At 38.5% G+C, this 72,089-nt stretch overlaps 1 protein-coding gene across 1 annotated transcript; it reads right to left on the reverse strand.

The window, feature by feature from the left end:
• Nucleotides 1-9,472: 9,472 nt before the first annotated feature.
• On the reverse strand, nt 9,473-46,477 carry COL1A2 (collagen type I alpha 2 chain). Its single transcript, XM_023226736.2, has 52 exons — nt 45,939-46,477; nt 43,305-43,315; nt 42,669-42,683; nt 41,989-42,024; nt 40,777-40,869; nt 39,420-39,473; nt 36,414-36,458; nt 36,268-36,321; nt 36,122-36,175; nt 35,761-35,814; nt 35,289-35,342; nt 34,721-34,774; nt 33,140-33,184; nt 32,794-32,847; nt 32,648-32,692; nt 32,204-32,257; nt 31,344-31,442; nt 31,159-31,203; nt 30,946-31,044; nt 30,471-30,524; nt 30,236-30,343; nt 29,828-29,881; nt 29,600-29,698; nt 28,634-28,687; nt 28,072-28,170; nt 27,613-27,666; nt 26,992-27,045; nt 26,783-26,836; nt 26,454-26,507; nt 25,452-25,496; nt 24,223-24,321; nt 22,892-22,999; nt 22,165-22,218; nt 21,163-21,216; nt 20,421-20,474; nt 20,263-20,316; nt 20,059-20,166; nt 19,645-19,698; nt 18,752-18,805; nt 17,594-17,755; nt 16,274-16,381; nt 15,494-15,601; nt 15,051-15,104; nt 14,857-14,964; nt 14,663-14,716; nt 14,182-14,289; nt 13,644-13,697; nt 13,410-13,517; nt 12,824-13,082; nt 12,234-12,418; nt 11,279-11,521; nt 9,473-10,453 (listed from the first exon to the last, which is right to left on the reverse strand). The coding sequence occupies exons 1-52, from the start codon at nt 46,006-46,008 to the stop codon at nt 10,307-10,309; spliced, it is 4,101 nt and encodes a 1,366-aa protein (XP_023082504.2). The 5' UTR covers nt 46,009-46,477; the 3' UTR covers nt 9,473-10,306.
• Nucleotides 46,478-72,089: the final 25,612 nt, after the last annotated feature.

Genomic DNA, 72,089 nt, shown 5'->3' on the forward strand with positions numbered 1-72,089 from the left:
AAATCCTGCAACAATAAAACCACTAAGTCTAGAGTCTGTATTGTTGGACTAGGTGATAGAGATACAGAGATGAATCAGACAATCTGCCATCTAGAAGCATGTAGTTCAATTACACTTTTCTATATAGCGTGGTCGTTCATTACTGCAGATTGTCAGATCAATGGTGACCAACTAGTTGCTAGGCAACTTGAAAGACAAGAATACAGAACGGATGCAGCTTCATTCTGTTATAAATTCTTCTTTGAAATGTTTGTCAAGAACTCTGAAGGATCTGGAATTTTCTCTACTTTAAAGCTAAGATGTTAGCTGGCCGCAGTTTGATAGATGCTGACAGAAGGCATGCAGCTTCTCGGTCACAGAGACAAAAGACTTTGTTCCAGCAAGGCAAAGAACTAAAAGCTTTATATTTGCTTCAGGCACCCTTTCCCCAAATCCCTTGGGGAAAATGCTGAGCAATCCAAATGGATGTGTTGCAATTGAGAAACACCAGCATATGGAACCCAAAACTACAATGGGCTGGGAGCAAACCTGCCTGACATTTGCCCTGCAGGGAGCTATTATCTTGATTATAGTGGACAGTAACCTCTCCTCTGAAGGAGACATTAACTCTCTCTTTCAAGGTTGCACACTATCATTATACAAACATCCTTGAAGAGATATTTCAGAACGAAGGTCATCAGCGGCTCTGCTTGCAAAACATGCAGAAATGCCAAACATCCATGAACTGTGTTCCAACAATGTTCTTTCTCTGGGTACTTTTTAAGACCATTCAAAATTGTGACTCTTATTTCTACTTCAAGTTGGTCCTGTATTCCTCCATTTTTGCCATATCCTGTTTACTAGGTATATTAGTTAAAACTGTTTTTGTTTTATATAAAAGAACTTAAGCAGAAAGGAAAGTTAGTAGAAGGATACTGGATTATTTCATAATTGAAAGAACAACCAAAAATCTAGTACTGTTTTGTGACCTCATCTGCAAAAGTTCACAGTCATCTGTAGAGTGCTGTCATTATCATGCCTCCATTATTCTCTGCCATTCTCCACTGCAACTTTTAAATTTTCAAAAGAGAGGAGTTGAGTGGCTCAGCTTGGCTAAGGCTCTTCCTTTAGCTTTTCAGTTAATTCCCAGAGGGGAAGGGCCATAAAAGCACCTAGTAAATCTCGGCTGTTCCTATAGAAAGAGAGATGATTTCTTTGGAACTTTGGCATCCTTCCCGATTGCTTTCTATTATATCTGGATTCATTTTGATTGATATTCCATTGCTCATAAGAGAAATGCTGTTATTGTTTGGAGTATTATTTCATTTCACTTTTTAAATCAATTCAGTACAGTTTTGCTTTGTGTGTCATTTTCTTGGCCATCTTTTACCATTTTCTCATTTTTTTTTGAGCCATCTTTTGAAGTGATCTGAACTAATTTAGTAATTCAAGAGTTTTTGGTAAATATAAGTAGTCTGTGGTGATTGAAGATAGATAGGACTGTATGTCTTTCCCCATCAATCTTGCTACCAAGTGGTATGTCACAAATAGAGCAAGATTTAGCCTAAGTTTCATTATGTCAAATATTTATTAGTTCTCCATATATCTTCAAGACCATATTTCAACTATGAAAAATTATTATTGACATCTTTTTTGCTAATTAACACACCCTCTGGTGTAGATTTTAATAAAGGTATTTGAAATGCCAGAGCAGCCAATTCTAAAGCTATGGATTTTCCTAATTAGGATATGTCCAAGATTACTCAATCAGTCCTGGAGTGTGGATTAATGTTACTTTATAGCCCTCATGCACATATATGCATAAAACCTCCTGTGGAAGTATTTTTAAAGTAAATTACCTGACAGACAAAATAATAGGTCAGATTTTAGGCATTTAGTCATGCACTTATGCTAATTTCCACACTCCTTTGTAATTAACATTCTTCCTGACTGGATTAATTGGGTTAGCAATAAGTAATCACATTTGTAATATTGCAACTGTTCCCAAATTAATTGCTCACATGTTCAATGAGCCATTACATGTTCTTTTCAAAACAGCTTAAAGAGCCCACTATTTGAGAGCTTGTAGTCCTCAACATTTTGCAGAGAGGGATATAGAATCACCTAAAAATATGATGATGTTAATAAACCAGTGGTTCTCAAACTCTGAGAGTATATGAGAACTACCTTGGTGTACTAATTAAATATAGAAATATCTTGGGTCCACCCCTAGCAATTCCGGTTTGGTAAATATTGTGTGGGGTCTGGAAAAACTTAGAGAAGTACAATATACTCTGTCTTCCTAGAAAAAGGCACATAGGCACAGACTTCCCACTTTGCTGGCACTTTAAGGGAGGGTTTCAGAACCTTGTGGCTTTAGTTTCATACAGTTTTTCTCAAGACTTCCTGCAAATTACAATCAACAAGAGAGTTTTAAATAATATTTCAGACCAATTAGATAAAAACATGAGTGGTATAGGATGACTAAACAGTCTGCATGATTTTCTTCCCAACCCAGAATGCAGCCTAGAGATTTTTCCTCAATGTTTCAATCTATTTTACTGAATTAGACTTACTTGGCAGATACCTCACAAAAGTGATAACAAAAAGACCAATAACCCTATACATCTTACAAAATACACAGTTGAATTTGTGTATTGGTGAGAAGGTACATCATTTTTGTCAATGATTTGTCTTTCTCTGTTCAAAGGTTCAAAGGATTTAGTGGACTTTGTTCTGTTTTTGATACATTGCCCTCCCAAGTTTGAGAGAAGGAAAGCAAAGCTCTTTTTATAATTTATGGTGTCAAGGTGACCATTTATTGTGATATTTTAGTGGAAGAAAGTCTAAGAAAACATGTGGAGGTTAAAACTGACCATAAATTCACTATATTTTTAAAAGCATGCCCAGTTATAAATAAAAGCACATATTTGTTGTGAATAACTCAGAGAAATGATTAAATGGGCAATTTTCCAGATGTTATCTGAGGAAGGTTTTTTTTAAAAAATTATTTTGATAAGGAACAAACCTTATCATGATGAACAAAGTAGCAGTTAGAAACTCCAGTTATATTGATAAAGTTTTAGAAATGATTTCAAACTTCTGTATTATAAGGGAAAGTAGATCTATAATCAGTGTTAGAAAAACCATTTTGAAAATATCTATAATCAAAGCTTCATCCATGTTTCTTTGAAGTGGATCCACTTATAATATGACTCACATAAACATTCAAAGCACTGGCAATAATAGGTGATTTAATATGTTTAAAGCCCTTTAGTAAATTCATGTAGGGCAAGAAATTTCTCTGAGGACATTAATAATTATGATAATTTCTTATGCTGGTAAACTCTTGAGTTAGAATTTTTACAGCCAGCCACAAAGTTTTAGAAAATCAAATTGTAAAAATTAAGTGTCAGAGGTTTGCAAATTTAACATGTATGAGTTATTGTTGATTTGTGTAGAAGAACTGACTTCCAAGTAAGCAAAGTAGCCATTTCTAAGCTTAGAAATCTTTTTTTTTTCCTCCAAAATTGGACACCTAAGGCATAGGGCAGAGACCAGTTAAATATTAAATGCAAATTTGTTCTTTTTGCCAGCAATTTTATTTTATGACTGTGAAGGTGGAATTGTGGGTTTACTTTTGCAAAACATTGGAGAGATTTTTATACTTTTAATAAAAACTGGATGCTTTTCTATTGGGTTGTGGAGAAGGACTCACCAAAATTGTGAGTATTTGAGACTTTTCTGGAAGCTATCTGTGGTAAGGGAAATTGCAGGATAATTGAATTGTAGATGCTTAGGCTACTGTTGTTAGACAAGATAGTACTTCTGAAAAAGTGGTTACTTTTCTTGGCGATGGAATTAAAGGCTTTTAGGGAGGATTCAGGCTTGAGGGGATAATGGTAGTGATGGTTCTAATGCTCCTGAGTGCTTACCTCCGGCCAACCTTGTAAGCTGCTATGCATTCATATCTCTGATCCTGACAGTCCCGTGGATAGTGTTTTTATTACCCCCATTTAACAGATTAGGAAATGGTTGACAGCATACAAATCCAGATAGCGCTGGATTCCTAAACACTGGTTCTTTGCTACCACCCCCTGTTGTCTCTGTTCCGTATAATCGACCCACCCTTTGCTTAAATCCTCAAAGGTGCTCACTTTATCTTGGGGCAATATTTGTAGCGTTGGACAGCTCTACTCATCCAAAAGTTCATTCTTTGTTTGAGCTTATGTTTGTCTCTTTGTGGCTTCCATTTATTGGCTCCATGGGAGTGATTATTAAAGATAGATCAAAGAGGGAAAGTAAAATAGGGAGTACTGAGAACATGAAGGTAGACCCCTATGGAAGTTGAGGAGAAGTCTGTGTGTATGGACTTAACAGGATATAAGCACAGGAAGCTATTCTATTTTCTCCTCCTAAATTGGAATTTTCATTCTCCAATGGTATGCCCGTGGTACTGTTAAAGGACTGAGGTGTTCTGTTATCCAGCCAGCAGGGGGAGCATTGAACTCGAATTGACATTCCGTAGAGATAGAAAGGTCCATCCACTTGGCAGTAGGTGTTCTTACTCTGCCTTGCATTAATAGATTCCATTTTTAAGATACTGTTTATCTTTTCTTTCATCATTATTGTGGTTAATTAAGCCATACTTAATTAACCTTGGTGTCTTGGGACACCAAGAGCAATGCTGCACTACAAAAATACGTTCACTTTGATGGTAAAATGCATTGTGTGCTTTGCTTATAAATTTCTTTAAATTTATGGTGAATCTCAATTTTAAGGATACCTTTCTAGATTCTAGTAGGATTGTTAATTTTGGCCAAAATTACTCCTATGTCTGGAGCTCAGAATAATAGGTTTGCTTTGGAGCAATCAGATGAAAAAAATTGGTTCTACAAGGTGACTTGAGGATCCCTGGAAAACAATTACAGTATTGTCCTCAAGACATTCTACAGTGCCAGGAATTGCAATAAATTTTAGGTTAAACTCTGTCACTTTTAAAAATTAAAAAACAAATACATGCACATTTTACCTAAAAGACATAGTTCAATTAATTGTCCCCCATTACTGAGTTTGTTTGCTCTTCTTTAAAAAGCTTCTGAAGATTGGTGCATTTTTATGTTGCAAAGTACAAGAACAGGTCATAAGGTATATGTCAAACCTTGTTAAAGCATAGGACAGAGGACTCATATCAGAAAAGTGGAAGAATAAAAGACAAACCGTTATTTAAATTTGGACTGGTTCTGGCTGGTTCTCTCAGGTCTTAGGATAGGAGAAGTAGCATGTTCTGAGTAAGACACCTAAGATGAGATATGAAAGTCATAGTTCAGGCCGGGTGCGGTGGCTCACACCTGTAATCCCAGCACTTTGGGAGGCCGAGATGGGCGGATCACCTGAGGTCAGGAGTTTGAGACCAGCCTGACCAACATGACACAATCTGTCTCTACTAAAAATATCAAATCAGCTAGGTGTGGTGCATGCCTGTAATCCCAGCTACTAGGGAGGATGAGGTAGTAGAATAGCTTGAATCTGGGAGGCGGAGGCTGTAGTGAACCAAGATCACACCACTGCACTCTAGCCTTGTGCAACAAGAGTGTAACTTCGTCTCAAAAAAAAAAAAAAAAAAAAGAAAGTCATTGTTCAGCAAAGTCCAGGGTTTAATGATGTGGATAAAGCTTCTTTTGTGCAGTGGCTTATAGCGTCTTATTGGGACATGAACTCTTAGGAGTATCAGATGAAATTTGTGTACTTTTCTTCTAAGAAAAATGCACATACCCACCGAATGTATGTGATATGTGATTTCAGGAGTTCATTGATGCTCCTCCTCCCCTGAAGACTATCCTTGTTTAGTGCAATACTCTCTAAAATGGAAGGGGGGTGGTGCATGCATCCCAGGGGCATGTAGAATGATCCACTGGACTATGGACCCTTCTATGCATATTTATTTTCTGTCTTTACAAACTTTTTTCTGTAGAGGTTTTATATTGCATATACTAGCATCATAATATGTGCATAACATTTATATATACGTAAGTAAATTTGTTGTAAGAACTCAAATTTTTACTAATAAGGAGGCATAATTCAAAATTGATAGACTACCACTTTAGAGAGTGGTGCTAATTAAGTGTAAATTCTACACTCTCTTCCTCTTAAATTAGAGGGCCAGTGATCAGAAAATAAATAAAGAGGTTACCACCGGTGGCCTGGAAATTTTGGACCTAGTGATGACAAGTCTATTTGCCCATACTTTACTCAGCACTTTCACACATGCCTGGTTTGGTCCCCGGAGCAGTTCTGTGAGATGATGGGTATGGTAATAGAAATCTCTAAGAGCAGGCACGTTAACTAAATTCTCAAAAAACTTAAGAGACTTTCCCAAGGGCCCTGGGCTAGTCAATGGTAGAGCTAGTACTCCTAACCTTGGCTGCTGACCACAAATTATGTGCTCATTTCACTGAACAACAGGAATAAGTCAATCATTATGGGTTGTCTATGGCCCCATTGCTGCAGTTACTAGTGCTCCCTGAGGATACAGAGTTGTCCAATCCACGGCTGATCCAGGCACAAGGATAGAAAACATATTTTAGCTACTTGATCAGAGAGTTAGGAAGCTGAGCTAACAATTCAGCATTAGCTCTCTCCTGTTGGTACTGTAATACCAACATATTTCAAAACAGAGGACTCTGGAAGGGTTTAGATACATCTATGTACAAAAAAGATTTACAATGGGTTATTAAATGGGAGTTCTGAGGCTGGCTTCATGAGAAGTGCCAACTGCTCTTTCTCCCAAATTTCCCCTGGTGCCACTGTCAAAGACAAAGTACTCATCTAGATGGATTGTTGTTCTGACCCAGAATGACATCTCCAACTTTTCTTATATATAATCCAATTTCTGAACTTCCTTTTCAGTGATATTAAGTGGAATAGCATAAAAAAGTCTTTTGGCATTAAAGATAATAAATGTGTTCAGCATTGCTCAGGTATCTTTGCTCTTTGCCAGTGCATTAGCTGTATTGATTTTAGAATTTTAAATGACCCTTTTTACTAGACTTGATTAATGTCCCCTCCCCAGATCTTGGCTACCTGCTTCTTCTCTCTTTCACGTGCAATTTTCTTCCTTTTCACACTCCTACAAGTTAGAGGTGGCTGACCTTCACTTGACCAAGGGTCAAGAAATGTTGTGAGGAGTATGCTTTGGGCCTGGTGATCAGCCTGTAAAGAGTGGGCTGGTAGTGGAAGGGCCAAGTCTTCAGTCCATTGTTCTATGTCCACATTTGAGCCCAGGCCCTGGGAACACTCACAGCAGACCTCCTGGCTTGGTAAGTACCAGCCTGTTCTAATATGTGACTTCCAGAGAAGAAGCGTTGAGCCAGACAGATAGCTTGAAGGTGAAATGAGATCTCTATCAAGAGAGGCTAGTTCAATCCAAATATCAGTTACTGTGTGAGACAAAGATTAATATCCCAAGACTTCCTCTAATTAATTAATAGTATCTTCTGTTATCCTCAGAGGATATGTCATTTAAAATTCCGTTCACACATTATTTTATTCTGCCTCTGGAACTGAACTATAAGCTCCCTGAGCTCCCTGAGGATGCTGTGGCCTGATAGAGCTTTGTACACCTTCCCAAGCTTCTCTCAGGGTGGCTGGTCCACGGTGGAGGATGACCCTTAGGCCAGACTTGTCCTTCTCTTTAGGAAACAGGTGGATGGGAGGTTGACCACTCCTTCCCTGGAGATGGCTACTCCTGAACCAGATTATTTTCACTTTTGACTGCTTATCTTCTTTCATAATAATTTAAGAGTAAATTTGTTGTAAATAATAATGTAATATAGCTACATTGTTGCAAATTTGAAAATTTTAGGCCTAAAAATCATCCTTAAACTTCTACACAAATGCGCCTACTCTCAGCATTTTTTTACATATATGTTTAACATATCTAATTATAATAACAGCGTTCTTGAATATTAGATTTTCAAGATTGAAAATTCTATTCTAGGAAGTTTTTCTTTTGTTCAGTCATCATCATAAATGTTATTGGGACACCAAAATTTATTTCACTATTCATCCTATCATTATCTATTAGATATACTGTAAGTTATTTCCTCATTGTTGTTTACTGGATATACCATGTTTTGTTTCCTCATTGTAATCCATTAGGTGTACGATTATTTATTTGACTCTTTTCAGTTGTCTCACACTGATGATGATTAAGTGATTATTAAGTGAGCATTGGGTTAGGAAATCTGCTAATTCAGATTCAGTTTGACAAAAGTCATTATTATTATTTAGCATGGTTTTTGCCACTAGCTGGTACTCAATAAATGCTATTTTATTTCTTTTGCTATACGCCGGAGGGCATAGTTCATATTTGATCCAGAGATTTCTAAGTGTTTTATCACGTAAGTTTGCATGGTCATTTTAATTACTAATTTACAGGGAATACCAGCATTCTGATCCCAGGAGTTTTCTTTATATGGTTTGGTCAGGTATATATATTCCTTCTTGTCAGACACAGAATATTAGAACTACAAAGGACTATGGCAGTAACCTCATCAGGAGGTTCTCCAATTGGTGCACATCAGAATTTCACAGGATGCATAAGAATACCAATTTCTTACTAAATCTGAATTTGGCAGATGAGGACCAGGAATCTGCATTTTGGTTAGGAGACCTTGCTAACTTTTTAGGGTTAATATTACATTTTTACCATGTTCAGTCTTTTACCTGTAAAACTAACTGAGTCTTGAGATGACTTATAACACGAGGCAAATATTACAATCACAATTATATTCTGCAACAGGAAATAAGCTCTAAATGAATCTTAACATTTTACTTGACACATTACTATGTTTAAGTGTATTAAAGATGTCATTGAAAGGTGCAGGGGAGGAAAATGAACTTGATTTGGCAGGTAGGTGTTCATGGTACTATTATCCACAACTGTCTATCCTGATTGACAGCACACACATTACCTCTTAACAGGCATTGTATTCAGTTGCCTCAGATTTAAGTGTATGGCATTTTTACTGAATATTTGAAACTGTTTTAGTTAATAGTATTAATTGCTCATAGACCAACTTTCAGCCACTGTTACAAAGTGTTTAATACATAATAAACCAAAAGTTTCTATGGACCTTTGGTTATAGTAAAATTAGGTCAAAAATGCCACGTTGCTTAAGTATTACATATTTTGTAATGTAGAGCAAGAGTAGGGCAAATGCTTAATAGTGCTGGAAAGGAATTTTTTCATATTATAGCTATGGAAACTGAAATGCAGAGGCTCAGAGTTTCAGGTCACTCAGCCACAAAGAACAGAGCCAGAACTGGAGTTCAGCTCTCCTGGGTCCTCGTTCTCTGCTCTTTCTACCACACCAAACTGTCCTTTTTGCATAATTTCTATCTCATCAGAGGCACTTGGTCTAATGGCTGGTAGAGATGCATATTTATATTGCAAAGAGCATTGAAGCAAGGAATTTTACTCAATATGTTCTTTTGGAAAACCAAACATGCTTTATTTCATTTTTTTCACAATTTATTTAAACATCTCACATATACAAAATAGGTACAATTTAATTTTTCTGCTTGCCCAAGAAACAAAACTTCCATGGAACCATGGAAGATGAAAATGAGACTGGCAAAGAACAAACGCTGAATTTGAAGAAGAGGACAACTTTGGGCAAATAATCTGCATACTTTTAATTGGGAATAAGATGGAAAATATGAATGCTAAATCAAATTTTTAAAAAAATACACCACACGATACAACTCAATACAGGAGTATTTCTTCTGAAATTCTAGCACCATCAACATTCTTCAAGTATCTGAAATACTATTAATTAGCACCTTTGTATCATGAACGAAACAAAACAAGGACCTCAGTTCATCTCTGCCTAGGTCAGCACCTAACAATGTGGATCACACTCACGGGAAAGTGTTTTGAGGTAGTTTAAACCTTTGGAAGTTCGGGTTTTAAACTTCCCTCTGTGGAAGATATTCAAAAGCCACAAGTGGTGCAAATGTTCATGGTTTTTATTTTTCAATTTTTATTTTGGTTTTCTTACAAAGGTTGACATTTTCCATAACAGGTGTAAGAGTGTTGAAAAAAAATTTCAAATTTTGGGGGGAGCGGGGGAGGGAGTTAATGAAATCGTATTGCACAATGCTCTGATCAATCCTTCTTTTTCTCTTTTGCCCACAATTTAAGCAAGTAGATGTGCAGAAGAAATGGAAGGATTCAGCTTTCAGTTAAAAAAAGAAGAAGAAGAAATGGCAAAGAGAAAGTTTTTTTCAAATTTCTTTCTTTTTTAATTTAGGTTGAGTTCATTTATTTGAAACAGACTGGGCCAATGTCCACAAAGAATTCCTGGTCGGCACCACCGATGTCCAAAGGTGCAATATCAAGGAAGGGCAGGCGAGATGGCTTATTTGTTTTGTATTCAATGATTGTCTTTCCCCATTCATTTGTCTTTTTCTGTTTAAAGAGAAGAAAATAGATACACAAAGCATTACTATTTCTGAATCTGGTAACATCTGAACCTTTGATTTCATAAGAACCACTGTTTGGCATGTGTCCTTCTGAAGATGTCTGTCCCAGATCAACTAGTTCATCTTTGAAATAACAGTATCAAGGGTGTCTTCAGTGGGAGGGGCTCTCTATCAGTCTAACAAAAAACAAACAAATAAACCAAAAAAACCCACAACATTTCAACACACGTTCCAAGTGACTTATCTCTACAAAGTCATTTTTAGGATTGTTGCATGTATGTCCGTCTATGTGTGTCTTTGAGAGCAGGACCTGGGTGGGTATGCAGTATTGCTGTTAGTGAATTTTAATTTTTCTTATATTTATAGCATATTGTAGAGAAAGCATTAAAAGTTAAATGTAGGCCATACTAATAAGTAAAATAAAATACACATAACTATAAATTATAGTTTAGGCCACTGGAGTCTCAAGAAATTTTAAGTTCTGGGCATACATTACCATTTAAAAAACTTATGCTAAAGGAAAAACAATGCATGAACATAGCATACATTTCAGTATTTCAGAAGGTACTATCTGATAAGAATACTCTCAATTTATCATCTGAATTTAAATATGAAATTAATATGTATAAATAAATAAATACAAAATACATACAAAAACTGAATTTACTTATGAAATAAAGATGAAATAAGATAGTTCTCTCATTCTTCTGTTAATTTAACCCCCCCTTTAGACCCCTCCTTGGTGGGGGTTTAAGTTAGAACCCCCCCATCCCCCTTCCCAAAGCTATTCCCATATTTCACTATTACTTACAGAGCAGCCATCTACGAGAACAGTGTAAGTGAACCTGCTGTTGCCCTCAGCAACAAGTTCAACATCATTAGAGCCCTGTAGAATGACAGCCTTTTTCAGATTGCCAGTCTCCTCATCCATGTATGCAATGCTGTTCTTGCAGTGGTAGGTGATGTTCTGAGAGGCATAGTTGGCCAGCAAGCGCATGAAGGCAAGTTGGGTAGCCATTTCCTTGGAAGTCACTCCTTCTATGTTATATTCAAACTACAGAAAATAAAATGAAATTCCAGTTAATTGGAGAAGGACTCAGATACTAAGAGTCAAACTGAAAAAAAAAAAAAAAAAGATCTCAGGAAGAGTGGACTCAGAACCAAGCTTAGGAAAAGGGTACTTTCAAAGAAAACTTAATTCACTTGTCTTTGAAATATCAGTTACCTAGATGAACATAAGACCTAGTAGGCTGAGGCAAGGTCATCTAAAAACGTTATCTGTTCCAATTAATCTTTTTTGCATATGCTTCTTCTTTAGAATAAGAGAATGAGGAGGTAGAAGTTCTGACATTTTTCTTTTTCTGTAATTTTGTAATTTATGGAATTCCAGTAGGCATTCAGTAAAGTTGGTGCAAAGGTTTGATTAAAAATTCAGAAAAGCTGCTCACATTCTGAAAATGCATATGCATGAGTGTGGGGTATATGCTGGCCAGTGCTTCTTCACACTAAATGACATTAGTCCGTTTTTTCAATGACTACCAATTAAGTCAAATTTGAATAATAACTTTGAATTACATGGATGTGTCCAATCAATCCATCTTCTAATGTGCAATTTAGCACAAAATTGGAACCCAGGAAAGGAACAGGTTTTTTTTTTTTTTTTTAATAAGCCCATTTTTGTCAGAGATTAAAATGCAGATAATTAACAAACAGTTCTACCAAAATATTATTTAGCAGAAGGAGAGGTGTTTGTGGGGATTCCTCACCTGGCTGCCAGCATTGATAGTTTCTCCTAGCCAGACATGTTTCTTGTCCTTAGAACTCCTATACCAGTTCTTGGCTGGGATGTTTTCAGGTTGGGCCCGGATACAGGTTTCGCCAGTAGAGAAATCACAGTATACTTTGATAGCATCCATAGTGCATCCTTGGTTAGGGTCAATCCAGTAGTAACCTTTTAAGAAAATAACATTCAGATCATGAAACTTCTCATTGAGCAGAACATAGATTCTAATAATAACTAATGAAAGATACTGACTCTCATAAGTAATATTTTTGATTGTCTACCCCACATTTAAGAAGAAAAGAGTGGCTATTTTTAAGATTAGACAGTTCCTTCCCTCCCCTCCTCCATGAAAAATCAAATCAGGGTACTTATTACTATGAAAGTGCAAAAATACATTTTAAGAGGAATGAGTCGGGTGCTGGTTGGCAGAAGATGACGCTTCATTAATTGTGTGTGATTTCACGTAATGTAATGTTTACCCAAATGCATTTTCACTCTAAATGTCAATGGAAACTAATTTTGAAAAGCTCAACTTGTGAGAAGGGTCAATCTGGTCTGGACATCTTGACCTACCGCTGCTCCACTCTGGGTGGCTGAGTCTCAAGTCACGGCATGTGCGAGCTGGGTTCTTTCTAGAGCCTTCAGGAGTAAGAAGAGTCTCAATCTGGTTGTTGAGAGACTTCAGAGTAGCATCAACTTCATAATCCTTGGGTCTGAGAGAAGGTGCTGAGCGAGGCTGGTCAGCCCTGTAGAAGTCTCCATCGTAACCAAAGTCATAACCACCACCACTTACGCCTGGAGGTCCAGGTGGGCCAGGGGGACCAGGGGGCCCCTGCAAAGGTGAAAGTGAGAGAGGAGAGGCTTTATATTTTGTTACAGTGAGAGACATCCATGGAAGATTTTCATTGAGCTTCACATGGAAGCATGTTCTAATAAGTAAAAAATAATCAAATTCAAGTAAATAAATAACGTGCTCCCAGGCACACTTGCAGGGATGGGCTTAATGAGCCCATTGCATATAGACAATTTCCAAATATTTTAGAGGATATATTGAAATGGGGCTAACTTTAATGGGTTGTCATAGTTGTCTTGGTTTAGTCTGAAGAAAATATTCCTTAGGTCAGTGATCTTCTTTATTATTTCCCCAAATCACACTTACAGCAGGACCTTGGTGACCCTGAGGGCCTCGAATGCCAGCAGGTCCAACTGTACCAGGATGTCCAGTGCGACCATCTTTTCCAGCAGGGCCAGAAGGACCGGCAGGGCCCTAAGGAAGACAGACACCAAGTGCATGTGAGCTGGTGAATCCCACCAAGGGAGCAGCAGCCTGGGGCTCACTGCTCGCTTTAGCCTCTATTTCAGAGATGAACTGTCTTCTGTTGAGTCTACCTACCCTAGGACCAGCAGGACCCACGGAGCCAGGAGCACCTTGATCACCATGGTGACCCTTTAAAGAGAGAATAGGAAAATCACATTTTCAGAGCACATTTCAAGAGACAGATTTTTTTTTTTTTTTTTTTCCAAATTGAATGGGAAACTTTAGTTTAAATGGACTCCGGATTGAGAAAATTGAAAATGTAAAGTGGGGCTCTTTTCTCCCATTATGTCTATTATATTCAATTATTTTTTTCACAACCCATTTCAGCAGTGCAATATTAGTCATTCCTCTAATTATGTTTATTTTAAGTGGGGTTGAAGGACATTGTTGCCAGGAGATTTTAATGTGTGTATATTTCTATCTCCCTTAATCCTCACCTTTCATGTTAGGATGAAATAGCATTATCTCCAAGAGTGAGATGGAGTTAGCCAGAGAATGGGAAATGGATATTACATAGGCTATATTGGAACAATAGCAGTGAAAATATGAAAATCCTTCTGAGCTGAAGGCCTTCAGGGTCAGTTTATGTGCAAGATGGCTACAGTTTACTTACAGCGAGACCGGGCAGACCTTGCAATCCATTGTGTCCCTTTAAGCCAGGAAGACCTCTGGGCCCCTTATCACCGGGCTCTCCCTTATCACCACGAATGCCTTGTGGGCCCTATAAAAAAAAAGAGAAGGGTGGATAAGACTTACCGTTTTAAAAAAATGATACTCACTTCACCACAAATACTACTTAATTCGTTTACAAAGGTAACTCAGGACATGTAAAGGTCTAGCTAAGCTCTCACCTCTATTAGTAATCTGCTTTAGTTGCGCTATCTGTAAAGTGGCTAGATCCTTGTAATCGTTTAATACAAACAAGCAGAAGAAATTTAAAATAGCTCAAGTTATTTGTATCAATTCTCAGCATGGACTGAAATGTTTTAAAAATATTAAGTCTAGCTGAAATATTGTTTATTTTCTTAATGGATGTTTTGGACTGATTCTCTCTAAATGTTAATTTTGTAAAGAAATCTTCAGCATGTACATACACTAGGACCTCTTGGACCAACAGCACCAGCAGGACCAACAGGACCAGAAGGACCCTGTGAAATGGAAAAGAAAAACACAACTTAGCCAGGCCCAAGATTCCTCTCCCCACTCTCCCACCATCCCCAAGTGTGAGGAAGTCAGAAGTGAAGCCCACGAGAATGCTGCACTGAGGGATTGATATTCACAAACTTACAGTTTCACCACGGTTTCCATGTTTGCCAGCAGGACCCACGGGGCCATGAGGACCAGGTGCACCTGCAGCACCAACGGGACCATTGTTGCCAGGGTAACCACGCTCTCCCTATCAAAGGCAAAATGAAGCTTAGCATCAATCTGGGTTGTATTTTAATCACTATTGAATTAGAGAAAGATGAACAGTGTACTGACCTTGTGTCCGGGTTGACCGTCGCGACCTGGGGGACCATCGTTCCCAGGGTTCCCCTGTGAAGACACCACACAAATTAAGGTTGTTGGCGAGGCTCTGCTGCCTACCAGTCCCTATGTTGTGGCTACTCTGTCTTCATCACTTCCAGTGCTCAGTAGTAATGAACCCTCTTTCAGACTGTTAAAACTAGGGATAAAAACCTGCCAACCTAGATATTTTTTAGAGATGTTTTAAATACTTGGGCCCAATTTTGCAGAGTGCTACTGAAAAGCTCATTCTTTGGCCTAAGCAGTTTTTCATATTTTCAATACTAGGTGTAGCTATTACGAAGAAGCTGACCATCTTGTTCAGAAATTTGGAACAAGAGAACCTCTGCTGAGGACATAAGGTTTCACACAATGAAATCCTGCTTGGTTTTATTTTACAAACCAAGTGTTGGACTCACATCACGACCAGCTTCACCAGGAGCACCATTGACTCCAGGACTACCCACAGCACCAGGAGGACCACGGGCCCCAGGAGGGCCGGCAATGCCAAGAGGACCAGGTTCACCCTAAATAGGCAGAGAAGATAAAATGACATTCCTCTCATTTGACAGAATGCTAACCTTCCCCTCCAAAACAACCCTATTCAGGAGATTCTAGTTGAAGAAAGAAGGTAAATTGAATGTGAATGGGTCACACAGTGGTAAAAAGTATCATTAGTATCATCCCTGCCCTCCTTCTCCACGTATAGATGGCCAGCTTTATGTAATCACGGGATGTTGCTCTGTAAAAAGTGAGCCTCATGTCATTTAGTATCCCAAATGAAATGAATTCATAAAGTTGATAGAGTTTATGGAGATGAGATGGTTTCTAGTTGTTGTCACGTATAAGGTTTAATGGAATGATTCAGAACTTCCAGAGTTTCATTCTTCCTACAGGATAAATGATGCCAGCATTTCATATTGCAGAGGAGTAAATGCAATTAGAGATTGTATCATTCTTAAGCGTGTCGAAAGAACAAAAATCATTCTGCATAATTTTAAGCTGTGTCTTTATAGTGTGTGTCTAAGTAAGGTAGTATTAAAGCTTCTTAGACAAGTGACATGTGATCTGTATAAAGAAAATGCCATGAATAAAAATCTTAAGTGAAGTTATTCAGTGATCAATCTGTCACATTTGAAGTGGCAGCTTTTAAAACCTTTTCTTATGTTAATGGAGTCAGAATATTGTCAAGTACTCACCACAGCACCAGCAACACCTGGTAGACCACGTTCACCTCTTGAGCCAGGGAGACCCAGAATACCAGGAGCACCAAGAAGACCCTGAGGACCTGGAGTGCCAGGAGGTCCCTAAATGGAGAAAAAATATTGAGTATTATGGGTAAGAGCCTAGGTGATAACACAGGTTGGCTTGAAGATTGTGAGAATAAACTGTCTTCAGCTTAGAAAAAGGCAAATGACCTCATATTACTAGGACATATCCTTGGATATCTTTTCTCTAGTGATGACAGTGAGTTTACATCTTGGCATGTATACTTCTGTATTTGATTCATCCTTGAGACCAGTGGCACAACATTTAAAAATATGTGGTTGAGATTTATAAAGACACTTGGGGGGGGCGAAATAGAGTTTTTATGGCCATGAGGCAGGGAAACAAATAAAAAAAATTATTTTAAATTATTATGGATACATTATAGTTGTGCATAGTAAGAGGGGTTTCTCAAAAAACTAAAAATAGAACTACATAAGATCCAGCAATCCCACTGCTGGGTATATACACAAAAGGAAGGAAATCAGGCTGGGTGGGGTGGCTCACGTGTGTAATCCCAGCACTTTGGGAGGTCAAGGTGGGTGGATCACCTGAGGTTAGGAGATCGAGACCAGACTGACTATGGTGAAACCCCATCTTTACTAAAAATACAAAAATTAGCTAGGCATGATGGCGTGTGCCTGTAGTCCCAACTACTTGGGAGGCGAGAATTGCTTGAATTGGGGAGGTGGAAGTTGCAGTGAGCTGAGATCGTGCCACTGCACTCCAGCCTGGGCAACACAGGGGAGCTCCATCCCAAAACAAACAAACAAAAAAACAAAAAGGAAATCAGTAAAATCAGTATCTCAAAAGGAAGCAAATTTTGACTTTGGCATCTAAGGTCTACTAGGGGCACCTTTCAGAGTAGCACTAATACTGGACAGTGTATGTTTAAGACATTGGTAACTTACTGAGATTGATTAATTTGTAGTAGGATAGCCACAGCAATGGGACTCTGTTCTAATCCTGGTACCAGTAAGGTGCCCTCAATAGCTTAAAGGACCGCTGTGATAAAACTGAGTTCCCTCATTTTTTGTCTTCCCAATTTATTGTCTTCCCAATTTTGTGCTTTGTGAGCATCTATGGAAGCCACAGCCCCTCAGTGTGTGCTGGACGGATTTCTTGGCTCAGTTGAGCTCTACTTGAGAGTCTACAATACTCATCAACAAATTGATGCCACTTGAAGATTTGTGTAGGGGCTTTATTTTAATTCAACATAAAGTATTAAGAAAAAGGAGTTGGAAATCACTTACAGCAGTACCGGCCTCTCCAGAGGGACCCTTCTCACCAGCAAAGCCAGGGGGACCAACTGCACCTACTTCTCCAGTTCGGCCGACTGGACCTTGGTCACCCCGAGGACCACGAAGCCCTTCTTTCCCAGCAGGACCAGGGGGACCAGGAGGGCCAGAAATACCCTATGAGCAAATGTACAAGGTCATTTTCTTTCTGTTAATCACCAAGGGCCTGGAAGAGAGAGGCAAAGATTCTAGATCTTAAGATGCAAACAATGTGATGCAATAAAATAATGGGGGAAATATTTATAGTTTTTAACATTCTTTCTTGCAGAAAGAAGCAACTCCTGTCTTCCTTCACAAGGCTGTAACAAACCAAATAATGGAGGAGAGACTATGGCAAATTTCTATGAGGAAAAACAATGTCATGCCACTGGTACCCTGGCATATTGGAATCAGAACTATGTAGAATGATAGGAGTTAATGATAAATGAACAGGACTCTGAGTTTTGAAGGACTCTGCCTTTTCTTTTTTCTTTTTCTTTCTTTTTTTTTTTTTAAAGAAAGCTAATATAGGCATTTTGTTCATAATTGAGGAATCACACACGCTCTCAACTAGGTTTAATTAAATGCCTACAGGGAATGAATATTTTTCAGTTATGAACCTGTAAAAGGATTCCTAGAAGTCAACATCTTTGCTATTTTTTTTCCCCTGAAACCTTAACCAGAAGACTTAATCCTTGGTAATTAATTAAATTTTCTTGAGTCTTGACAGGAGAGTCTGAATCAGAATTAAATTAGAGGCCAAACCACCTTTAAATTCAGGAACAATTATACCTTAACAATGGTGGCAGAATGTTAGCCATAAAGGGTAATTAAATATAGAAATATCTGATATGTGGCTAAAACTGTTCTTTTTTTTTTTTTTTTTTCCAAAGAGACCATGCCCCTGAAAGCGGACTGGGGTTCACATGAGTAAAAGTCTCTCAAACTGATATTATAAAATATAACGTGTGATAGTAACATCTTAATGGTTCAGAAAAACTGATTTCAGACCAGGAGAGTAATAGTAAATATTAGTGATGTGTTTTCATGAAGAGTTTCTTACCAGTTTTCTACCAGAAGCCAAATCTTTTGGCTAGAGTAAATGAAGACACATGTTTAGAGTGATCTACTTACAGAGGGTCCTGGGGGACCAGTCCGTCCAGCAGCACCAGGGAAACCAGTCATACCCTAAGAACCAAGCACATTAGAATTCCACAGTCAACATCAACTCCAAGAATTTGGGTAAGATGGGAATTTCTTTTTCTTTTTTTTGGAAAATCAGTACATGTGACCAGGGATAGACCAAGGAGTAGGAGATAGGCAGATTTATATAGGGTATTATTTAGCCAGGACCCTGAAGGCCCTCCTTCTCCACACATCTTCCTTACCAGCATGTCACCAGTTGCAATGCCCATATTTTGCATTAAGGTTTGGATGGTCCTTTCTGAAATGCTGTCATATTATCTTATGGTTGTAAAGGTATGATGCTAAGATACTATGTCATTATTACACATTAATGTGTATACATTAATAACTATCTTTACCACCTGGCTGAGTGGTAAGGAAATGGACACTTAATAAGTAATGGTATTCATGAACAGAAGAATAACAAATGACCTAGAACATTCAGCACTGTCCAGTGAGAGAAGAAGTCAGTAAAGTTCATTTTTGGGTCTCTAGAGAATTGTCATAGCATTGCCTGCAAAGGGGAAGGACATGGTCAGGCAGAAGAAGGGGCATATTAATAAACAGATGAAAGACACCAAAGAAATATTTTTTCCTACTTTACAATTGAACTGCCTAGGGCCCACCTTCGTTATTACCTCAAGTGAGGTGATAGCAACATACACTGAGTTCCAGCTGAGTTCAAGTTAACATCGATATCGGAATTGCTCTGAATAGAATGAACTTGAATCTCAAAAGTTTCCTCATGGTAGTCCAAATTTACCAAAAATGTCAAAACCTTCAAGTGTCCTTAATAGATTCTGAAGAAAGAAAAGTGGTGAGAGTCCATTGTAAATACTCACAGGGGGGCCTCCATCACCACGACTTCCAGCAGGACCAGGGGGACCATTTGGACCCTAGATACAAAGAAAAAAGTGGGGTCAAATCACAAACAAACCCTTATAAATGCTACTCTTTTCTTCAAGGGGATCATTCTCACATCTCTTAGAAGAAAATGTAGAAATGAAAAATGACTATCTGTGTCAGAATGTTCTTCAATATTGCCACCCTTATGAAGTTATCAGAAAATTAAAATAAAACCATATTTATGAAACTTTTATACATTGTAAAACAGCATGCAAATGTTAATCCTTCTGTTATTTTCCATCTTCTATATGGTGTATTACCTGTTGCATAGTAGGCACTTGACGAATATATGTTTAATTGTAAGATCTAATGGGTAGCTGTTGTGTGGACCACCAGTGAATTCAACTTACAGATGGGCCAGCAGCTCCAACGGGGCCTGAGGGACCAACGACACCGTTTTCACCCTTAGGCCCTTTGGCTCCTCTTTCTCCTTTAGCACCAGGTTGACCAGCAGCACCCTGTTGGAAAGAAACAGTTAGAGCTCTAGTACTCTGACCCACTCTACTCCCCAACTTAGGATATTTTCAGCTTAATCTTCATTATGTGATACTCACAGCAGGACCAGCAAATCCATTGGGGCCAGCAGGACCGACCTCACCACGTTCACCCTAGGTGGGAGAAAGGATTTAAAAATGTCTTATCAATCCTAGGTTCATCAATGTCTAAACATCGTGAGGTGTGAGTATCCAAAATGACCCAGGTTCATTCTTACAGGGCTTCCCCGAGGACCAGCAGGACCAGCAGGACCAGCAGCACCAGCTTCACCCTATAATGGGACCAAAGATGAGTCTGTTAATGTGCCTGACATAGATGCTCAAAAACTGGGAGGCAGAGACAACAGTGGTGGACAGTGGGCTATTGTGAGTCTGTAGTTGCCATGGAGGAGATAACTCATGCATATTTCACAGAGTAAAATGAAGTGGATTTTTACTTAATGCTATATTCATTTTGGGGGTTAAGTGGTATGGCTTGTACACTTGAGAAAACACTATAAATCAGTGCCCACAATACCAGCAGGAGGACATTTTAATTTTTAGATGGACATGGGGCTGATCTATTTGCGGCAATCTTTGCAATACAATAAATAAGATCTATTTTAAGTGGACTGTTCAATGTGAAATGGGCACGCTATGTATTATATTGATTTTTTTTTAAATAATTGAAGGCTTTGAGAAGCCTCAGTACATTAGATATTGTTAATGCACAACATGGAAAGACTTTAAAACAAATGCTAGGGATTAGAGTATAGATCAGATAGCTGGCACATATATAGGAAGGGAAAAGTAATTTTAAACACACAGCATTTGTTTCCTGCTGCCCTATCACAATAGCTAGGTTTTTAAATAAGTAGGTTTTATACCAAGCCATAAAAATGAATTGCTGGGGCTCTTTGGGTCTAGGGAAGGCAGGAAATTTTAGATACTGCTGTTGGCTCAGTGAAAATGCATGCTTACCCGGTCACCTGTGGCTCCAGCAGGACCAGGGGCACCTACAGCACCAGGAGCACCCTAGTACCAAAAAGGAAACATGTCTTATTAATAACACCCTGTATCATCAAGAGTGAACCTTGTCATTCTTTTTGACTGTGCTTATACAGTGACTGAACACTTTTACTGCACTCTAGTTGGACATCAAGAAGGCCTCTGATGCATTTTGGTTCTAATTATCAAGACTATTAGAAGCCACTCTCAGAAGGAGGGTACTCGAGTAATAAAGGTTATGGAAATGTGTAAGTCAATAGCAGGTCAGAAATTTGGGAGATCTGAACTTTCTGCTATTATAAAATTCCCTGGAGAGCAGCAAATGAGCAGCCTTGTTTGAAACTGTTAGAACTATGTGATTCAAAAGAAAGACTATTACAGATGTGCTATAGTCACTTTTCAGCTCCGAAGGAGAGGTGAATAAAGGAATCCAGGCCAACTGTGGCCTGGAAGACCCATGAGGCTGACCCCCTAGATAAGGTAATTAGACTGTCACAGGACTATCTTTGGCATCTTCATGGCATTAACAGCTAATCTTTGGGGCTGCTCTTTGGGTGATAAATTTCTAGGGAGTAGGTTTGAATCACTATAGAACCTTGTTAGAGGTTCTGGCTTCCTAAAGCATAAGAGAGTTATTTTTATTTATTTATTTAAATCTCTGGTATCCCTTGAAGCAATCATTTAATGTTCTATTAAACCTAAAGCTTTTGGTCTATAGTTTGTACTTGGTATCGTTGACGCTAGGGAAGTTAGAAAATTCAGGATATTATTTTTAAAGAGGTTAAATCCCATTGAATTTTTCCTTTGAAACATGTAAAATGATATTATTAGTCATAGACTCAGGAGAGAAAGGAATATTATTTTATTAAACTTGATAAAGAAAGTGTGTGTAGTTCTAATTTGGAAAACTTCTCAAGTCAAACGTTAAAAAAAGAATCTAAGTACAAACAAACATACAAACAAAATTCTACTCACACGAGCACCATCTCTGCCAGGGTTACCAATTTCACCTCTGAGACCAGGTTCACCCTGAAAGCATAAAGCAAGAGCAACTTTTTGTTTTCTGACCAAAATTTTGAATCAAAATTAATATAAAATTTTTTTCTTTTTTGCAGAAGAGGCTATGATACTTTCAGTCATTTAAGATTTTTAGCAATGACTCGATTCCTTACCATTCTGTAGAATGTTAATTGAGAAAAATAATGAGGAAAAATAATTCAAGGCCATTTCCAGATTATTGTTTAAAAATCTTTTCTAATTTCTGTACACTCTCCTGAAGCATAATCAAGCAAGGTACAGATTCATGTGGACGGAACTGTAAGGCAACATCACAATGGGCTGCAGCGCCTGATCACTCTTATGGCATAACTAACGCAGCAGCACGGTTGACAGCTGTTCAATATAGCTTCTTCCCATTAATTAGGGCAGGATGAGGCATTATTGTTAGTGGCATTAAAATGAGCCTCATGTATTACTCAACACCATCTGTTTGTGTGAAATTCCATGGTAGCAAGGAATTTTGCCAGATTAGTGAGTTTAGAAATGTGTAGGTGCTAGGTGGCAGAGAGAAATGTATATAGATAGATATCAAAATGCTACCAGACCACCTGCCAAGAATTGTGAAAACTTGGGCATCCTTGTGCAGCCTTCTTCGCTAGAGTTCATCAACAATATGTAATAGAGTTCAGCACTGGGAGGGTACCTTTTCTCCCTTGCCTCCAGGTATGCCAGCAGCACCCCTCTCTCCTGGGAGTCCACTAGGACCAGATGGACCAGCAGTGCCTGCAGCACCAACCACACCAGGTTCACCCTTGAGTCAAACACATGTGAAATCAATTTTAGTCGAGAAAGAAGAAAATGAAGAAACAAACTCTTGAAGAATTCCAATTTAAACAGTTATCTAGACAGGCTTCTTGCCTGCTTTGAAACACAAAGAAGGTCTGGACTATTGAAAGGAGGGAGAACATAGCAGAGAGAGATGCTGTTAATGATACGGTGACTGAAGAGATGAGGGTAGCGGGAGTGCACAGCTGCGATTCTTCTATAACCTGCTTCAATACTCTTAAGGATGGCAGGCACAGAGAAGAAGAGGATAGGACAATGGGAAGCAGAGAGTAAGAAATGTTTACCCACAGACATTTTTCAAGGATAAGTCTCTTAGCCCGGATAGAAAACATGGAAAGAGACCCTGTCAGTTGAGGAGATGTTTACGTTTTAATCTCCTTAAGAGTAGAGACCGTATCTTCCATTTTCATATAAAACCCTACAATTCCACATACTTAAAACCTGTTGACTAGCTTCTGAGATAAATAGATCCCTTTGAAAGTACTACCTCACAAAACCAAAGTTTCTTTATTTCCTCTCTCCCTCTTACGTTTTTATTTTTTTCCCAAGAACATCCTTCCATACACTAAAATAGCTTTTTGCAACTGATGTTTACGCTTTTCCCCTAGAGTTAAGAATTAAAATAATATGAGTTGTCTTCTTTTTGTTGTGGTTAAGGTAACCTCTTTTTCAGGAATGTATATTAAATCTATTTTAAAATTGAAAACACAGATTCTATTTTTGGAACACAAATTTCCAGACAAATTTTTGATGTGAATGTATTGCACAATGAATTTTCATCATCATAAACTCTTATTATTAAAATTCAGACTACTTTTTGAAATTTTACTCTATGGGATGAGATGTTAAGAAGATAAAAAGCTTTTTTCTCTGACTATAATGTCCAATGTATACAATATTTCTAGATTAAAACAAAAGTATAAACAGTGTGATGAGAAAAGAGTGACAACCCATACTAATTCATTTATGTTTGGGGAACACAGAATTTCCCCCACAGTTCTCCCTATTGTTTGCTTGCTTAGAATAATTCAGGTCCACTGGAATCAGATTGCTTTTTACTGAGAGGGAAGTCATCACAGAACTGGAAATAAATAAAAATCTGAAAAGCAATTATCTTTCTATTTAAAGGGTCCACTCATTCTAGGCAGACTGGGCCAAACCAGCAATATATAAGACATAAGATTTTACCTTGTTTCCATCAGGCCCTGGGGGTCCAGAAGGACCTCGGCTTCCAATAGGACCAGTAGGACCGGCAGCACCACTCTCACCTGGGGGACCGCGTTCCCCCTGGAAAAAAGTGATTAGAAGAAGTGTTGCACCATTCATCACTTTCAGTGATATTATTTTACACATGAGAGTTTACACTTGTGTAGCTTCCGAGCCTTGGTTCTGCATTTGTTAGCAAATTAAAATTTCTTTTGTTCCTAATTTCTCCACTAGTAAAATGAAGAGATTGATGAGATATTCTCTAAAGTGTCATTTAGCTCTAATGTCCCATGACTACAACTCCAGAATTTGTTGCTTCTAGAGTATAATATCCAACTTTTGCAATTCATTCCCCTTCTTTGGGGAGTCTTTTCTGTGATAAATCCATAGGTAAAAACAGATGCCAGTTATGTGTATTATTCAAAGGAAAAGATTGTGTCATTTTAGTTGAATAGCAATGGCAGATGTAGATAAGATCAGATATTCTCCTATCTGTGCCCCCTTTTTATAACCTTGTGTAATAATGATGTAACAGTTATAATATTCATATATATTATATTTGATACATGTATTTGTATATATAATCTATGTCTATCTAAATATCTCCCAATTTACATCTAAATATCACTAGAACATAGCATTCTGTAGCCCAAAATATTTATCACATAGGTCCACATTGTATCTGTTTCAAAGGACCTTGTTATAAGTTGGTTCTTTGAGCTTTCTACATATGTGTTAACTAGTGACATGATGGAATCTTTTCAGGGCAGATTAATTGTTTCAGTGATGCTAATACCCACAGAGAAACTAAGTATTTTTTTCTTTATATGACTACTCATAATTTCGGCTTTAGGCTTTGAACATCAACACACATTGCCAAAATTAACGTTAGATCTTAGTAAGATATTATTTTTCTGAGCCACTGTCACAAATGTAGCATAGTTGTCTATATAAATCACTGATGATAACATATATATATATTGATTTATTTATGTTTCTTATAACTATGTAAATATTGGATAGGAAATATGAGCAATGAAACAAAAGATTCTACTATCAACTTAGAAATCTAATTCTCTCTACAGATTACATCTGACTGTAGAAGAGCATCAGAGACTTGTTGCAGGGTCATCAGTGGCTTTAAGGAGAAAGCACTACTACTTTTTAAAACACATTGCTAGAGTTTATGAAAGTAATGAAGTAACACTTACTCTTGCACCAGCAGGACCAGGGAGACCAAACTCACCATGGAGACCCTAGACAAAGCATGAGAATAAAGCATGAAATTTGTGTGTGATCTCTAAATTCACTTATGATTAAGATATTTGAAAAATTTTGAAAGAGTGAAATAAAGCTGGCACTATCTACATGAGTGCATAAGTACACAGGCTAATAAGAACAACTTTTAGTATGGAAAGATACAGAAAGAGAGAATTTTATTGGTGACAAAAATGTATCCATCCCAGAACTTAGTATCAAAAAATTTGTTTCCCATTATTTAGTTTATTGCTTTTTTAAAAAGTGACAAAACAGACTGTTTCCTTCAATAAAAAGATAAATAATAATGAATAATATTAGACATTGCCTATTTTTAGCTATATGACAGACCGTCTTCTTAAGAGAAATTATCATATTCTGTACATTACCTAGTTAATTGTATACCCAAGTGTATCTCTTTTATCACTGACCAGCTGTCTCCTTAATGTGCCCCACTATTGATAAAGGAGACCAGGCCACAGAATGTAACTAAATTGAGGCACATTCATCACAATTAGAGAGAAAATGACTCAGAACTCATGCCCTGATTGTGGATAGCAGTGTCATGTCTGAATGCCAAGAAAAATATAAAAGCAATTTTTCAGGATCTAGTTTGATTGAAAATTGTGCATTTACTTTTTCACTATGGGGAAGGAAATAATTTGTATCTTAATGTTATCAAGAACAATACAAAAAGCAAGGCTATTAAATAAAATATTCATTGATAGATTTTACTTTCATAAGGTGATGTTTCATTAAATCTGTAAAACAAAGTAATCAGAACTAAAGTAATTTGGCTCATTCTCTCCATCAGCACCAACATATGTAAAACACTATCATTAACATATGAAATATGAAATTTTCTTTTACATATTATAATTGCATAGCAGTAGGGTATTAAACGGGGAAATTCTCAAGTTTAGTAGTTACCACTTACTACTACTTGTTTTACTCACCCTTTCTCCTGGTTTGCCAACTTCACCAGCTGGCCCTGAGGGGCCAGGCAGACCCTAAAAATGAAAAGAAATACAAATCTCAATCCTATGGCTATGTTCAGGAGATTTGCTAATAATTGAGTTTCAGGGTGGTGGCTACCAAATGTCAATATGAGCATGATTGTATGTTATTAAAGCATTACACAGAAGTTAGTTTGAAAAAAATGCACCTTTCTTTGCTTTGGTCCTGAAATCATGTTTATTGTGGTGGAGGAGAGAGGTATGGTATGGTGATTTACAGCTCAATAGGCTGACCAAAGGCAGTATTGTGTACGTTTGAGTTGACTTACCTGGAAACCTGGAGGACCAGCGGGACCCTGTTCACCTTTTCCACCTTGGACACCCTGAAAGTGACAGGAAAGAGAGCATAAATAGCAATGTATGTCACCACTGTTGTCTAGATATATATAACTTTTGGATTGAAAAATGGAGATGGGTCAGTTTGAGAGACTATACACATTCTAGTGCAGAAGAGCACAAGAGTGGGAGGAATACTCACCTGTGGTCCAGGAGGTCCCTGAGCACCATTGTTTCCATCGGGACCTGGAGCGCCCTAAAAATGTTTAACAGAAAGGCTGATGGTTACCTGTAAGCCAGGTAGTTTAAGATGATGTCTCAAAGCCTCATGTATTACTTCCTTAAAACAAGTTTGTCATTTTAGCATGAATTAAATTCATTGTGGGTTCCCACCAAAGCCCAAATACTGCCTACTAACTTTTTAAATTTTTAATTTGTGTGGGTACATAGTAGGTATATATGTTTTTGGGTTTGCCTACTAACTTTTGATATGAATCAAGCAAAGTATGCAGATACAAGGCAATTTATAAAGGCCAGAGAATGCTACTACATATTCATACCCTTTTAATTACAAAATGAATAAAATAAAAGCCAAGGGCTTCTGCATTTTTGACCTAATGTATATTCTGATTTGTTTTTGCTCACTGTTTTATAAATTTGGTTTTTAAAAAAGGCATTTTATGATGGTAAAAGGACCCCTGGGGATGCTATCTTGAAAAGAAAGTGACAAAATGATATTAGATGATGTAAAAAAAAAAAAAAAAAAAGTGCAGTTCTTAGATGAATGCTATGTGAATAGATCTGTACACAAGTTAGCACCTACCCGAGCACCAGCAAGACCAGCATGACCTTTATCACCATTTTTGCCAGGATCACCCTATAGAAAAAATGAAAAACAAAACAAAACAAAAAACAGCCTTATACATTTAATGTCAAATTAACCGTGATGATTTTGGAATGTTGATTTCCTGCTTGTTTTTGTGTCCTTTTGAGATCCCTAGTCTGTGGATTCTGTGATCTAAGGATGATCCATCACCATGCAGCTCCATGTACAGTAAGATGTCCCTGTGTCTGTGGAAGCATGGGGCTCAGGAGATGGATTTTCAGCAGGGATATAAGAATACACTGGAGGTAAACTTTTAATGTGATAGTGGCCTGCAGTTTTCCTGTGTTGAAAGGAAACTCCCTGAGACTGGACTGATTTGCAGGAGAGAAATACTGGAGTTTGGTAAAATGTGGCCACAAGAAGTGCTGAGGGTAAGAAAGTTGTGATGATTCTTACAGTGGGGCCTTTGGGTCCAGGGAATCCAATGTTGCCAGGCTCTCCTCTCGCTCCAGCTGGGCCAATTGGGCCAGGCCTGCCGTCAATGCCAGGGAGGCCCTGAAAGCAGAGTAATTTCAAGTTTACTCAGTGTCAACATATTCTCACGACCTCAAGTTTATGATGCTGCCACAGATGAAACAGAATAGTTTTCTGAATGTGTAGAGCTTCTTGTATAAAGCGTCAATAAATTATGAATCCATTTTCCTTTTCTAACGAGGATGTCGGTACACACATAGCCAATTCAATCTCGTATGTACGCAATTTCCCTCGTTCCCTTCTCTTGTCATCCCCTTGTCACCTGCTTCAATTTTCCCTGCCATGTTTTTCTCTGCCCTGCTCTGCTTTCAGTCCTGCATTCATTTGGACTCCATAATTACAATCTATTACTCTGCATTCCCAGATGATATATGTGTCTGATATTTATTTTCAATGTGTTCATGTATAAATAAGCCACAAAATAGACTTGATAAGGGTGCAATAAGTGTCCTTGAAAATATAATGGAAAATGAGCTATACTTACGACAGGACCTTCTTTTCCAGCAGGGCCGATATTTCCAGGGGAACCAGGAAGACCCTATAAAATAAATGAGGATGCTTCTATACTGGCACTTTAACTTACATACTCAAGCCTCAGATTAACTAAAGTCTAACAAACGCACTTTTTCCCTCCACTTTTTGTTTGTTGCCTAGGGTAAATTGTTAGGAATATTAGCCACTAGCTGGGAAGTGTGAAGAGTTCTGAAATTTTTCGTCTATTTTTTTTGTGGCTTTCCTTTGACAGAAATTTAGTGCAACTCACCCATTTATAGATATCTCAAGAAACTGTTAAGCAGCATGCTATATGGGCAAAATGTATCATGTTATTTACCTCATAAGAGAAAAACTAATACTTTTAGCAAGCAATTTCCAAAGTGGATTTCTTATTGCTATATTTGGTGTCCCTATTGCTTGTTTATGATACAATTACAGTTGATATTCACCCATAAGAGATAATGGAGGCGAAAAATTACTCTATTGCTATGGATTAGTGTGTCTATGGACCTAGAGGTTATTTCTCCATAGCCAGTGTGATGCTGAATACATTATAGCACTTTGTGATTGTGGGGAAAATGACTTCACTTATGAATCTAATAAACGAATAATGTATAGTCCTAATACACTTCATGAACACCTTATATAAAACTCACAAATTAAGATAAAAGATTCATGCTGACAGGAGAACCAACCTAATTTGAATATATTAAAATAGATCTGTTCTTCCAAAAACCTCATAGCCATTGTATCAAGTAATAGATAGAAAATGTATGAACTAATTAAATACATGAAAATATCTACTGAGCTTTGATAAAGTTAAAAATGCGACTGTCAGCAAGACTACTAACAAATTTACTTTTGATGTTTTTATTGTTATCTTCAATATTAACCAACCCTTAAAAGAAGGAAGTAATGCCAGGTGTGATTTGCTCAGAATCAGTCTGAAACTTACTCTGGGTCCCATGAGACCGGGCTCCCCAGGGCGACCAGCATCTCCATTGGGGCCTCGGACTCCAGCAGGGCCACTTGCACCACGACTACCAGGAGGGCCCTGTTCGAAAAAAAAAGAAAAAAAAAGAAAAAGAAAAAGAGATAGAGGAGGAGGATGCTAAAGCTGATGACACACCCACCACGAGAAGCATCAAGTTCCTTTCTAGGAAGTAAGTGATGGACAGCTTACCATGACGCCAGCTCTGCCATCAGCTCCAGGAAGACCACGAGAACCAGGACCACCCTGCAAGAAAGTACATGAGGGAATTAAAGAAATCTCTGGACTTTGATAAGGTAGAGTTTGTTAAAATAGCATGATCTCCTTACAGGGCAGATACAGACACAAACCAAGCCAAAACACTTCACCCAACCCCTAGAGGAATTCTTAGATAAGCATCCTGCAAAAGTAGGTCAACATTGTTTCCAGGCCATTTTATAACATATTAAATTGAGAGTCACTGATTTAATAAGGCAGATGGAAAGCAGATGCTTTTTTTTGCCTAAGAAAATACAGTCAGTAATTTTGACCAATTCCCAATGAAGGGGTGTCATAATCTGCCTCTGGTGTGTTTGGATGTTGGGAGCATTTGAAACCTACTCTCAGCCCAGGAGGTCCTGGAGGGCCAGCAGATCCAGCTTCCCCATTAGGGCCTCTCTTTCCTTCTTCACCACTGGGACCAGGAGGACCTTGGGGCCCAGCAGAGCCCTGTTTAATGAAAAGAACAAAAGAAGAGGGAGTAAAAAAATAATTTTTATACCATGTCCAGCTGGAGAAACTGAAATTAAAAAAAAAACAATTAACTTTATAAAATTGTGATGATAGAGCTACTTACGGGCTCACCCTTGTTACCGCTCTCTCCTTTGGAGCCAGCTGGACCAGGCTCACCCTAGGGTTCAATACAGAACAGTAGTCAAATGACAAACATGTTGAAACTCTCTTGCAGACAAATCTCTTAGAATATTTGTGGGTCAAGGTAAAGAGAAGCTCAAGTTCTCTAAGAAATGTACCCAGTTCATATTTAAATTGCCTACAGGGGAATGGTATTGGTCAAAGGGACAAAACTGATATTGTAGGACTTTGCCTTATTTACCTTGAGGTAATGATCGAAGATAACAGGAGGGGGGTGTCTGTGTGCAAATAGCAGACGGGAGTGTACATACATGCACTTACATAAGAAATATAAACTAAAAACGCTAAGGAAGAGAAAAATAGGAATAATAAAACTACAAGCGGAAGTCTAGATAGTAATAAAATGATGGCAGAGCTGGCATTTCAGGATGATGAGAACCACAGTCATGACCACTTACAACAAGTCCTCTGGCACCAGTAGCACCAGCAGCACCAACAGGGCCAGGAATACCGCGGGGTCCAGGGAGGCCAGGAGCCCCAGCAACACCGGGAAGGCCCTATGAAGGAAAATGCATTGTGGTCCATTAGGGAGGTGATGGGCTGTAGAGGCAGTACACATTAAATGCCTTTAAAATCATAGCAGCACATTTTAGCTACACAGATATACTCACTGCAGCACCCTTGGCACCAGTGAGGCCGTTTGCTCCAGGATTACCCTATGAGGAAAAGGAAAAGAGGATATCAGTTAATTGGAATATTTCTGTTCTTCTTTGACCCCACCTTGATTCTTCTTCTTCTCCCTACTCCACTTTCGTTTTCTTCTACTCAATAAAGGTTAAAGACAACGGTTACTTACAGGAGGTCCAACGGGGCCGGAGAGGCCTGGAAGACCCACTTCACCGCGGGGACCGGCGGGACCAGCAGGACCAGCATTACCGACAGCTCCAATTTCACCCTAAAAGAGGAAATTAAACCAAAGATTTAACCAGCAAATAATGAAACAGCATATCTGCTTTTTTTTTTGAGACGGAGTCTAGCTCTGTTCCCCAAGGCTGGAGTACAGTGGCGCGATCTCGGCTCACTGCGAGCTCCGCCTCCCGGGTTCACGCCATTCTCCTGCCTCAGCCTCCCGAGTAGCTTGGACTACAGGCGCCCGTCACCACGCCCGGCTAATTTTTTTGTGTTTTTAGTAGAGACGGGGTTTCACTGTGGTCTCGATCTCCTGACCTCGTGATCTCCCCGCCTCGGCCTCCCAAAGTGCTGGGATTACAGGCGTGAGCCACCATGCCTGGCCCATATCGGTTTTTAAGATGCCAAGTTTTATGAAAATTGCAATTACTTTTCTTACCTGTTTTATTATAACAAGATTTTGAGTTTGGTTTCCTATTTTCCTTGCCTGGTTCTGCCATCTTGGCTACTGTTACTACCTTTCCTCTCCTTTTGTCCCTCTGTGATTGACTCTGGTTCTCAGTCAGTCCTAACTAACTTGGGAGAATCAATTTCCATGTTGCCATCTATATCGATGGGCACAGTGCATAGTGTACAGTGCAGAGAAACGATCTACTTCAAACGTAGAGTGAGAAAACATTTTGAAGGGAAGCAATAATTAAGGTAATTGTTTTGTAATTATCTCTGTATCTGCAAACACAGTTCCAATCTTTCACACCACAGTAAAAAGTTTATCAAAGTAGTGACAATGATCACCAGTGTTTTTACCTTGGGACCAGGGGCACCTGGGAAGCCTGGAGGGCCAGCAGACCCAATGGGACCCTGAAATCAAAGCAGAAGTTGGTAAGAAATTTCCTCCAAGTAAATTAAGAAAACAATAACAATGACAGAAGATCGAAGTTGCTTACAGTGGCATGACACTATTTATATTAGTAAAGAAAAAAAATTGACAGCCAGTCTGTTGTCATTAGGATCTCATCAAAGGCAAGACATTCATGGTATCCAGGGTGGGGAGATTTTGTTTTATACATCAATCAAAAGTTCAGGTACTTATAAATGGCTTACACTACGTATAAATGGAGCCTTCAAAAGACCTCACAGAACGTTTGGTAAAGTGTCTGAAATGATGCTATTTCATAAGAGATTAATGAAGAAGACAGCTCCCACCCCACATTCTCAACTCCTTTCAAATTCCCCAGTGTCAAAACTTACAGCAGGACCCACGGGACCCACACTTCCATCACTGCCACGGGCACCCTAGGAAGAAAATAAAGAGGAAGATCAAGTGGAAACTTAAATGACAGTCATTAGAAGATTTTTTTAAAAGGATGAAACTGAAAAGAAATGGAAGCACTTACAGCAGGGCCAGGGGCACCAACACGTCCTCTCTCACCAGGAAGCCCACGGGCTCCCTAGAAGCAGAAATATTTTCAATAAAATCCAGAATGCTAATTTAAACAAAGTCACAGGCATCATTTGCTTTGTTCAATTTCCAACCTGTACAAGAATAACACTAAAAATAAATAAGTTGCCTTCTAATTCCAACTAAACAGTAGTGGATTTCTTTTAAGTATCAGAAGGCTATTAGAAAAATATCAAAGAATACAATGCTGAAGAATACAGTGATTAGCAAGAACATTAAAGAAGTTCCATCTCACAAAGAGTGTACACATTTAAATTTACAATGAAGTAGTCAATACTTACTGTTTGACCTGGAGTTCCATTTTCACCAGGGGCACCAGGTTCACCCTACATGGAGAAGAAGGATTGAGTTTTTATTCATTAAATATAACAATTATTTTTCCTGATAGTGCAATTTTACCCTATTTTTTTCACTTTGAACCATTCATATATTTTGTAACATTTCTTACACATATAGATTGTTTTTCAATTATGCCAGAAACACAGATTTTAAAATGTGTTAACATGAGTTTTTATTCAGATAGTACCACATGTTCAGGTTCTAAGGAAATGTGGTTATTTGGGTGTACCTCCTCCCCAATTTCTCCCTTAGATTCTGGATATCAATTATATATTAGAAACAATATCATAAAAAGAGATGGCGAAGGATAAATTTACTTTCAATGTAACAATAGTTATCCTCTTTAAAGTTGTTTTGAATACTCAGTGTTACCACTTTCATAAAATGTGCATGAAAATTGAAGCTTCATAATATTTTTTAGAGCTATCATGTTTATTTCCAATCTATATTCTTATCCTGAGTAAAAACTGGGGTACTAGTAGTAGTAGTGGGATTTAATACTATGGCACATGTAAAAGAACTTTTCTTAAGAATAATCTGATTTAGATATAGGGGAAATATGGTTTAAGAGACCTCATAAGGACCCTTCATTTCCAGGATTCTATGTGAAGTCTATTATTTGGGAATAGGCATTGAAATGGCAGGGGGGGGGGGGATCATTTCTAGCCTATGACTTTCTAACCTCTAGATGTGTGACTTCGGGCAGGTCAATGGCTCTCACTAAGCCTCAGTTTCCCATCTCTGCAAAATGAGGGGGTCTCCAAAGCTCCTTGCAGCTCTAACATTTTATGATACAGTGATTAGTAGTCTGAGCTGTTATATCGGGCTCTTGGGAGAATGAGTTTGACCTTATCCATTTGTGTGGCAGCTGGAAAGTTAGAACAGATTCTCCATATTCATGTTCATTTCTGGTCCCGCTAGTATTCGTTACTCATTAATTTGTAATTACGTTGGTATTCACTTTAATATCACATTATCTCCTTAATAGGAAAGAGAACATTTTATACTTGAAAACGCTGTCAGAGAGGAGCCTAGCCAAGAGATAACACACTTCTGAGACTTTAATTACCTAATTAAAAATTTTTTGAGTGTGCACAGATAAATCACAGGAAGGAGGTTGAAAAGTGTATAGTGACATGAATGTACCTATCTAATTAGTGTGTGGCAAAGGAGAATCTGCAGTTTAAAATAATAGAGTGTTCCAATCTCTGATAACATGTTTATTTACTTTTATTTTGGCTGCAGAGAGACACTGAAATTACAGAGGGAGGAAAGAAAATGGAAGAAGAAACTATTAATATTATTTTTGTCTCAATTGTTTAATAGACATTGAATTAAATAAATATTAATAATTGACCTTTTGTCACAGACTCACATAGTCCCCATCATTGAGGGATTTGAAGTACAGAAAAGAAAAAAAAATTTTTAGAATACGGGTAATCTTCAGTATAATATACTTTTTTGGAGGTCATGGGGAATTTCAATCAAGGGCTTAAAAACAGTGCTTCTAATTTAATATTTACCTTCACACCAGGAGCACCGGGCTGTCCCTTCAATCCATCCAGACCATTGTGTCCCTGAAAGGCAAGCCTTATTATAGAATACTGTTCCATGATAGTGTTTGGTCAAATAAAAATTGTATATCTTTGCCGTTAATCTCTCCTGGGTGAATCTTGCCTGCTGCAGTAGAAAGAAGTCCAGTGTTCTAGGTCCCAGCAAACTTAGTCTATTGCCCTAGATAGGTCACTTAACTTTCCTGCCATTGAGAGAGAAGGATGGAGGACTAGGTGCTCTCTCACATCTTTTCCATCCTTAATAATTTTATGATTTTCAGATGGTTGTAAATAATAAATAATATGTGTTCCATATAATTTTCTCTGTAGTGAGCCTGTTTTTTGGTCACTATGAACAGACTGAAAAAATTGCACCCCACTTTACTTTCAAGAAATCTGACTCTTTAACTCTTTCTTCCCTTTGGCAAACTCCAGGAATTTGAAAGTGAATATATGTCACCCAAGATTTTAAACATACTTGAGTTTTTTCCAAAAATTAATAGGCATTTTCTCTCATCTGAGTAAAGAATGTGCTTACCCTAATGCCTTTGAAGCCAGGAAGTCCAGGAGTTCCAGGGAAACCACGAGCACCCTTAGAAAGAAATGGAGAAGATGGTGAATAATGTTTTACCATAAATAAAAACACAGTTACTTCTTCCCTCCAAAGTATTTATTCTCATCAAAGTTCAAGCTTTGAATCAAGGTCTAGTATACCTTTAAGCATGGAACGACAAATTAACTTACTCTAATGTAACTAAGAATATGGTGTTTGTAGAAAACACAATTTAGTTGCTTATAGTATGCTTGCTGTCGTTAGTATTCCATTATTTGCATGAATAAAATGTATATGCATTTTTTTTTTTTACTAGGCTCTTTTCTTTGTTAGATGCCTCTGATTCGTGTCATAAGTTTGGGTGACACCTATGTCGTCATTTAGATTGATGCTAGTTTTAGCAACTATCTTACAGGCCTATGATGTTTGTCCTATCTACCAATGTAAAAAGTCTCACCTGTGGTCCAACAACTCCTCTCTCACCAGGTCGTCCGGGTTTTCCAGGGTGACCCTAAACATGAAAATATCATACAGTCAACTTCTTCTTGGTAAACTATCAGACAAAATGGGGGAAATCTTGGTTTTTACAAAAGGGGAGAAAGTTATCACATACAAATATGGATCCAGATACATATTTAATATTTCCCTTAACATAAGCAGGTTAGTTAATGTTTCATTAAAATATCATTTCCCATATATTAAGAGTTCTTTCAGGCATATTCAGCTTTTGGCAGAATACTTAATTTGAATCTAGAAAATCTTGTTGAGGCAAGAGTATTTAAATAGCATTTTGAAAGTGCTTAAGAGTAAATACTTACATCTTCACCAGCCTTGCCAGGAGGGCCAGCTGGACCACGAGCGCCTGCAGGACCCTAAGAAAATGGGAGACTCATCGTTTCGTTAAGGTTATATTCAGAAACTCCCAGGAAAAAAACTGATCACAAAGGTGGAAAAATGTACTCACAGTTTGACCAGGTTCACCAGGCTCACCAGCAGGTCCTTGGAAACCTTGAGGGCCCTAAAAGAAGAAAAGAATGTCATACTCTAAGCCTTTATTTCTTAATACTCTGTCTTTTTGCATAAGAGGCATTATAAACTCTCAGTACTTACCGGGGCTCCAGCTGCACCAGGAGGGCCCCTAGGTCCCATTAAACCCTGTAAAGAAAACAGATATATAAATAGTTAGCACTGATCGGTAGTCATGGTGTTGGCTGGCATCAGATATGACCAACTTAGCAGTGCCATAGATATTTCGTGATGGACAAACAGAATTGTTGTGGTTTTATGCCATAGTTTTTATTTCTTGCGAGGAAGAATTTAAGGACTCAAGCTTCTTGCACTAGTTCTGTCGCTTTGCTTTTCCTTTTCTCCCAATCCAAATCAATAGAAATCAGTAAAAATTAGATGGGACAGTCATAGGTTCCTTAAACTTGTACACGATTGGGCATATTGAGATTGTACGGATGCAATGAAGTGAATCAGTCTTTACACAAGTGCAGAATATACAATTGTCTTATATGCAGCAGATGAAGCATTTCCATTTGGATTTTTTTGATCATATGTCATCTTCCTATGTCATATTTAGCTAAGAAATTGGTATTTTTATTGTCACAATGGACATAAATTGAAAAGAATCAAAAGTCCTTCTTAACGATTAAAGGGAAGTTTGTTATAACCTTATCGCTCCTCTAAGGGTTATTGGTGACTGATGAAAATGTCAAACAAAAGTGGATGTAAAGAGGGGTGAAGGAAAAATAAAATATTATTGAAACAGCCTTCTGGAAAAGTCTATTATATTATATTATTGTTGAAAATATGGCCCAAATGATGGAAGATTGTTTTTCCCTTTGTTCTTTCTGTAGCACAAAAGTAGGGTAAAACAGACTGTTACTAGTTCATACGCCGAAAACACTTTCTTGATTCCTCTTTGCAGTAATCAATGTCTGTGTAAGCTCATCCGTAGGGTCTGTTCCTCGTAATGCTGAAAATATTTCATGTACCAGTCTCAAGTAATTTGTTCATGATATCAGCCATGGGGACTCTGCAGTCAAATCTACCCTACTGTATTAATGCCTAGAGTGAAATAATATGGATTTTATTTAAAATGTATGTCATTTTAATTATAAGAATCATTCATTTGGTTTTAGAAATTGCTCCAACATTAAAAGAAACTGTCACTTTTCAATCACAATAGCTTTTTAGGCATACGTTAAAAAATAATTTTCTTTGACACCATGAATTTCTAATTATATTTGTTTATTTTTTCATGTATTTGCAGCAATTTCATTTACATAAAATGTAGTGTATTTCGTGGAGGCTGTGAGACAGTATGATTACTCATTAATTCAGAGAAGAACCCTGTGGGGTTTTATAGTTATTGATTTTCCAACATGGGGAATTATTTTAATACTTTATATTTAATACTAATACTTTATTGCTGCCTATCTTCCCTATTTGTGAAACACATATCTGTTGATTACATATGTCTGTGCATGTGTGTGGATGTGCAAGCTTAAATTATATTTCACCGATATTTCAAAGTAAAATACTCTGCTTTATGCCCCCAAGACAGATGTTCCAAAAACAGGGGAATCTGAAATCCATATTAATTTTCCCAGCTTAGTGGGCTTTTTAAAAATGAAATTTAGTGGCTCTTTACTTTCCACCCTTTTGCTTCTTCTTGAGATATAGGTACTGCTTTAAAATTGACTAATGTCCAGCATTAGGTGAAACAACTAATTTCAACTGTCCAATATAAACAAAGCCAAAAGAAACGCTCTACTTTTTCATTTCAGATATGAACATTTTAAATTACCAGAAAAAATTAGGGAATTAATTAGAAGTCATCAATTAAAGGTACATTATTTCTCAAGTGAGAGTTCTAATTTACAGAAAATATTATCTCACCCTTAGAGTATATTAGCTTACTGTGGGCCATTAGCTCCAGCAGAACATCTTCTTTTGAGCTAGAGCACTAGCTTCAAAAGTGCACTGCCCAGGTAAAATTAACATTTTAAAGACCATGTTGACTTTGGGCAGATAAATACCTTAGTTTTGAAACAATTAATTAAAATCACTAAATTGCATGTGTGTGTATCCATTAAATTTTGTAGTGCTTAATCAACCTAACACTTTGACTTTTGGCAATTTTTCTCTCTATTTCATATATGCTAGTACACATTTCGCATGCTCATATTAGCATTTTTCCCTTCAAACATCTCTAATGCTTGTTAGAAGCTTCATTTGTTAATAGTCATCATCATCATCATCATCATATTGGGAATGTTTCTAAGCGGTGCTCCACTGATAGGGTATGGTGCTGAATATTTGTACTCAGTGACATAAATGCTAGATTTTTACTCATACTCTATTCTATATTGATTTACAATCAATAGACTAAAAAAGAATTTATTTTTGTCAAAATATAGAAAAAGAAACGTTTCCTATATTGTTAACTCCTTGAGGAAGGATCAGAATCTGTCATATTCCTTGTAATTTCCCCAGTTCCTAATACAGTTTTGGGCCCATTGAAGGTACCTGATTAATACTCATTGACTAAATGAGTGGTTTATTCAAGGACTAGGTACATAAACCATGATGTCATCAAATATTAGACATCTTGTCTGGCAGCTAGTTCTAATTATGTCATTAGTTACCTGGACGACCTTGAGAAAAGGGCTTAAATTCTCCCATTTTAAAATGAATTAGCTCGACTAGAACTTGTTGATCCTTTCCAACAAGTTCAGAGAACTTAATAAATAGTTCTATGTCTCTAAGTGTTGCTTAAAATTCTAAGCAATGCTAAAGAATATTTAAAAAATTAATCAGAGTGATTACTGTTTTAAATTAAATTTATTTGCTCAAATTATGATTACTATATCCAAAGATTATTTCTTGAACATAAGTATATGACTTATCTTAATGAGGCACTTTTGTAAAGAAAAGTGAACTCCTTAACTTATGTTTTCATAAATTTGAAGACAAAAAGAGTTGTTTTTATATGATCTAAGTATGAGTATTAACTTAGGTAGCTAAATAAATGGCATTGTAAAATGTGACATATAATTAATTCTTTATTTAGTAAATTTTTCGGCTAAGATAAACAGATAAGCATACCATTGGTCCAGGGCCAAGTCCAACTCCTTTTCCATCATACTGAGCAGCAAAGTTCTAGAGGAGTAAAAAAAGATATATATATATATATATTATGTATATATAAAATATTTTTAGTTACTAGCCATGTAGTTCATTTTCTCATTTTACTTGTCAATATTTTTCTGTTGTTATTTTAAAGAGGGGAATGTTTTTGATATAATTATTAGTTTAAAATTCTATATTGAACTAAATTCCTAAAAAGTCTGGAGAGCTGCACATTTAAAACTTGGCCCACATCTCTTTGAAATGGAGAACTTCCCTACCTTATTTTTTGATCCCTTCTTCTGCCTTAACTCAGTGTCTTCACTCCCACCTTTTACTTCTGCACTGAGGAATTGAAGCTTTCTAAACTTTTAATGTTACTGATTTATCTGTCCTGATAAATTAGACAGAGCTCAAGAGGACATCTTCGCATTTTCACCTGTTGCCCTTCCCCACTGGAGCTACACAAAATGACTAAGGGATCTTTTTCTTGCCTGAGTTTCAGGAAGGATATAAAGAGTTTTCAAGTTTAGAGGAAAATTAAAATTAAAATGCCCCTTGGAAGATAAAACTTTTAAAAACTAGTTCACGGTAATAATTTTACTGTTAAAGATCTCTCTTATAGTGGTAGCTCTATTAAAGAAGCTGCTTTTTAATGCCCTTCATAGATAAGCAATCATAATAAGATCTTTGGGGGAGAAAGGTCTTATTTTACTGGCATACAGTTGGGTATTAGAATCAGGCTTCTGATTCATAGTGCTAACCAATTAAGCAAAATGTTTTCCTTCCTGCAGTGAGGCCATTTGGCACTCATACCATTGTTAAAGACATAAAGCTAAAAGAAGATATTAATGAAAAAGGGAAATGTACTTTTCTCAAATTAGTTTCAAGCAAATTAAACCTAAAACCGCTTTGAATGTTGGTTCAGCAGACTTCAAGTCAAGGAGAATAAAAAGCGTAGGATGTTTGTGAAATTGCTTAAGATCAGAGATTTCACTTATGTAGTTCAATCTAATCAAACTCTTTAATTATGTAACACCTCTTATTTGTGCCTTACTGATAAAAGATATTAAATCTCCAAATTAAATAATGGTAATGATGGCCACAGCTAACTTCAGCGCACACAAAGACCAGTCCTGTAATTGACAAGGGCTCACAAAGAGAATGGGTAAAGCAGAATCTTGAGTGAAGAAACTAAATAAATGAAATAAAATATACTAATTTTCAAATAGAACAATTATCCCTTAACTGCTAAAAATAAATTCCACAATAAGCCTTCTTTCAACAGAGAGAAACTAAAATTAGCTAAAAGTTAGCAATACTTAAGACACCTTACCCCACCAAGACCAGGGGGGCCAGGAGGACCAGGTGGACCAGGAGGGCCTGTGGGACCATCTTCACCATCTCTGCCTGGGGGGCCTGGTGGACCCTGGTATGTAAAAAGTGAATAAGGTCAGGTTAGACAGGCCCTGTAGAAACCTAAGAATTATATGTGGTAAGATCAGTTGTTCAGACCTTTCTATGTGCAAGTAGGGTGGAAATTTAATATACTATATTTGTCATTGGTTGACATTCACTTATGAGTCTATTTTAGAAAGAGGGTTAATAACTCTCAAGATATCACAGAGTAGCTTTCCTAAAGAAGTATCTCAGCCATTGAATATTAATTCGTACTGAAGCTCCAGTATTCAAATATAAAAATTATAGCCAAAATGTATAGTTCTGTGTGCTTCACATGTTTAACAGTGCACAAGGACTTACATGGTATTTTTATTTGCCGATCTCTGACTGTGACAAACTTATTCAATAGTTTTGGTATGTTACATGTGAATAAATTAATTGATATGACAGTTAATAAGGTTGCTTTATCATAGGATAGAAAATCCTATAGATTTACTATCATTAACTACTTGTGTTATTAAAATAATTAACTGATATAATTCTATTTCTAATAAATTGTTTGAGTGGAATACATGTAAGTCTCCACTTCCTAACAGATACAAGATATAGGTATTCACATATTGGCAAAAGTGTTACATAATGCAAAACCACATAGTTATAAATGTCAAATAAGCATTGCAGGGAGATTTAATAATGCCACAAATAAAATGTAAGCCTGACTTGTACATGTATGAATTTGAGTGGAGAAACATGTTACTGACTACTAATTCACTATTACTTCCAAGCTACCTAAGGGATCTTACTTCAAAAGCAAACCAAATATGTTAAAGAGAGGACTGTGTTAGTAGGTAGATACATTTTCATTATGCATATGTTGGATGGGTAAATTACAAAGAAAGTAGGCCATGCAAATAATATGACTGTAACAGTTTTTCTTTTTTAACGGTAATTTTGACCTAAAACAAATATTGATTATACGTAATAATGCTCATTCACTTCTTCTGCAGTGCATTACCTGTTTAAAGGGGTGTACAATTATCTGGATACATGATATTCTTATAAATTGCCAGTTGCCAGTTCCTATAGTTTCTAATATATAGCTATTCAAATATGGGGTAAAGCCCTTTATAGTTCAAAAATTACACACCCTTTCTCCACGTGGTCCTCTATCTCCAGCTGGGCCCTACAGAAAAGATACAAACAGCACAATAATAAATGCCTAATAAGTAATTTCCAGTAAATAAGCAAATCATTCTTGATAATAATTAGTTGGTAAGACTGATCTAACTACAATGTTATTAGATACTACCTAAAAAATTGACACAATGCAATAGATAAAAGTATATTTTTTAATTGTAATTATACGTAATTTTTTTCAGCTGGGGGATTGGAAGCTGCTATAGTCTTCAACTATTAGGTTAATACTATGCATAGCATTTGAATAAGATGATAACTGTAGATGAAATGACCATTTTGTTCATTTTTAACAGCACATTTATATAGTCAAAGCCCTTTAAAATAAACTTTTTTGCTACCTATAATTAACATAATATGCCTTCCATCTCCAGAATAAAAACAAGTCTTTTCTTTCCTTTTGTATGTAAATCACCAGTTTGTATCACATAAATGTAATTACAGATGATTCTGGAAGATAATTAAACTCTGTTATCTTAAACATCAAAGCTACTTTATTTTATGCTTTAGCTAATGCATATTCATGTGAGCAAAATTTCGATATTTTCCTTCCATAGTCTACTATAAATTTAGTTAAATTATAAGTTATTCCTGATAATTTTAGATATTTATGTAGAAGTATTATACTCTTACCTTTCTTACAGTTTCCTAGAAAAGAATAAATCAAAGATTATTATGAAGAAAATTGTATATATATTTTAAAACAGCTTCCATTTTGGCGTAGTAAACAAATATACCTTCACAATTCATTACCTTATGCATTTACTATTATCTTAGTTTAATATTTCAAACTACAATTTAAAATTTTACCAATACATCAAATAAAAATATGTACCTACAGAACAAAAAGTACATATCAATACTTACCTGTAATTATGCCTCAAATTCAATTCACGAGCTAAGAATGTGTTAACAATAAATGCTTTTGCAAATGATTCCAAAGGAGTGAAAAGATTCTCTAGCTCAGTGAAATCTTCTGCTTCATAGTAGCAGATCCTAAAACTCAAACTTCTATTGGATTATTTACTCTATATTTCTTAAGAGTATTTTATAAACTTAGTCTTATTCAGTAGCCCCGCCTATTTTGGAAAATTGGGTGGGTACTTTCTAAGGCTGCCAGAAGGGTTTTGACTATCAAAATTCTTCACAATTTTCTTGGGAATCTAGGATGGTCAATATTAATGTAACTTCTTCCCTTCCAAGAGAAGACATCACTGTAGCCAAGGGAATCAAAGTATTTTAAAAAATTCTAAAATTAATTTTACTCACCTCTTGTAAAGCTGCAGATAAAAAAGAAAAGGTAGGAAATAATTATTAGTATCAGCTCATGGATAAATAGCAATAATTAACAAATAGAGAGACAAGTTTATAAAATTGATCTACCTAATTAAAGAACCAATTATATATTTTATTAAGAATATTTTAATGACTTAGAAATTATGCAGGCCAAAAGTATGGCAGGGATCAGCAGGGTGATTTGTTTGCAATATTAATATGTAAATATATTTTGAATTAAATTGTTAATTATTTACTATTGTATAAATGCTGTGAAATATTAATGTGTCTGAAGGATATTTCGAATACTTAGCAATTAACTGGTAAAGTGCAAAGATGAATCACTGAATGTAAGATAAGATTAGTAGATGGATGAGGAAGTAATTTATAGTTTGATTCATATTTAATACCTAAATATCTAAAAAAGGTAAAATTTAGGAAAGTATGCTCCCTTAAAATTCTATATTGAAATTTGTTTTTTAACAAAACATTGAAGTCGACTTACTTTTTTACAAAACACTGAAGTTACCTAGTACTTCATTGAGTTTGTACTATTCTTAATATCCTTTTTCAAAAGGTCTAATTTGCACATTATTTGCACATTATTAACTGTGAAGATGGATTAATTCAGACATCTGAATTTTGCTTTAAATTAGTTCACTTAAATTAGGTAAGGTCATTTTACCAATATGTGTCATTTTTGTCCCTGAGAAAGAGCTTTGTATAAACGGAAAAACTGTGGATTAAAGATCTTGAAAAATAATGGAAAAAATAAACAAAAGTACTATCCCCCCTTTTGCCATAATTGTTATAAGTCCTTAAAGAGTGAATTCCTCTCCTACAGTATAAAAATTATAGGTTAATACAGGATACAAGTTAGGCCAAGCTTGCAATGGGATGAATCACCCCTAAAATTGCTTTAATGAGGTGGCCAAGAAGTGCATTATTTGAAGTGAGAACATCTGTTGCAACAGTCACAATTCAGGAGGGTGGACCACATCCAGCACTGACATTTAAGGGCAATTTATGAGAATTACTGTTAAATTACAAGAATGATATGTTTACTTCATTGTGTCCATCAGTAGGAAGAATAATTATGCCTGACTTGATTAACGGAAGCCCTTATGATTTTGGAAATTTGCCTTCTAATTACTCAGACATGGACCATTTTGAAGAATGTGTGTTTGATAACATTTATTTCAGACTGTGGCTGGTTGTTGATCAGAAGGTAAGTTGCCTTTGCACCTTCAAATTTCCCTAAGTCTGCCTTCATTTTATTCTCTAGGAGCCAACTCTTTCTTCCCACTCTCAGATCTCATTAAAAATATGAACTCGGTAATGTGAATTTGTTCACTGCAATTACTCCCTAGTATCCACAGTATGTACACTAAAAGTTAATGAAGGGGGAACAGAGAGATAGACACACACACACACGCGCGCGCGCACACACACACGCACACACACACTCATTAGTAATTATGCGGTAGTAGACACCGTGCAATGTGGTTGGAACAACTTTTTGGAGTACTGGGTGTGGTCAGACAATACCATCCCCCATCTAGTCAATATCTTTGTCTAGTACTTTGGCAGCCATTTTCAAGATGAAAACGGACTGATCTTCTTCATTCTATCTTGACATGAAAGTCTGGTCATAAAACCTAGAGCTGGAAAGTGACCTTGGGGTCCCCATAATCTCTGTCTCACAGTTTAGAAAAGGCCGTTTGACTTGCCCAAGGTCACGCAGCAAATTGGTGTCAGAGTCATGGGAAAAACTCCGGTCTCTTGAGTCTCATGTCAGTGTTGATATTTCTCAACTTGTTGCATTCATAACCTTTGATTATCACTGGGAACATGTCAAAGGGGTAATTCTCGGCTCAACAAAATTTAGAGCAGATTTGAGTTAAAAAAAGGTTACCATTTCCATGACTAGAAAGTGAATTGAGACACTTATATTACTTTTCAGAAAGTACCCATTCCAAGTAGCATCCATTCTTCTTTCCAGGGTTCACTGACTAGCCACTGGGAAAGGCTCCAACCAGAAATGCTGATCATTAATCTGTATAAACCCGTAGAAGCTTTAATTGGGATTCCATTTGCTTAAGGCCTTGTCCCCTGTACTTTCATTTTCCTTCCTCCAGAGGGCGCCTTATAACCACCATCATCATCGTCATCTTCCTCCTCCAGACAAGCCTTACAATGCCCAGAAGATAAAAGCTCTTGGGAGGTGAGTTTTATGTTACTCAATTGAAGGACTTTCTAACGCAGGCCTCAAGTTTTACAAGGTGGACATCAGTACGGTGATGGGGCCTGTAGGTCGTTAATATCTCATCCTTAGGGAATGACCTTCCGCTCCTTTTGGGGGTTACCAAGCTAAGGATCCAGATCGAGTTAACTGTCTCACTCTGAACTTAGAAAAAAAGTTCCCTAACTTTTGGCGAGACTTTTATGTTTTCATTTTTTAAAGTAATTTCCACGTTTCTTATCAAATCCGGCGTTTTCCCACATGCCTAAGAGTCTGCCCTCCAAGTGTACCTGGAATTCAGGTTACAGGTTTTCCTTTTCAGGACAGGGTGCCCTCCCATCTAACCTCTCTCCCCAGTCTCCCCCAAACAAGCTGAAGGCACTTACATTGGCATGTTGCTAGGCATGAGGTTACTGCAAGCAGCAACAAAGTCCGCGTATCCACAAAGCTGAGCATGTCTAGCACTTAGACATGCAGACTCCTTGTGTCGCAGAGCCCCTGGGTCACCGGCGGAGGTATCACCTGGCGGGCGCGGGCATGCAGTCGTGGCCAGTACCTCCAACTTAGCCGAAACCTCCTGCTGCAGTGGTGCTAAAATAATAAAGCCCGGATCTGCCCTATTTATACGGCAAAAGTTTCCCTGGCCCGAGGGTGCCTCCAAAAGGGCCTCCACCAATGGGAGGGCTGGGGCTGGGGGCCCGGGCAGCCACAGCTGGGAGGAGCCTGCGGGGGCGCGGAGGAGGGAGCTAAGGGGGAAGGGACGTGGCCACGGGGCTGGCTTCTTAAATTGGTTCCATTCTTTTTGAGGACGTGGACACTTTTGAGGCTTTCAAGGGAAACTCTGACTCGCTGTCTGCATACCTCCGCCCTCCCCATCCTCCCGCCCTCCCCCGCCCTTTCCAAGTTTGGAAACATTATGGGACACGTCGGAGTGCTCTGCAGCCCCGACATGGGCAGAATTTGCAGACCTCCGGGCAGCCGAGCAGCTGGAGAGGGATCGGGAGCCCAGCGATCAAAGCAGGAGCTGTCCAGTCCTGCCTCACCTGTGCCCTGTAGGCCACCAGTAGGGTGGAGGGCTCCGGCCGGAGCGGAGGGGGCAGGGAAGGAGGGAGGGAAGACTGGACAGCGTGGCGCAGCCGGAGCCGCCTCCCCGCCCCTCCACCCCTGCACCCCACCCCCAGCCCCGTCCAGCTTTTCTCTAGCTCTGGGGCTCGTGTGCGCCCACTGTTTCAGCAGTGATGCACTCTCTTTCTCTTATGACTTCGGGAAAGGGGGGTCCTGTCTGTGGAAGGCTGGGTTGCAGTCGGAGGAAGCCTTTTGTTGGCAGTGGGCTGGGGAGCAAGGCTCGAGGCTGCTTGGTACCCGGCCACAGGGAGGATAGGCTTTGCGAACTCTAGACTAGACCAAGTCACCTGGGAAGTCCTTCGACCTCCTACCTTGCCTTTGCTGAGGCTCATTCCAAACAGGGTCTTTTGGGGGGTGATCTGGCACTCCAAAACGACTGCAACCGACCTGGAGACCGAGAACGTATTTCTCAGTCTCTCCTTTCTGAGGCTGTGGTGGGGGATCTTTCATGGTTTCCAGTCTCTCCTCTGCTTCTCCATGGGCTCCTTGTCCGAATTTACCAGCTCTATCCTGAGCCTGGACCCTTCAACCCTCCCTTGAGCCCCCGGTCCCTCTTGACCTTGCTGCCTACTCTCTGTCCCATCTCTTACAGCTGCACCCAAGCACCTCCCCTAGCACATCCAGAGGGCCTTCTGATTCGAGCTTGGGGTCTTCATAGTCTTCGCTGGTAACACCCCAAGCAGTGTGCCCACCAACGTAGATGTTAACTCTCTCCCCAACACCTAACATCCCTCTTCTCTGGCTGCCTCCATCCAACCCTCCACTCCCTACTAGGGAGAGGAGGAGCTGGTACCTTGACCCTGAGGTGGGAGGCCAAAGATCCTGTGCCCTTTTCTAAAGCTTCTTGGGATGGCATTCCAGGTCCTAGGTTTGAAAGGCTGTGTGTGTGTGTGTGTGTGTGTGTGTGTGTGTGTGTGTGTCAGGCCTCTCCTCTACTTGCCTAAGGCCCCCATGAGTCAGCAGGGGGCCTAGTCAGAGTGCTGCTCTATCCCAGAAGTCATCGCAAAGGGGGCATCTTTAGGTCAGTTCTGTCTCTAAGAAACAGAAACGAGTGGGCTGTAGTTCCTTGAGAATCTTTTTCCCTTCCTTCCTCCCACCCCCTCCCCCCTTTTTTTGCTTTGCCTTAAGGAAGAATTTCTGCAGAAGTTAACTCCATCAGCAGCTTCTGTAAATAAAAGGGACTATTCTAAAGCAGGTTACTCTTTCAAAATGTAAAAGAAAAAAAAAAGGTTAATGCAAGTAAAAGCAGATAACTAAAAACAATAAACCCTTGTTTTATTCTAATTAAAGGCACTGACTTGGGAGACAACTTTGGATGACTTTTTAAAGTAACTGGGAGTGAAATAATTTGAAAGAGTGTCTGGTCATTCCTAGAAGGGGGTTTACAAGGAGCAATCCACATTCAAATTTTTTTCTAACTAGGTAACAATGTTTGAAGTTTTCTAGGTTCTAGGAACAATACAGCAACAAAAGACCTGAGATTGAATTGTATATTCCAAGAACATTTTTACCCTTTCCCTGAAATATCGCAGTTACAGAACTAACAAAAAGTCTTTTAGAGTGGAAATCATTTTTATCAGGACAGGAGAACTTTAATACTACATCGTAACAATTTTTTTTTTTCTGCATATCAGAAGAGTGAGCAATGATTTCTAAGAATCATTGTTACCACTCTGCTGAATTGCCTTTGCAGGGCATATGTGTGCATTTGTCCTGTGTTGCTGAGAGTCAGAAACTAATTCTGAGCAAAATGACTCAGGGTCGTAATGCAACGGATTTATGAAAGAAACCCTCCAAATACCCTTCAGTGAGGTTATCTGATAATGCTTCTGGGGTCAAGTTGGTTCAATCATTGGATTTGCAACAGATACCCCAAATTTTAAATGCTTCATTGTAGGTTTTGTTGTTGTTGTCAAAATAGTTTAAAGTGTAGAATGTTTTTAGAAGTGTGATTATTATTTCTCTTTTAGCCAGGAAAGAAAAATCCTAGGCAAGTTTTTGAGAATTAGAGGACTATAAGTTCAAACACACATCTATAAACTTAGAGGAAAAACGTCTCTGCTAAAGGCAGCAGAGTGAACTGATAACTTGAAAAGCATTCCTGGAAACTGATGCAAATACCAAATGCCGCTGGGCTCCCTCCCTGCTGATGTGGCAGGGTTTGAAGCAGGCAGCCGTCAGCATTTGGTGGGAGGCCCTGAACCTAGAAAGAAACAATGAAAGTGGAGAAAACTAAACAGGCATCTTTCTTTCTTAGAGTGAGAATCAGGTTCTAATTGCAGCTGTTTTTACATATAACTTGGCGGGAAATAGTTGATTAGGTGTTTGTTTTAAAGGAGGAATTTTTTAATGGTCAGTTAGATCTCTGTTAAATATTTTTGTGACTCCAAATAAGGAGCAGCTTTTCCTAGGATGGGGGTGGAACTGGTAGAGCTGCGAGAGCTGAACCAGAACCTGAACTGAGTGCCCTGGTGAGGGCCCTGACGGTTCTAGTGTGGGGGAGAAGGGAGAGGGAGGGAGGAGAAAGTGAGTAGAAGGAAAAATAAGTAAGCAAGTGGGGTGGGGTCAAGACTGAGAGTAGAGGGATGGAAGAAGGGAGGCAGAGGAGACTGAAGATTCCTACAACTTTGGTGCTAGACGGTTAATGCTTGGGTCCCTATTCCCAAATTATTTTCAATGAAAGAAAAGATAATTTCTTTAGCTTCCTTATAACCCACTGATTACAAACTGGGCCACATGTTTACATATGGCAAGAAAATGGTTGAGAGTCTGGTTAATACAGAAGTGCAGAACAGCCTGACAAGGCCCTGATGTCTTAATTTTATATTTCTTTCTTTGATCAAAGTTAAACATCGGACTGACATCTCCTTTCAAACATTCATTGAGGATCCAGTCTGTGAGAAGCAGCAATACTACATTATCTCATTCTAGTTCCAGTTCTAGTTAACTTGGTTGTCAAACAACTGCTAAGAAGGTATTTGCTGATAATTAACGTGGTAGCTGAAGAGTTAAGTGCTGGGTTTTTTTTTTTTTTTTTGTATTTATTTATTCATTGAGAAGGTCTCACTTTATCACTCAGGCTGGAGTGCAGTGGCACCATCTGGGTTCACTGCAGCCTCGACTTCCTGGGTTCACGTGATCCTCTTGCCCCAGCCTCCCTAGTGGCTTCGACTATAGGTGCATGCCACCATGCCAGGCAAATTTTTTTGTATACTTTGTAGAGACGGGGTTTTGTCATGTTGCCCAGGCTGGTCTCAAACTCCTGAGCTCAAGCGATCTACCTGCCTCTGCCTCTTAAACTGCGAGGATTACACATGTGAGCCACTGTGCCCATCAAGGGCTGATTTCTTTCTGTGGTATTTGTATGAAAGTTATAGAGATTCCTGCTCTGTGTCATATCAATTAGGATATTCAGTTCCCATTGATTATTTAAATGAGTCAAGATGTATGTTTTGTTTTTGTTTTTTTGTTTTTTTTTTTCTTTTGAGACAGAGTTTTTCCACTGTTGCTCAGGCTGGAGTGCAATGACATGATCTCGGCTCACTGCAACCCCCGTCTCCCGGGTTCAAGCGATTCTCCTGCCTAGCCTCCCAAGTAGATGGGATTACAGGCGTCCACTACCATACCTGGCTAATTTTTCTATTTTTCAGTAGATACAAGGCTTCACCATGTTTGCCAGACTGGTCTTGAACTCTTGACCCCAGGTAATCCACCCACCTCGGTCTCCTGAAGTGCTAGGATTACAGGCATAAGCCACCATGTCGGGCTGGTAAGATGTATGTTTACTCAAGTAATATTTAGTGTTATGCCGGGCACTTACTGGGTTGGTGGGTATATAATTATGAAACAGAATGCCAAGGTCATTGCCCTCAGGGGGCTTATAGTCTGTTGGAGGATAGAGAAGAGTGTGATGAATACTGCAATAGAGGAATAGAATGCTTACATGTTTAGGGGAGGATTTAGGATGGACATCTCATCTAGATCAGGTAAATGGAGTCAAGGAGGGCTTCTTGGAGAATGCAGCATCCTTGTTAAACCCTTAAATACAAGTAGAATTTTAAAAAGAGGTGTGAGAGTGGTGTGGGCACAGAAGCACTGAAAAATTTGGCAATCTGAGGAATGGAGCATTTCAGTATGATGGGATTGTGGTGGAAAAGAGGGAGGATAGAGGAAGGAGCTAGAGATAAGATTGGTCGGTTTGGCAGAGACCAGATCCAAAACGACCTTTTAGGCTGTATTCTGGTGTTTGTGCTTTCTCAAGTGTGCTATGGGAGTGTTTAGATTATTTTAAACAGAGAAGGTAGGAAACCAGAGAGTGTTTTGAACAAGATGACTGGGGCTGCAGTGTGGAGTAACGATTGGAAGGGGAGCACAGTAGATGTCCCGACCCGCGGGACAGTCGAACGGGCCCTGGAAGGGGGAGTGGGAATGGAGGAGACAAGAAAACACGAGAAATGGAGACAAGACAAATAGCCTGATCAAGTCACGTTTAATAATGGTGGTGTGATGCCTTATATAGGCTGGCAGGGGGAGAGGTTGGGCCAGGGCGGTGAAGGGGGGCCGGGTCTTCTCAAATTACAATTGCGCATGCGCCGTGGGTTTGTAATTTTCCCCGGTGCGGGATCGCACCTGCGCCGTAGGCTGCATATCTTTCTGGGCGCGAAAAGGTCGGCACACGGGAAAGGTTTGGGCGCGCGCGGGAAAGGTTTAGGCGCCGGCGGGAAAGGTTTTAGGCGCGCGGGAACAGGTTATAATGAAGAACCCGGAAATGTGCCATTTTGTCTCCGCTTTGCGGAGATCAAGCAACAGAGGTCGGCTAACTCCGGGCCTTATGGCTCCGGACAAGTAGAGACAGGGAGAACAGTTAGGAGGCTGCAGCAGGAATTCTGAGGGGAAATAATGGTAGCCTGAACTAGGATAGAAGTAGGGGAACTCAAGAGAAGTTGATGAGCTTTAGAAATGTTTCAGAAGTAGAAGAAAAGCACTCTGATGTTTGGTAATGGGGAGAAAGAGAGAGAAAGGAAGGACTCAAGGGGATGGCTCAAGGAGCATTGCCAGTTTCTGGCTTTGGCAACTGACTGGCTGGAGGTGCCATCCAGTGACTTGGGGAACATTTGAGGAGGAGACAGCTTGGGGTGGGGAGGGGAGGATAAAGAGGCCAATACCTGTTCAATTTTGGGTGATTTGGGGCCATCTAAGAGGAGAAGTCTCATTGATAATTAGATACTTAGGCCTCAAGTCCACAATCTCTATTTGGCCTTGACTTAAGGATAAAGGAGTCATCAGATGACTAATGTCATGGGAGTGATGAAATCCCCCAGATTATATGTGAGTGTGAAAGTAGAAAATAATCAAACATGGGACAAAACTCTGAAGAACTCCAGCATTAAAGAATGAACAGAAGAGGAAAAATCTTCGAGGCAACTGAGAAGGAGCAGCCACTTCGGATGGGGAAAAACCATAATGTCCCCATCACAGAAGGAAAGAAAACAGGCTTTGCAGGGAGGAAAGAATAGTTTTTTAGGGTGTTGAAAAGTTTTATATTTTTCTGAGAGGTCCAGAAAAGGCTAAAAAGATTACATAAATTAGAACCTTGAAGGTCACTGATGATCTTGGTAACTGGTTTCAGTGGAACAAAATCCAGGTGAGCAAAAGTGGAAGAGGGAAAGGTGAGGTAATAAACACATGTGGTGTGGAATTTTAGCTATTACAGGAGTCCATAGGGAGCTGAATAGAGTTTAAGGATGATGTTAGGATTACTATGCAAGAGGATTATGCATGTTCAGAATAAGACCATTTGAAGCAGCTGTTGAATTTTAAACCTCATCCCCATTTCAAAGCCTTCCACTAAAATATTTTTTAGGTTTTCTATGTTATGCCCCTCTTCCTTTGCTTTTTAGTATTGAAGCAAGGAACATTTAAGTGTGTATGGATTTTTTTCCCTAACTTGTTAGTGAATCATCAGTTTTTCTCATGAGGTCCGTGTAAAATGTGTCGATTTATCTCATATTTCAAGAATCCCAGTTTAATCTCCAGTGCCCCATTTTTCAAGTTTAGAAATATGAAATAGGTAACCACTTCTTTACTTACACATTATTCTGAGTATTTTCTTATACAAATTGTATGGAGATAGTTGTTTTGTGGTATCTTGTTATTGACTATTCCAAGCCCCATAATTCAGAGGGATGTATTTGGGCACACAAATTTCAACTTTTAGTTAAGTTCACCTTTTCCTTTGAGAAGATGCTGATAACATTTCTGCAACCAGTTCCAAATCCATCCCTAAGTTGAAAAACACCAGACTGTTGATGCATTCCAAAAGTCCACTCTGGTTTATTAGAACTTTGGTTGGCTTGGCTTCCAGACTCATATTTTTCAATTCAAGTAGCTGAAAAAACTAAGGAGACATTTACTTCCAGTTGCAAGAAAGAGTCTGGGTGGTGATAATTGATTAATTCATCCATGATCTCTCTTTGGTTCGTATATTACATATAGAAAAAGAACTGTAAAGACTTACCTCTATGTGATACTATATGTGCAATTAATACAGTTTATATTTTATTTTCAAAAACTGGCAAATTAAGTTATTGGTATAACTTTTTTTTTTTTTCTGAGATGGAGTCCTGCTCTGTTGCCCAGGCTGGAGTGCAGTGGCACAAACTTGGCTCACTGTAACTTCTGTCCCCAGGATCCAAGCAATTCTTGTGTCTCAGCCTACTGAGTAGCTGGGATTGCAGGCAGCTGCCACCACGCCCAGCTAATTTTTTTTTTTTGTATTTTTAGTAGAGACGGGGTTATGCCATGTTGACCAGGCTGATTTCAAACTCCCGACCTCAAGTGATCCGCCTTGCCTCGGCCTCCCAAAGTACTGGGATCACAGATGTGAGCCACTGTGTCTGGCCCTGATAAACTCTTTAAAATTTGATTTTGACCATTGGAATTCTTCGTGTGAATAATCTTCAGTTAGTTAATGTGATGTCATAACTACCTGTTATATAGTGTGCTAAGTACTGTGGTGGGAATTTTAAATAAAGTATCTCAAAGTGCCAACAATCATTATCTACATCTTAGGGGGTGTGTTTTATGACTTTTTTCAGTTTTACAAGACAACTGAGGCTCAGAAAGCTGAAGTGACTTGTCTAAGGCTTCCTAGATATCCTAGAATGAGTCCTTTTGTTGTACATTTTCAAGATGGCTTGTACTTCTAACACCTAATATCTACCACAAGACGGTTGGTTAATTAATTAAAAGTGCTAATTGTTCATTGACTAGCTTCACTTGAATGTTAGGTCTTTTATAGCAGACACAATGCCAATTTCATTTACCCTTCTATCGCTAGATCCTGGCCTAGTGTCTGCTGACTTGTAGATGCTCAGCAAATATTTACCCAATAAACAACTGATTTGGCATGACATAGCTGGAAAATAAGGAACTTAAGTATAAATACTGGTTATTTACTTCACTGATGATTTACTACTTAACCCACACATTAGAAACTTTCTTTTATTGATATAGTGACAATCAACACATGAAATTTACTTAACACATGAATGTATTTTAGGCAGTTCACCCAATAGTCATACCTAATTGTTATCTAATAGCTCATAAATATTTAAGTCAAATTTATGAGGAATAAAATACCATAAGAATAGGAAAAAGCTGATTTTATTAATTATAAAGTCATGAAATAACTGAAAGTTGGAAGACAATTTAAATATCATCCAAATCATAATCATAATTATAAATGTGTGGAAGCAAGATTTGTTTTTCTACCGTATTTCTATTGTCTGACAAGTGTCTGGTATACAACAGGTATTCAATAAGTGCTAGTTGCATGAATTAATTCCTTTTATAAATGAGAAAACATGCCTAGAGAGGTTATTTGACTAGTCAGCTTATGGTAGACCTGTAACTAGGGGGCTGGCCTCTTGACTGCAAGCCTCTTACTCCTTCCTTTAAATTGAAATAACATCTAGCATTTGTCTGGAATATTTTTCAATATTTAACACTCACAACAATCTGAAGAGTTTTACAAGGAGAAAATTATTTTACATGGGGAAAATTGAAGCTCAAAGTTAAAGACTTTCTCCAGATCACTGGTTCTCAAAGTGTGGTCCCTGGACAGTTACATTAGTATAACCTTAGAACTTGTTAGAAACACAAATTCTCATGCCTTATCTCAGACCCACTGAATCAGAAACTCTGGGTGTGGCTTCTCAGCAATCTGTGGTTTAGCAAGCCCTCTAGGTGATTCTGATCATGCTGCAGTTAGGGAACTACTAGTGTTGAGGAATATGACTGTTATGATTAAACTTGGACTTAGATAAATTACTTTGATAGCCTCAAGCAGAATAGAGTAGGGCAAAATGGAAATCTGGAAGTCCAGTTACAAAGATAACTTCTTTTCTCTCTTCTCCTTCACTCCAAAAAGCCTCCTTCACATTTTTTTGCTCTCTCCTTAATATGTCTGTTGACGTACTATTTTTATTCTATTTTATTTCTAGTTGACCAATAATAATTGTATATATTTGTGGGATACAATGTGATGTTTTGATACATATATACATTTGGAATAATCAAATCAGGCTAATTAACATATTTATCACCTCAAATATTTATTATTTCTTTCCGGTGAGAACATTTAAAAATCCTCTCTTTTTAGCTCCTTTGAAGTATATAGTACGTTATCATTAACTGTAGTCACCATGCTGTGCAGTAGATCACGAAGACTCATTCCTTCTGTCTAACAGGAACTTTGTACCCATTGCCAACGTTTCCCCTTGCCTGTCTAGGCCCCTTCTTTTCTTGATTCTCCTTGGTGCAAGGGGATGGGTAGCTGGATATTCTGAAAAGCTATTAATTATTCTTTATTACAGTATTTGTAGCATGAAAGGAAGAATTTTAATCCTTTTTTTGCTGATCCCAACTCTATTTAAACGTATTTAGTTAACATATTTACAGTGAAAAAATTTGTACTGAAGGGTATACATGAACTCTTCAAGAAAACTGAATGTGATTTGAGTAATGGTTAAAACCTGGTGCTAATGAAGTCTGGGCTGTAGCCTCAGTTCCTCCGTGGACCAATTAACTTCTCCCTGTTGCAGTATTTTGGAATTCACCGCTCTGTGGACTTGGGGTGCCATTCCCTTGGTAATTAAGCAGATCTGGTGAGGCAAAAAAGATGCATAGTTTACTGTAAACTCATCACTCCTTCAAGAAAATGCCTTCAGAGGCCCAAGGTGATGTTTTGAAACATTTTATTTACACATTGACATCGGAGACATATGCTTCTATTCCCTGTAGTTTCCGTGGCACGTTTTGACACTTGAATAAAAATGACACTCTGGAGCCTTGAAAAATGGACTTTCCTTCTGAAGTACCCAGGAGATTAGGTAAGAGAATAGATCTTCCTCTTCAGAACTTCAGAATGTGCAAGATGCTGGACTAAAACAGTCACATAAGTCATTGTTCATGTCTGTGAGTCCCTACTGGGTTTTCTGACAGGGACCTCATTTTACAACTGTGGCCATTTATGCACACTGGCAGACATACTCCTGCCCAGACTTGGAACAGGACCTGTTGTATAGGATAAATTGAAGAAGCTCAGTTCTAGCCTTTTCTAAGCATTGTTTACCGTATTTCACTCTGGGGCTCTGTTCTTTCGTCTGGGCTTCAGGTTTCTGAAACCAGACTAAATTGTATGTCCATTCTTATATCATCCATCTTGTTTTCTTGCACTTGAGTTTCTCTTTTGATAATGTGCCTGGTTCCTCTATTATTGGTAAAAATCGATCACTCTATTCACTCCTTCCTTCCTCCATTCATTCAACAAAACTACTACTGTCTGTGTAAGACACAATGTTAGAAATTCGGCCTGATGGGAGGGATTGCTTGAGCTGGAGTTTGAGGTCAGCCTGGACAACATAGAAAGACCTTGTCTCTACAAAAAATAAAAACATAAAAATTAGTCAGGCCCAGTGGTGTGTGCCTGTGGTCTCAGCTACTCAGGTGGCTGAGGTGGGCGGATCAGTTGAGTCAGGAGGTCAGGCTACAGTGAGCTGAGATTGAGCCACTGCACTCCAGTCTGGGTGACAGAGCAAGATCTTATCTCAAGAAAAGAAAAAAGGGAGAGAGAAAAAAAGAAAGAAAGAAAAAAATTGGGCCTGAGCTATGATCTTGGCAACCAGTCATTTATTACCCCTTCCTTACACACTGGAGGCTGGAGTTCTGCTCCTAAACTTCAGTGTCATGTCTATATATTCATGTCAGTTACTGTTGCAGACCTAACTGCCTGGATCTCCAATATTGCTTCCCTAGGACTCTACAGTCCTACACTTGTTGCAGCACCTGCACTCCTTCGAGCAGGACCTCTCTGATGGCTGTTCTGGCTTATTGCCTCCATGCTTTCTCTGCTTCTGACTTCTGTCTATTGTCTGCAGCTGAGTGCATTTCTGCTCTGCCTGCTCCCAATCTCCACTTTGCTTTCAGAATCTCCATCTGAGAGAGTAGGATAGGTTTTGTTAATTCCTCCTGCCACATCTTGTTTTGAGTTGTATGTTCAACAAATAATGATTAAGTTCTTATTATGTGCCCAATGTAGATGTGGGAATAGAAAAAGGAATAAGATAGAAATTCCAGTCTCAGGAGACTGTTACAAATAGAGAAATTCCAGTCTCAGGAGACTGTTACAAATAGAGAAATTCCAGTCTCAGGAGACTGTTACAAATTCTCCCCAATTGTGAGGATAACAAGATATTGCAGTTTGAGGTACTTAAGATTTTAGAGGGACAATACAGTTATAGATGGATTAAAAGCAAACTCGCATAAATCTTCTTTGTATTATTTCTAAAATAGAACCATCAGGACAGCATGCAAACAAAGAATATCGGTAGTATTTTTCACATCTTAGATTACTAATAATGGTTATGGTACAATTGCTTTCCATTTATCATCTCTTGCTCAGTTGAAATTTCTCCGGGTGTTTCTCCTCTGCCATTTCAATAAAATGCCCATAAATTTGCTTTGCTTTGCCAAAATAATATACATATGAAAGATCTTTCCCCTGAATTTGGTTCTCCATCCAAATGTGCCGTGCCTTTCTGATTTCATGATTTGGAATTATTGACTTCTGCATCCTCAATCCCAGATATGATTCCCCAAAGTACATGCCATTAGGCCCCTCTTACACAAATACTACTTCCCTCCTTCCTTGCATCTGCGGGAGTTCCATTTTAAGGTCCTTGTTGATGTCTCCTCAGATTCCCTAATTTCCTAAAGCCTCAAGGCAAAAACCTCTGTTACTGTCATGCCATCTGCCTTCCTTTATTTTTTTATTCCCATCACCCAATTTCCGCTTTTTCTAATTATCCCCAAAAGGAGTAACTCATAATTCTTATATACTGAAACTAAAATTCTTGTGGTTGAGAAAAAGTATACAAAACTAAACTGCATATACTGAATACCTTGTTTATTAACATTTGATGTAGGGGCAATTCATGCATGGGCAGAGGTTACCATAACTTACCTGAGAAAATAATGCATTAGCTCTTTAAAACAAAGATATTTTTCCTTAATGCAGTGAACAATGTATTAACAAGGCCTAACGGAGTTAAAAAGTAACTGGTTCTGCTTGGGGAAGTTGAGGAGGCTTCAAGAAGAAGGTAACATTGGAAGTGAATCCTGGAGAAATTCACCAAAACAGAAAAGAAAGGAAAACTCTTTCTAGGAAAGATGATATAATATTTGTAGTGGGAGGTGACATCATAATTTGTACTTATATAATTAATGTTATAATCTCCCTCTAGAACAGTGATTCTCAATCCAAGGTGATTTTGTTCCCCAGAGGATGTTTGGCAATGTCTGGAGACATTTGTGACTGTCATTAACTGGGGGCAGGGGTGTATGCTACTAGCATTTAGTGGATAGAGGCCAGGGGTACTGCTAAACATCCTATTATACGTGGGACAGAGCCATAACAAAGACTTACTCACCTCAAATGTCAATATTGCCACTGCTCTATAAGGTAAATCCCACAAGGGCTGGGATCTTGCCTGTCTTATTCACTACTGTGTCATAAAACCTAGGACGGTTACAGTCAGTGTTGGTACTCATTTAACTTTTGCTAAGTGAAGAGAGGCATGAAAGAGAAGTCATGTTTGAGAAAGAGCAATATGTATGTTAGTACTTGGGGTTTAATTAACAGTGCAGGCCAGTGGATGGTGAGGGCCTAACCTAAAGCTGAAGCCGTGAAGACAGAGAGAAGCAGAGAGATATTTAGGACCTAGAATTCATAGGACTTGCTGATCAATTAAATATGGAAAGTAGAGGTTAGAATTCTGGCTTGGGCTACTAAGTGGGTGTTGGTATCGTTACTTGGGATGAGGAAGACAGGAGGAGAAGCAGGATTTGTATATGTGCATGTATGTGGTACTTGCCTTTGAATATTTATTAAAACCTTAGTTTGTATCATTATCAACAAGACTTTTTATGTAACCATTACCCAGGTATAGAAGTCATCAAGATATATAACTCCAGTTTTTAAGAAGCTGACATGTTCAAAGCAGTACTACCTACAGTAGCCAAAAAGGTGAATACAACCCAAATTCCATCAACAGATGAATGAATAAACAAAATGTGGCATATCCACACAATGGAAGTTTTTCAGCCATAGAAAGGAATAAGGTGCATACATATGCTACAGCATGGATGAACCTTGAAAATATTACGTTAAGTGAAGGAAGCCAGACACAAAAGGTAAGATACTGTATAATTCAATTTACATGAAGTATCCAGAATAGCTAAACATATGGAAACAGAAAACATGTTAGTGGTGGCCAGGCGTTGGTGGGAGGGGATAATTGGGAATGACTGCATAATTGGTGCGAGGTCTCCTTTGAGGATGTTGAAAATGTTCTGGAACTAGATAGTGGTTACAGTTGCACAGCACTGTGAATATACCAAATGCCACTGAATTTTACACATTAAGATGGTTGATTACACTTTTAAGATGGTTTATGTTATGCACATTTCATGTGAAAACTTTTTTAAAAAGAAGCACAGAGTCTCATGAGAAGGAAAGATGAGTAAAAATATGGGAAATCAATGTGAGCCATCTATAATGGTCTCAAATAATAGAAAAAGTTCTTCAAACTGGAGAAACTGTCTGGATAAAGCCTCGGCAGCAATGAAAGCCCATGGCAGGGGCAGCGAGTGAGAAAAGATTTAGGAGACCATTTGCTCTGTTTTTACAGTCCTGATAGCCACACTTCATGTGAGGCATAGTGGAGTTATTCCAGAGACATAAAGGGGCTCCATCAATGTCTTGTGACCTGTCAATGGCAGAGGTCTGAAATAGAACAGTTCACCAAAGCTTAGAACTTTAATCTTCTCCTTCTACAGACTTTGTCTCCAAAATATTTGCAGACAGTAAAGCCAGAAAATGGCAGTGGTAATTAGAAGAATTATAAATGTAATAGAAATATAATTGTTTAAGAAAGCAGAGTGGAAACTCATGATACAACTTAAAATTGTAGGGTTTTAAGATGATGTTTAAAACATCTTAATGTTTTAGATGAATTTCTCAAAGGACGTTAAAGAATCTTTACTACTTGTTTTTAAAAATAAAGAATGGGCTAAAAATGTATGGTAGGGAATAATAAGGAATTTGCTGAGCAGTCTCACTATTCAACGAAGGTATTTTCCTAATGTAGATGGCTACATTTATACTCTTATTTTCTACATTTCTTTTCAAAAAGAAAATATTATTTCTTGCATGTTTATGATTTCTTTCAAGTAAGACAATGAAGAGCTAGTATCACTGAATAGTTAGGATATCCCTGTTTTTCAACGTTACTTAACCTACCTCTTTCTCATGTGAATCATTTCTTATTCATTCAGCAACTATGTATTGAATCATAGGCAGTAAGGATAGAAGGATGCTTTAGATGACAATTGTCTTCAAGTTGCTTATAACTTAGTGGGCATGCGTGAGAGATAAATAATGTGAAAAAGATTAGTGATAGAAGTCTTTCTGTGGGAAAACAGAAATAAGACTTCTAGCTTTGCCTGAGAATATTAAGATGGATCACCAAGAACAGAAGATCAATCTTGATGGGTGAGGATTTGTTGGGTTGGCACTCTAAGAAGTAAAGAGGAATATGCAAAATCGTGGCCTCATGGTTCAATCAGGTGGTTCACTCATTTATCTATTAAATGTGTATTTTATGTCTTCTATGTCTCAGTCACTGTGATGGGATTTGGGAACCTAAGGCAAGAGGATTCCTGCAGAAAATATAGGCATTAAACAAGTCTACAAAATACACTGTGATGAAACATCTTATGGGAAATATGTAGGGTGCTATGGGAGTATATAGCAGGGGTCATGATCTAGTTATGGGACGTAGAGAAGGACTTTGAGGAAATGACAAATTCAGAACTACAACAGTGTCATAGCTCCGACTACTGTTAACTAAATAGACCGGTTAGCTTAAACAACGGACATTTATTTCTCACAGTAATGAAGGCTAGGAAGTTCAAGATCAGGGTGCCAGCAAATTTAGTTGCCAGTGAGGACTCTCCTCCTGGCTTGCAGACACATTATGTCTTTACATGGCAGAGAAAGAGAAAGAGAAAGAGAGAGAGAGAGAGAGAAGGCATTCTGGTGTCTCTTCTTACAGGGACACTAATCCCATCGTGGGGTCCCTATCTTCATGACACCATGTAAACAGAATTACCTTTCAAAGGCCCCACTTACAAATAGCATCACATTGGGAGCTTCAACAAATGAATTTTGGAGGGACACAGACATTGAGTCCATGATAAATGGGTACAAGGTAGTGGAGGGAAGGAAGATGAGTGAGATAGGGGTTGAATTAATGCAAGTATGTTCCAAGTTAGTCAGAGGATAATTAGGGAGGGCCTTGAAAGGCATGTTAGAAATTTATTCTGACAACAATTAGAACTCTCTGAAAGTGTTAAATCCTAACCCAAATATTAACTCTAACCTCGCTGTAATTCTAATTCTGATCAGATGTGTGTTAGAAACATAACTCCATGGTCTAGAGAATGGATTGGAACAGGTAAGAGGAACTTAAGAGACTCTTCATGATGCTAGATGAATTGTGGTAGGATGTGGGGGTGATAAAATTGAGGATGAAGAGAATTAGGTGAATTTGGGATGTGAGAGTCAGGAAAAGAAAGGAATTAAATATGACTACCAGGTTTCTGCCTTGTGGTAACATTTCCGAGACAGAGAATCCTGGCGGAACTTGAGGGCTTTAATTGTGTTTGAAATACCTGCACGTAATTCCCTATGGCTGCAACATGGGCTCCCTGTGGGAAAGAATCAGAAAAGAAGTAAGCGCCAGTACTCATATCATAGAGGCAGTGGTATATATTGTTAGAAATGAGGAATCATTGAGGAATTCTCCATAGGGCACTTCTTGGTGTGATTTGTGGTTTAGAACACTTATTCTGGCAGTGGAAAGGCTGGATCATGGGGAGCTAATATTGGAGACAGTCAGCTAAGGAGCAGTTGCATCATGAAACACGGCGGTAGAAGGTTGAGTAGTAGAAAGACGGTAAGAATTATATTTAAGAGACAGCTTCATAACATTTGTTGATAGAACATCAGGGTTAAAGGAAGAATTGAGAATGGTATCTAAATTTCCTTTAAAGCATTGAATGGATGATGGTGTCATTCACAAAGCAAGGAGGGGAAAGGCAGACTTCTGAGTTTGAACTCAGATTTGGACATGGATACTTTGCAGAACACGTTCCCGACTAGCAGGCAACAGCTGCTGGCTTCTGTGACATTGTCATGGATAGTTTTATTAATGCTGACTCATTCCAGTTTCTCTCTATAACTTCTTTTTTCTCTTGGTTTCTAAAGATGGACTTCTTCTCTCCCTACACTACCCCTTGGAAAACCTTTTGTCAAGAAGATACCAAATATCATCACTGATGTAAGTGCTGCAACTAAAAAAGTTTGACTTCTGCTTCATGAACTCAGTGATAGCATTATATACACAACTAGCTGGATTTTTTTTTTTCTTTTTGAGACTGAGTCTCGCTCTGTTACCCAGGCTGGAGTGCAGTGGTGTGATCTCAGCTCACTTTAACATCAGCCTCCTGAGTAGGTGGGATTACAGGTGCCAACCAGCACACACAGCTATTTTTGTGTGTGTGTGTGTGTGATGGAGTCTCGCCCTGTCACCCAGGCTGGAGTGCAGTGGTGCGATCTTGGCTCACTTCAAGCTCCGCCTCCTGGGTTCATGCCATACTCCTGCCTCAGCCTCCTGAGTAGCTGGGACTACAGGCATCCGCCACCATGCTCAGCTAACTATTTTTTTAAATTTTTGCATATTTACTAGAGACAGAGTTTCACCATGTTGGCCAGGCTGGTCTCGAACTTCTGACCTCAGGTGATCCGCCTGCCTTGGCCATATTTTTATTTGGGTGCTTTGCCATTTTCTCAGTTCAACATATTCATATCTCAGCTTTCCAGAATTCTTCCATTATGTCTAGAATCCTTATTTCCACCAAGTCTCCTAGTACGCTAATGTTCTTGTTCTTGCACACATCTGAAACCTCAAGATCATCTCTGATCATTCCATAGTTTTCATTTTTCAAATTCAGGAAATCATGAAGTTCTATTTTTTTTTTTCCTTTAAGATGCCTCTTATTTCAGTCCTTCTTATGTTGTTACCCCTAATGTTCTAGCTAACAGATAAACAGAAAAGCATTCGTTAAGGCCCTAGCATGTGCTAGGTAATAAAAGGTGCTCAGAGTGCAGTGCTAGTGAAGGGACAAATGCATAAACCAACAACTACTGTTTAATATGATATAGAATCCTCATAGAGTACAATGTACAGTGGAGGCACCAGTGAGAGGGTGATTAATTCAAACTATGAAAATCAAGGAAAATTGTACAAGGTATGGCATTTGGAATCCACTATTCATAGTTAGTATGGCCATTTTTGAATGGCTTCCCCATTTTTGAAATACAATAGCATTTATAGTCTGATGTAAGAAGAGAAAAGAGAAGACTGAGTTGGAGATATTTTGGTGGAAGAATTAACGGGGCAAAATGCCCATCTGGATGTTGTAGGCTAGCAATAGGAACTGGTCAGAGATGATATTGTAGCTTTGAGCCTTGATAGCTGAATCAGAAAGTTACAAAAAATAAGGCTGTAAAGGGACCAAATAAATCATCCTAATCAAGAAATGCATCCTACCACACCTAGATTGTTGTCCCAACTTGTTAGCTGCTTCTGATGCTTCTAGTTTCTCCTTCATCGGTTTAACAAGAATTTATTTTAAAGTGTATTTAGAATGAATTTTCAAAGCACTGTCATTTATGTCACCCATTTAACCATTACAACACTTCCTTGAGGTAGTATGCTGAAGCTAGTAACTTTCTCAATATTATATAGCTAAGTTTGAACTCCAGGTCTACTAAATTAAATTGCCAAATACTTGTCATTTATCTATGCATTTTGAATATTTCTGCCAAAATGTCTATGCATTTTGTATATTTCTGCCAAACTAGCAATGTGATAATTACTTACTGCTCAAAAACTTTCACTGGCTTCCAATTATCCTATATCAGTAAGGAGAGCCTCTTTGTTTGGTGTTTTCAAGACTATACAGAATGTGGAACCACCATGAACATTTAATACTATTTTTTACTGTTCAATAAACTATGACTTTGTGTTTTGGTTATCTGTTGGTGCCTGACAAACTACCTTAAAAATAAGTGGCTTTAAACAACAAGAATTTTATTATATCTCCTGCTTTATAGATCAGGAATTCAAATAGGGCTTAGCTGGGAAATTATTCTATTCTAATTTGTACTGGCTGAGTTCTCTTAGGATCCTGATGGCAGCTGGTCTGGTCTGAAGGATCCAAGATGGCTTTGTTCACATGTCTATTGTCTTAACAGAGATGACTAGAAGGCTGAGCTCAGCTGGAACTGTTACTGAAATGCCTATATCTGGTGCCTCTAGCATAGCAGAAAGATTTCTTATTTGGCTCCCAGAGAGTGTTCTAAGACAGCAACAAGGAAGCTGCAAGACTTTCTGTCTTAGCCTTGGAAGTTATGCAGTGTCACTTCCACTACATTCTGTAGAAAAAAGAGAGTCACAATGCCAACTGAAATTGAAGAGGATGGTATTGCACAAGGACGTCATTACCTGGAAGCATAGTTCATTAGGGAGCAACTTTTGGAGATTGCTTTATACACATTTGGCTTTAGTCAAACAAATTCTCACTGTACTTGCTCATGCCATGCTTATTCCTGCATCTGGATCTTTAATCCTGTTGATCTTCCCAAGACGTTCCTTCCCTCTCCTCCTTTGACTTTCCTAGAGCCTACCTGTCCTTCTAGGCTTGTTCAGTTTCAGGTTGAACATTTATAATCATTCTTTGAATACTCTAGTTCTCAAAAAAATCTTCCCCATTTTTGAAATACAATAAATAGCATTTATAGTCTGATGTAAGAACAGAAAAGAGAAGACTGAGTTGGAGATATTTTGATGGAAGAATTAACGGGGCAAAATGCCCATCTGGATGTTGTACGCTAGCAATAGGAACTGGTCAGAGATGATATTGTAGCTTTGAGCCTTCATAGCTGAGAGGATTGAGCTACCATTCACAGAATCATGAAACACCAGATGGACAGTGGGTATGGCAGAAAATGTAAATTCCTTTTTGAAATATGTTACTTTGGAGGCATAGTGGAAGAGCCAGGTAAAGGAGTTGTGCAAGCAATAAAGAAAGAGAAATGGAGTTTGGGAAAGAAGTGAGGATTAGAGAAGTAGATCTGAGAGCCTATAGGCAAAGAGATGCTAGTTGAGTCTGCGGGGTTGAATAAGCCTGCCAGAGGAGAATTTGTGGAGATGGAACACAAAATAGCCAAAGACAGACCTGGAGCAGAAAGAATATGATGATCCAGAGGGAAATCTGGGGGAATGCTAGGGAGAGCAGATCTTAATAATCCTAAAAAGAAGGGAGCTTTTAGAAGGTGAGGATGATCAATTGTTAAGTGCTGAAAATATGTTTAAGAAGCAGAGGACTAAAGAAGATCATGATTATGAGGTCACTGACTATGGATCTAGAAATTGTTAGGAGGAAACCTGATTGTATCTAATGAAAGTGGGCCCTGGGGTTAGGAAGTAGGAAAAGTGAGGCCAGACTGGCCACTTTTTCAAGAAGTTTAGCAGTACAGGCAAAATAGGATATCTTCTACAATAGAATTACAAACAACTTTTAATGATGACTGATCTTATTGGATAGCAGTCATTAAGGAAAGTAATGTGTGTTTGCGTGTATGTGTGTGTGTGTAGGTGTATACTATGCAGCAGTGTCTTCCAAGCCCAGATCCGGAGTGCAGTCGTGCAATCTTTGCTCACTGCAACTTCCATCTCCTGGGTTCAAGTGATGCTCTTGCCTCAGTCACCTGAGTAGCTGGAATTGCAGGCATGTGTCACCATGCCCAATTAATTTTTTTAATCTTTAGTAGAGATGGGGTTTTGCCATGTTGGCCAGGCTGGTCCCGAACTGCTGGTCTCAAGCGATCCACCTGCCTCGGCCTCCCAAAGTGCTGAGACTAGACGTGAGCCACTGTGCTGGGCCTGAATGAGAAATTCTGAGGCTGGGCCCCATGCATTTGTAGGTTAAAAACTGCTCACAGACTGACTTAAGGGTTTTGGTATATCCAGAGACCTTGAGCTTCAGAAAATAGTTGATATCTTTATGGGGACTAATATGCAGTTAGGTTGTCGGAATAAAAAATTGCAAAATGAAAACTACAACAAGAATTCAAGATGTGGCTAGGTGCAGTGGCACAAATGTGTAATCCCAACACTTTGGGAGGCTGAGGCTAGAGGATTACTTGAGCCCCGGAGTTCAAGACCAGTCTGGGCAACACAGTGAGACTCCTGTCTCTACAAAAAGTAAAAAGATTAGATGGGTGTGGTAGCACATGCCTATAGACCCAGCTTCTCAGGGAGCTGAAGTGGGAGGATCACCTGAGCCCAAGGAGGTCAAGGCTGCAGTGAGCCATGATCATGCCACTGCATTCCAGCCTGAGAAATAGAGCCAGGTACTCTATCAAAAAATAAAATAAAATAAAAATAAAAATTCAAGATGTAAAGAAGTAAAAATAGAAGATAAAGAAGTAAAAATAGAAGAAAAATATCTCTAATTGAAGACCAACAGCTAAAAAGTCATAACTTTATATAGATTTTCTTATTTTCTTTTCTTTTTTTTTTTTTTTTGCCTCAGCAAGCAATGTGGACAATTTTATGAAAATCTATCATCAGAATTCCAACGCAGGTCCCTTTCCTTTCCCTTTTTTTTTTTTTTTTTTTTTTTTTTAAACTGGGCTGGGGGAGAAGAGCAACAAGAATGTGGTTTGTGAGGCAAGCTAAACCTCAAAAATTCTTTCAAACTAAACACTTTTTCTGACCATTTGATGTCTGGAAGTCTGGATATTGGGGGCAGGGAAATTAGCAGAGCTGTGGCTGTAGGACCATTTGTCATTTCCTGGGAGGTGCCTGTGCTTAACTCTTAAGTGAAGCACATTTGAATACGCTTCTGGGCTTTGACCAAGAGGAGGTCCAACCCTCCAGTTTTTCTTTTTCAGATTGGTGTTTTCTTTCCCTGCTCCTCAGTGGAAAAGATTGGCTTTCCTTGAGGGAGGTGCAAATAGCTGCGCCATTTGGATGTCAACGAGACCAACACTGTTTAATGCCTCTGTTTTCACACTTTCTTGTGATAATCCAAAACACAGAAACAGTGTCACATGTTATTAATCATATTTAGATAGGAATGCATTCATACTGTTATGCTGTGTGTATTTTCATAAGAAAATCTTTGTCAAAACTGAGTCTGGCCTTTGTTTTGAAACTGGTATGCCAGGAAAGGGTTACAAAATCCTGTTTCTTCTTGAAGTATAACAGCTGGTAAGAAAGCACAGCATCTCCCTCCCTCCCAGCCCTGGGGTTGTACTAAGTAACTCACTGCCAATACCATCCCCCATAGTCTCTCTCCACTTAGTAAAATCCCTTGCAAAGTCGATATCCAGCAACAAGCAAAGGAAGCAGCTTGGACTCGTTAGCTTTAGGAAGACTGAGGAAAAGATTGTCCTAGTTAAGAAAGAGGTTTTAGCAACAACTTGTATGCGATCTCCAAGATCTGTAGTTAGAATGTTGTTCCTAAAAAGGAACAGTTCAAGATAAGGAGTGGTCTTAGCCTTATTGAGAGCCTGAGTTAGAATTGGAAGCCCCAAACCCAAAATCACAATCAAGTCTGAAAGCTCTACCTCTTCAATTATGTGAACACCACATGGCAGCTTTTTGCTGTGTGCGATTTACAGTAGATAACAACTTCCATTGTCCCTGTAATCAGTGTCTTACAGAACTGAGCTTCCTTGCTACAAATAAACAGGGACACAAAAATGAAGTGTCCACAAAACGGCACACCCTTGGGTCAGCATAATAACCACTTAGGTTGAGGAGAAATCCACATGATTCATGAAGTCCTTAACTAAACACATTAAGAAACTATATATTACATTCTCCCCAAGCTGGAATAAGTGCTTTAAATAGCAATCAGGAAGGAGAGGTTGAAATGTTGATCTCAGAATGGCCTCTCTCTCTCTCTCTCTTTCTCTCTCTCACATAAAGCATCAGTGTGTAACCCTCATCTTTTGAATAAAATTAAGTCCCCAAGGAAATAAAAGCAACTCATTTAAATCCAAGGATTGCCCGGGTGGACCTAATACACTTAAATGCTCATGTGAAAGCCACCAAACTGACTTAAAAGGTAGAAGTTGGGGGGAGAGAGAGAGATATCACAAAAGTTTTATAAGTGCACACATTCTACTACAGAAAGGATGGCTGGTTTCTCTGATGAGGGCTGAGGGCAAACTCCCTCTGTGAAGGCGCCTCACACCCTCACGGAGAGAGGTTGAGCCACGCTGGCTTCTCCCTGGAAGGGAGGGTGGCAGAGCCACCACCAGACTAAGCTCCAGCTGGTCAGCTATGTGGCACTGCTGCCATTGTTTAACAAAATTCTTTCCTCATTACATATCTTTCTTCTCAATTTAATAGAAAGTACAGTTCTTGGGATTTTTCTCTTCATGAACTTGAAGGAAATCAGAAATGAAAAGCTTGTTTTTTCCTCACTTCACAAGGAGCTAACTTATTGAATGTATAGCCTGACACTTCTTTATATAACATGAAGTCTAAGGACAGAGAAAAAAACCCAGAAACTTGATCAGTTGTATAGGATGAACATTCAAGCACAATCCATAATTTATCAATGAGAAGTCTGTTAAGGTTGACTTGCTGGTTCTAATGGACTCTGATTGGGTGGTGCTTTGCTTTAAATTAGTTGCGTGAATGTAATGATCAACCTAATATTGTTCCCATCGTATAGTTAAGGGCAACTTCTAGAATTGGGACATTAATTTTTTGGGCAAATTGTTAAAAACTTGGCAGGAACAGAAGTGAGAGAGGGGTGAAATGCCCTCTCTCATCATTTCTTTCATCTATAAATTGCGGATAATATTTTCAAAGCCTATTTAATAGAATGATGAACAGAACCATTATTTGTGAATTCATCAATTGCTCTTGAAAGTCAAATGGAAGGTGAGAGATGAGAATCCAGTTTCATTCTCCTACATGTGGCCAACCAATTATCCCAGCACCATTTGTTGAAAAAGGCGTTCTTCACTTCATATTTTTGTTTGCTTTGTCGAAGATCAGTTGGCTGTAAATATTTGGGTTCATTTCTGGGTTCTCTATTCTGTTCCATTGTTCTATGTGCCTATTTTTATATCAGTACCATGCTGTTTTGGTGACTATGGCCTTATAGTATAGTTTGAAATCAGGTAGTGTGATGCCTCTTCTCACTGATATGTGGGAGCTAAGCTATGAGGACACAAAGGCATAAGAATGATACAATGGACTTTGGGGACTTGAAGGGAAGGGTGGGAGGGGAACAAGGGATAAAAGAGTACAAATAGGGTGTAATATATACTGCTCGGGTTATGGGTGCACTAAAGTCTCACAAATCACCACTAAAGAACTTACTCATGTAACCAAATACCACTTGTACCCCAATAACTTGTGGAAAAATAAAAATATATATATACTAAATAAAATAATAAACATGTTTAAAAAGAAAATCACATGTAAGGGTTTTGCAAATTATAAATCAGTGATTACCAACTGGAGTGGGGAAAGTGGAGGAACAGAAATGTTAGTCACCTCCGTTTATAACTTAAGACTACAGCCAGATTTGAAGGCATCAGTTCATATTTTCCCTTAATTTTAGGCATGGCAGCTTCTAATTCCTGGCTAATATGGTGACAAAATAAGATAGAATTTGCATGATCAATTATCATTGAGTTGGCACTGTTACGCATATGGGAATTCTGGGTCCCTACCCCAGATCTATTGAAACAGAATCTTCAAGGGTTGGCCCAGCACTCTGTGTTTCAGCAAACCCTCCAGCTCATTCCCACGTCCACTCAAGTTTGAGAATCACAGGTCTAGTCTAATCCTGTTGACTACTTGGTCATATCACCTGCTTGAAAAATGACAATAATTTTTATCTCTCAGCATCTACTTCCTTCCCCTCATCCTCCTTTTCCAGTCATTAATCATCTCCTAAAGTACCTTTTTCATCATGTCATTCCTTTACTCATAATCTGTAGGAGGTCACTGATGAACTACCACATCCAATTCAACAGATATTGTAGCTAAAAGGGGCCCTCATGAGGAAGTCAGGCCATAAAGAAAAATATTCTGAGGCAGGCAAGTAGGGTGGGTGAGTGTGACAAATCAGGTTATAAATCCTCTGCATCGAATTGGCCTACTTATGTCTAGTTAAAATATGTCTGTAGGCAGATTTGGGGAGTGTGAGATACAGGAAAAAAGGGAGATGCCATGAAAGGAAAACATGCAAACTGGGGTATGTCTTTAGAAGGGGCAGGGAGACTAGGATCCAAGCCACTGTTTATTGATATTTGTCATAGTCAGACCTCTTTTTTTTTCTTTCTTTCTTGGAACTAGTTCAGTGGGGTGTATTAGTTTGCTAGGGCTGCTGTAAGAAAGTATCACAAAGTGGGTCATGTAAACCAGCAGGCCCCAACCCTTTTGGCACCAGGGATGGGGGTGGGAGGGGGTTGGTTTCGGGATAAAACTGTTCCACCTGAGATCATCAGCCACTAGTTCGATTCTCATGAGGAGCGCGCAACCCAGATCCCTCACGTGCACAGTTCACAGTAGGGTTCACGCTCCTATGAGAATCTAATGCTGTGGTAATGCTCTCATCCTCGGCTTACCTCCTGCTGTTTGACCCTATTAAAGGCCAAGGACCTTGGCCCAGGAGTTGGGAACCACTGGCATAAACAACAGAAATGTCTTGTCTCACAGTTGTAGAGCTCAAGAGATCAAGTTTTTGGGAGGATTGGTTCCTTCTGAGAACTGTGAAGGAGAGCATTCTTCTAGGCATCCCTCCTTGGCTTATAGATGCCCATTTTCTCTCTCTGTCTTCACTTTGTCTTTCCTCTGTGCCTGCCTCTGTGTCCAAATGTCCACTTTTTATAAAGACAGCAATCATATTGGATTACAGCCCACCCTAATGACCTCATTTTAAATTGATGACCTCTTTAGAAACTATATCTCCAAATAAAGTCACATTCTGAGGTACTAGGCACTAAGACTCAACATAGGAATTTTGGGAGGGACACAATCCAGCCCATAACATGGCATTACCACCTTTTCATGTATGCTCGGGTGGTCCTACAAGGAGTATTTATAGGAGGGTCCTGAATGGAACAGGTGCCATGCAGAAAAAAAAAAAATAAATAAATTTTTCACCTAGGGAAACAGCTCTGGTTAACTCTAATTTTACAAATGAAGAATGTCAACACCAAAGCTTCCTTTAGAAAACTTCTAGTCTGACCTCATCATTTTGATGAAAGAGCCCCCTCAGGGAAGGAGCTTGGCCACAGTTACAACTCCCAATCAGATTTGATCAGGCTTTGATTGCAACTCCATTGCTTATCCAGTAAACTGTATCCCTAAGAGGTAAAGGGACAGACCCAAGGTTCCAGCAGAGCTTGGGACCACTAGACTCAGTTCTTTATCCAGAAGTCTGTGCTCTTTCTGGTTAAAGTATCCTGCAGTGGTGCCAGGTATACTTCTGAGCACCATAAAGCTTTACGTTCTTATGCTTAACTTTCCTAGGTCATTTTGCCTCCTGAGACAACTATATTATTATGCACTGTTGGACGTTGCAGCATTTTTTTCTCATCAAAATCTACTTTCACCGTATTTTTACTGTGCAGTATTTCCTTGACTTTGTATCTCTTAACTTGTTGTTGGTTCGAACTCTTATAA

The sequence above is a fragment of the Piliocolobus tephrosceles genome, chromosome 8, assembly GCF_002776525.5.
Source record: "Piliocolobus tephrosceles isolate RC106 chromosome 8, ASM277652v3, whole genome shotgun sequence".
Taxonomy (NCBI): domain Eukaryota; kingdom Metazoa; phylum Chordata; class Mammalia; order Primates; family Cercopithecidae; genus Piliocolobus; species Piliocolobus tephrosceles.

Bases quoted from the DNA above. Each gene is read 5' to 3' on its own strand.
- COL1A2 (XM_023226736.2), bottom strand. From the start codon at position 46,008: ATGCTCAGCTTTGTGGATACGCGGACTTTGTTGCTGCTTGCAGTAACC. The intron at 14,965-15,050 runs GTCAGTACACTG...TGCCTTTGATAG, and splicing joins ACGGTCAACCCGGACACAAG to GGAGAGCGTGGTTACCCTGG. The intron at 10,454-11,278 runs GTAAGTAATAGT...CTCTTTAAACAG, and splicing joins TTCTCGTAGATGGCTGCTCT to AAAAAGACAAATGAATGGGG.